The 65,287-nt window shown below is 35.8% G+C and overlaps 2 pseudogenes; one reads left to right on the top strand and one right to left on the bottom strand.

The window, feature by feature from the left end:
* Nucleotides 1–20,248: 20,248 nt before the first annotated feature.
* On the bottom strand, nt 20,249–38,166 carry LOC131825599 (arylacetamide deacetylase-like; annotated as a pseudogene).
* A 14,662-nt stretch (nt 38,167–52,828) lies between these two features.
* LOC131825600 (type II iodothyronine deiodinase-like) lies at nt 52,829–58,538 on the top strand (annotated as a pseudogene).
* The last annotated feature ends 6,749 nt before the right edge of the window (nt 58,539–65,287 follow it).

Raw genomic sequence — 65,287 nt, forward strand, 5'->3', positions numbered from 1 at the left:
GAGTGCAATTGCAGGGTCATAGGGTAGCTCTATTTTTAATTTCCTAAGGAATCTTCACACTGTTTTCCAAAGTGGTCACACCAACTTGCATTCCCACCAACAGGTATAAGAGGGTTCCCCTTTCTCCACATCCTCTCCAACATTTGAGTTTACTGTCTTGTTGGTTTTAGCCATTCTAACAGGTGTAAGGTGGTATGTCAATGTGGTTTTGATTAGAATGTCCCTGATGGCTAATGATGATGAACATTTTTTCATGTGTCTGTTAGCCATTGGTATGTCTTCTTTGGAGAAGTGTCTGTTCACGTCTTCTGCCCATTTTTTGATGTGATTATCTGTTTTGTGTGTGTTGAGTTTGAGGAGTTCTTTATAGATCTTGGATATCAGCCCTTTGTCTGTACTGTCATTTGTGAAGATCTTCTCCTATTCTGTGAGTTGCCTCCAGGGTGCACCTTGCCTGGATCACAGTTGATACATTCAGCTACCCATCCCTTCAGCATCTCTCACCAAAATGACTCGGAGGAAGAATTCCCAACAAAGGGAAAATTCAGAGATTGTGTCCTCTCCATCAGAGTTATTGGATATGGACATAAATGTATGTCAGAAAGGGAATTCAGGGGGCGCCTGGGTGGCTTAGTGGGTTAAGCCTCTGCCTTCAGTTCAGGTCATGATCCCAGCATCCTGGGATTGAGTCCCATATCAGGTTCTCTCCTCAGCAGGGAGCCTGCTTCCCCCTCCCCCACCACCTGCCTCTCTGCCTATTTGTGATCTTTGTCAAAGAAATAAATAAAATCTTAAAAAAAAGTGGGGGAGGGGAATTCAGAGTAACAATTATCCAGGCAATGGCTAGGTTGGAGAGCACCATTAATGACAATATGGAATCAGTTAGGGCAGAAGTGAAAGCCACCAGGGAAGAATTTAAAAATTCTATCAGTAAGTTCCAATCTAATCTAAATTTTCTAATAGCTAGAGTAACTGAGGCAGAAGAAAGAATTAGTGATCTAGAGAATAAAATGATAGAGAAAAAGGATCAGGAGGAGGCCTGGAAGAAACAGCTTAGAAACCATGAAAACAGAATTAGATAAATAAATGATGCTATGAAATGTTCCAATGTCAGAATTATTGGAATCCCTGAGGGGGAGGAGAAAGAAAGAAGACTAGAAGATATAGTTGAACAAATTCTCAATGGAAATTTTCCCAATCTGGGGAATGGAACCAGCATTCATGTCCTAAAGGCAGAAAGGTCCCCCCCTAAGATCACAGAATCTAGAAAGACCTTGAGGCACCTGATTGTGAAACTGATGAATCATAATTTTAGACAGGAGCTCTTGAGAGCAGCTAGGGAGAAGAGATTCTTTACATACAGAGGAAGGCCCATCAGAATAATGTCAGACCCATCCACAGAAACCTGGCAAGCCAGAAAGGGCTGGCAAGATGTATTCAGGGCACTAAATGAGAACATGCAGCCAAGAATACTTTATCCAGCAAGGCTGACATTTAAAATGGATGGAGAGATAAAGAGCTTCTGAGACCAGCAGGGTTTAAAGGAGTATGAGACCACCAAGCTGGCACTACAAGAAATATTGAGGGGGGGGGGTCCTATAAAAGAAGAAAGAACCCAAGAGTGTCATAGAACAGAAATTTATGGAGACAATCTACAGAAACAAGTACTTCACAGGCAACATGATGTCAATAAAAACGTATCTCTCGGTCAAGATGGTGGAGAAGTAGCAGGCTGAGACTGCTTCAGCTAGCCGGAGATCAGCTAGATAGCTTATCTAAAGATTGCAAACACCTGAAAATCCATCGGCAGATCGAAGACAAGAAGAACAGCAATTCTGGAAACAGAAAAACAACCACTTTCTGAAAGGTAGGACTGGCGGAGAAGTGAATCCAAAGCGACGGGAAGACAGACCCCGGGGGGAGGGGCCGGCTCCCGGCAAGCGGCGGAGCAACCGCGCACAAAATCAGGACTTTTAAAAGTCTGTTCCGCTGAGGGACATCGCTCAAGAGGCTAAACCGGAGCGAAGCCCACGCGGGGTCAGCGTGGCCTCAGGTCCCACAGGGTCACAGAAGGATTGGGGGTGTCTGAGTGATGCAGAGCTTGTGGGTATTGGAACGGGAAAGCCGGCTACAGAGACAGAGCCGACAGTAAGCTCGCAGCTCGGTGTTACCTTGAACCGGTCGCAGGCTCGGTGAGCTCGGAGCACGGCCGGAGGTCAGGCAGACAGGAGTAACTGGGCGCTGTTCTCTGAGGGCGCACTGAGGAGTGTGGCCCTGGGCTTAGGCTCCTCCGGGCCGGAGACCAGGAGGCCACCATTTGTATTCCCGTCCTCCGGAACTCTACGGAAAGCGCTCAGGGAACAAAAGCTCCTGAAAGCAAACCCGAGCGGATTACTCGCCCGGCCCCGGGTAAGGGCGGTGTAATTCCGCCTGGGGCAAAGACACTTGAGAATCACTACAACAGGCCCCTCCCCCAGAAGATCAACAAGAAATCCAGCCGAGACCAACTTCACCTACCAAGGAGTGCGATTTCAATACCAGGGAGAGCAGCAGAATTCCAGAGGAGGAGAAAGCAAAGCACGGAACTCATGGCTTTTTCCCTGTGATTTTTTTTTAGTCTTGCAGTTAATTTAATTTTTTTCTTTTTCATTTTTTGTGTTTTTTTTTCACCTTCGGGTAAAATTTTTCTTTTTTAACTGTTACCTTTTCCTTTTTTAACGATTTTTTATTAGTTTATCTAATATATATATTTTTTCTTTTTTACATTTTTCTTAGGTGTTTTCTTTTTTTAATTCTTTCCTTTTCTTTTTTTTTTCTTTTTTCTTTTTTTTTTCTTTCTTCCTTTTTGAACCTATTTTTATCCCTTTTCTCCCCCCTCACGATTTTGGATCTCTTCTAATTTGGTTAAAGCATATTTTCCTGGGGTTGTTGCCAACCTATTAGTATTTTACTTGCCCCTTCATATACCCTTATCTGGACAAAATGACAAGAGGGAAAAATTCAACACAAAAAAAAGAACAAGAGGCAGTACCGAAGGCTAGGGACCTAATCAATACAGACATTGGTAATATGTCAGATCTAGAGTTCAGAATGACAATTCTCAAGGTACTAGCCGGGCTCGAAAAAGGCATGGAAGATATTAGAGAAAACCTCTCGAGAGATATAAAAGCCCTTTCTGGAGAAATAAAAGAACTAAAATCTAACCAAGTTGAAATCAAAAAAGCTATTAATGAGGTGCAATCAAAAATGGAGGCTCTCACTGCTAGGATAAATGAGGCAGAAGAAAGAATTAGTGATATAGAAGACCAAATGACAGAGAATAAAGAAGCTGAGCAAAAGAGGGACAAACAGCTACTGGACCACGAGGGGAGAATTCGAGAGATAAGTGACACCATAAGACGAAACAACATTAGAATAATTGGGATTCCAGAAGAAGAAGAAAGAGAGAGGGGAGCAGAAGGTATACTGGAGAAAATTATTGGGGAGAATTTCCCCAATATGGCAAAGGGAACGAGCATCAAAATTCAGGAGGTTCAGAGAACGCCCCTCAAAATCAATAAGAATAGGCCCACACCCCGTCACCTAATAGTAAAATTTGCAAGGCTCAGTGACAAAGAGAAAATCCTGAAAGCAGCCCGGGAAAAGAAGTCTGTAACATACAATGGTAAAAATATTAGATTGGCAGCTGACTTATCCACAGAGACCTGACAGGCCAGAAAGAGCTGGCATGATATTTTCAGAGCACTAAACGAGAAAAACATGCAGCCAAGAATACTATATCCAGCTAGGCTATCATTGAAAATAGAAGGAGAGATTAAAAGCTTCCAGGACAAACAAAAACTGAAAGAATTTGCAAACACCAAACCAGCTCTACAGGAAATATTGAAAGGGGGCCTCTAAGCAAAGACAGAGCCTACAAGTGGTAGATCAGAAAGGAACAGAGACCATATACAGTAACAGTCACCTTACAGGCAATACAATGGCACTAAATTCATATCTCTCAATAGTTACCCTGAATGTTAATGGGCTAAATGCCCCTGTCAAAAGACACAGGGTATCAGAATGGATAAAAAAACAAAACCCATCTATATGTTGCCTCCAAGAAACTCATTTTAAGCCCGAAGACACCTCCAGATTTAAAGTGAGGGGGTGGAAAAGAATTTACCATGCTAATGGACATCAGAAGAAAGCTGGAGTGGCAATCCTTATATCAGATCAATTAGATTTTAAGCCAAAGACTATAATAAGAGATGAGGAAGGACACTATATCATACTCAAAGGGTCTGTCCAACAAGAAGATTTAACAATTTTAAATATCTATGCCCCAACGTGGGAGCAGCCAACTATATAAACCAATTAATAACAAAATCAAAGAAACACATCAACAATAATACAATAATAGTAGGGGACTTTAACACTCCCCTCACTGAAATGGACAGATCATCCAAGCAAAAGATCAGCAAGGAAATAAAGGCCTTAAACGACACACTGGACCAGATGGACATCACAGATATATTCAGAATATTTCATCCCCAAGCAACAGAATACACATTCTTCTCTAGTGCACATGGAACATTCTCCAGAATAGATCACATCCTCGGTCCTAAATCAGGACTCAACCGGTACCAAAAGATTGGGATCATTCCCTGCATATTTTCAGACCACAATGCTCTAAAGCTAGAACTCAACCACAAAAGGAAGTTTGGAAAGAACCCAAATACATGGAGACTAAATAGCATCCTTCTAAAGAATGAATGGGTCAACCGGGAAATTAAAGAAGAATTGAAAAAAATCATGGAAACAAATGATAATGAAAATACATCGGTTCAAAATCTCTGGGACACAACAAAGGCAGTCCTGAGAGGAAAATATATAGCGGTACAAGCCTTTCTCAAGAAACAAGAAAGGTCTCAGGTACACAACCTAACCCTACACCTAAAGGAGCTAGAGAAAGAACAAGAAAGAAAACCTAAGCCCAGCAGGAGAAGAGAAATCATAAAGATCAGGGCAGAAATCAATGAAATAGAAACCAAAAACACAATAGAACAAATCAACGAAAGTAGGAGCTGGTTCTTTGAAAGAATTAATAAAATTGATAAACCCCTGGCCCGACTTATCAAAAAGAAAAGAGAAAGGACCCAAATAAATAAAACCATGAATGAAAGAGGAGAGATCACAACTAACACCAAAGAAATACAAACTATTATAAGAACATACTGTGAGCAACTCTACGGCAATAAATTTGACAATCTGGAAGAAATGGATGCATTCCTAGAAACATATAAACTACCACAACTGAACCAGGAAGAAATAGAAAGCCTGAACAGACCCATAACCAGTAAGGAGATTGAAACAGTCATTAAAAATCTCCAAACAATCAAAAGCCCAGGGCCAGACGGCTTCCCGGGGGAATTCTACCAAACATTTAAAGAAGAACTAATTCCTATTCTCCTGAAACTGTTCCAAAAAATAGAAATGGAAGGAAAACTTCCAAACTCATTTTATGAGGCCAGCATCACCTTGATCCCAAAACCAGACAAGGATCCCACCAAAAAAGAGAGCTATAGACCAATATCCTTGATGAACACAGATGCGAAAATACTCAACAAAATACTAGCCAATAGGATTCAACAGTACATTAAAAGGATTATTCACCACGACCAAGTGGGATTTATTCCAGGGCTGCAAGGTTGGTTCAACACCCGCAATTCAATCAATGGGACACAACACATTAATAGAAGAAAGAACAAGAACCATATGATACTCTCAATAGATGCTGAAAAAGCATTTGACAAAATACAGCATCCTTTCCTGATCAAAACTCTTCAAAGTGTTGGGATAGAGGGCACATACCTCAATATCATCAAAGCCATCTATGAAAAACCCACCGCAAATATCATTCTCAATGGAGAAAAACTGAAAGCTTTTCCGCTAAGGTCAGGAACACGGCAGGGATGTCCATTATCACCACTGCTATTCAACATAGTACTAGAGGTCCTAGCCTCAGCAATCAGACAACAAGAGGAAATTAAAGGTATCCAAATCGGCAAAGAAGAAGTCAAATTATCACTCTTCGCAGATGATATGATACTATATGTGGAAAACCCCAAGGACTCCACTCCAAAACTGCTAGAATTTATACAGGAATTCAGTAAAGTGTCAGGATATAAAATCAATGCACAGAAATCAGTTGCATTTCTCTACACCAACAGCAAGACAGAAGAAAGAGAAATTAAGGAGTCAATCCCATTTACAATTGCACCCAAAACCATAAGATACCTAGGAATAAACCTAACCAAAGAGACACAGAATCTATACTCAGAAAACTATAAAGTACTCATGAAAGAAATTGAGGAAGACACAAAGAAATGGAAAAATGTTCCATGCTCCTGGATTGGAAGAATAAATATTGTGAAAATGTCTATGCTACCTAAAGCAATCTACACATTTAACGCAATTCCTATCAAAGTACCATCCATCTTTTTCAAAGAAATGGAACAAATAATGCTAAAATTTATATGGAACCAGAAAAGACCTCGAATAGCCAAAGGGATATTGAAAAAGAAAGCCAACGTTGGTGGCATCACAATTCCGGACTTCAAGCTCTATTACAAAGCTGTCATCATCAAGACAGCATGGTACTGGCACAAAAACAGACCCATAGATCAATGGAACAGAATAGAGAGCCCAGAAATAGACCCTCAACTCTACAGTCAACTAATCTTCGACAAAGCAGGAAAGAATGTCCAATGGAAAAAAGACAGCCTCTTCAATAAATGGTGCTGGGAAAATTGGACAGCCACATGCAGAAAAATGAAATTGGACCATTTCCTTACACCACGCACAAAAATAGACTCAAAATGGATGAAGGACCTCAATGTGCGAAAGGAATCCATCAAAATCCTTGAGGAGAACACAGGCAGCAACCTCTTTGACCTCTGCCGCAGCAACATCTTCCTTGGAACAACGCAAAAGGCAAGGGATCAAGGGAAAAAATGAACTATTGGGACTTCATCAAGATCAAAAGCTTTTGCACAGCAAAGGAAACAGTTAACAAAATCAAAAGACAACTGACAGAATGGGAGAAGATATTTGCAAACGACATATCAGTTAAAGGACTAGTGTCCAGAATGTATAAAGAACTTAGCAAACTCAACACCCAGAGAACAAATAATCCAATCAAGAAATGGGCTGAGGACGTGAACAGACATTTCTGCAAAGAAGACATCCAGATGGCCAACAGACACATGAAAAAGTGCTCCATATCACTCGGCATCAGGGAAATACAAATCAATACCACAATGAGATATCACCTCACACCAGTCAGAATGGCTAAAATCAACAAGTCAGGAAATGACAGATGCTGGCGAGGATGCGGAGAAAGGGGAACCCTCCTACACTGTTGGTGGGAATGCAAGCTAGTGCAGCCACTCTGGAAAACAGCATGGAGGTTCCTCAAAATGTTGAAAATAGAACTGCCCTATGACCCAGCAATTGCACTATTGGGTATTTACCCTAAAGATACAAATGTAGTGATCCAAAGGGGCACGTGCACCCGAATGTTTATAGCAGCAATGTCCGCAATAGCCAAACTATGGAAAGAACCTAGATGTCCATCAACAGATGAATGGATCAAGAAGATGTGGTATATATACACAATGGAATACTATGCAGCCATCAAAAGAAATGAAATCTTGCCATTTGCGACAACATGGATGGAACTAGAGCGTATCATGCTTAGCGAAATAAGTCAGGCGGAGAAAGACAACTATCATATGATCTCCCTGATATGAGGAAGTGGTGATGCAACATGGGGGCTTATGTGGGTAGGAGAAGAATAAATGAAAGAAGATGGGATTGGGAGGGAGACAAACCATAAGTGACTCTTAATCTCACAAAACAAACTGAGGGTTGCTGGGGGGAGGGGGTTTGGGAGAAAGGGGTGGGATTATGGACATTGGGGAGGGTATGTGCTTTGGTGAGTGCTGTGAAGTGTGTAAACCTGTTGATTCACAGACTTGTACTCCTGGGGATAAAAATATATGTTTATAAAAAATAAAAATTAATAATAAAAAAAAAGAATTAAAAAAAAACATATCTCTCAATAATCACTCTCAATGTGAATGGCCTAAACATTCCCATAAAATGGCACAGGGTTGCAGTTTGATAAAACAACAGGACCTGTCCATATGCTGTCTACAAGAGACCCATTTTGAACCTAAGGATACATCCAGTCTGAAAGTGAAATGATGGAGAAGCATCTTTTATGCCAATGGGCCTCAAAAGAAAGTTGGGGTAGCAATTCTCATATCAGATAAATTATATTTTAAACTAAAGACTATAGTCAGAGATAAAGGAGGACACTACATCATTCTTAAAGTGTCTATCCACAAAGAAGATCTAACAATTGTAAATATTTATGCCCCCAATATGGGAGCAACCAACTACATAAGACAATTGTTAATCAAGTACATAAGACAACTGTTAATCAAGTAGATAAAGAGTCATATTGACATGAATACATTAATAGTAGGGGATCTTAACTTGCCACTCTCAGAAATAGACAGATAATCCCAACAGAAAATCAATAAAGAAACAAGAACATTGAATGACACATTTGACCAAATAAACCTCATAGGTATATACAGAACATTCTACCCTAAAACGACAGAATATACATTCTTTTCAAGTGCACATGGAACTTTCTCCAGAATAGACCACATACTAGATCACAAATTAGGGATCGATATCAAAAGATTGAGATTATTCCTTGCATATACTCAGACCACAGTGCTTTGAAACTGGAACTCCATCATAAGAAAAAGTTTGGATGGGATTCAAACACTTGGAAGCTAAAGACCACCCTGCTTAAGAACTTCAGATTAACCAGGAAATGAAAGAAGAACTTAAACAATTCATAGAAACCAATGAGAATGAAGACATTTTGGTCCAAAACCTATAGGACAGCAAAGGTGGTTCCAAGGGGGAAATACATAGCCGTGCAAGCCTCCCTCAAAAAAATTGAAAAATCCAGAATACAGTGGTTATCTTTACACCTTAAAGAACTGGAGAATTAACAACAAATTAAGCCAACTCCACACACAAGAAGGGAAATAATTAAAATTAGAGCAGAGACCAATGAGATAGAAACTAGAGATTCAGTAGAACACATCAATGAAACTAGAAGCTGGTCTTTTGAAAGAATCAATAAGATCGATAAACCACTGGCCAAACTAATCCAAAAGAAAAGAGAGAGGAACTAAATGAATAAAATTATGAATGAAAAGGGAGAGATCATGACTAACATCAAGAAATAGAAACAATAATCAGTAATTATTATCAACAGCTATATGCCAAAAAGTTAAGCAATCTAGATGAAATGGATGCATTCCTGGAAATCTATAAACCTCCAAAACTGAATCAGGAAGAAATTGACAACCTGAATAGACCAATATCTAGTAACAAGATTGAAGCAGTGAGCAAAAACTTCCCAAAAAACAAGAGACCAGGACCTGACGGATTCCCTGGAGAATTCTATCAAACATTCAAAGAAGAAATAGTACCTATTCTCCTGAAGCTGTTTCAAAAAATAGAAACAGAAGGGAAACTTCCAGACTCTTTTTATGAAGCAGACATTACCTGATCCCTAAACCAGGCAAAGACCCCACCAAAGAGGAGAATTTAAGACCAATATCCCTCATGAATATGGATGCCAAGATTTTCAGTAAGATCCTAGCTATTAGAATCTAACAGTACATTAAAAAGTTTATCCACTATGACCAGGTGGGATTTATCCATGGGATGCAAGGATGGTTCAACATTTGCTAATCAATCAATGTCATAGAACAAATCAGTAAGAGAAGAGAGAAGAAATCAATTCTCTCAATTGATGCCAAAAAAACATTTGACAAGATTCAGCATCTGTTCCCAATTAAAACGCTTCAAAGTATAGGGGTAGAGGGAACATTCCTCAACTTCATAAAATCTATCTATGAAAGACCCACAGCGAATATCATCCTCAATGGGGAAAAGCTGACAGCCTTCTGTTTGAGATCAGGAACAAGACAAGGATGCCCACTCTCACCACTCTTGTTCAATGCAGTATAAGAAGTCCTAGCAACAGCAATCAGACAACAAAAAAGAAATAAAATGTATTCAAATTGGCAAAGAAAAAGTCAAACTCTCTCTCTTTGCCAATGACATGCTACTTTCTATGGAAAACCCAAAAGAGTCCACCCCCAAACTACTAGAACTCCTACAGCAATTCAGTAATGTGACAGGATACAAAATCAATGTACAGAAGTCAGTTGTTTTCTTATACACTAATAATGAAAAAATAGAAAGGGAAATTAGAGAATTGAGTCCATTTACTATAGCATCAAGAACCAAAAGATACCTGGGAACAAACCTAACCAAAGAGGTAAAAGATCTGTACTCAAAGAACTACAGAACACTCATGAAAGAAATTGAGAAGGCACAAAAAGATATAAGAGCATTCTATGCTCATGGATTGGAAGAATAAACATTGCTAAAATATCTATACTACCGAGAGTTATCTATACTTGTAATGCCATCCCAATCAAAATTTCACTGGCATTTTTCAAAGAGCTGGAACAAACAATCCTAAAAATATGGAACCAGAGGAGACCCGAATTGCTAAGGAAATGTTGAAAAAGAAAAACAAAACTGGAGGCATCATGTTTCCTGATTTCAAGATTTACCACAAAGCTGTGACCACCAACACAGCATGGTACTGGCATGAAAACAGATACATAGACAAGTGGAACAGAGCAGATAACCCAGATATGGCCCATCAACTCTATGGCCAAATAATCTTCAACAAATCAGGAAAAAATATCCAGTGGAAAAAAACACAATCTCTTCAAAAAATGGTGCTGGGAAAATAGGACAGCTATGTCCATGTCTATACATGGACAGCTATGTTTAGAAGAATGAAACTCTCTTACAACATACTCTTAAACCATTCTCTTACACCATACACAAAGATAAACTGAAAATGGATGAATGAACTCAACGTGAGGCAGGAAGCTATCAAAATCATAGAGGAGAACATGGGCAGTAACCTCTTTGACATCGGCCACAGCAACTTCTTTCAAGATATGTCTCCAAAGGCAAAGGAAACAAAAGCAAAAATGAACTTTGGGGACTTCATCAAGATCAAAAGCTTCTACACAGCAAAGGAAACACTCAACAAAACAAAAAGGCAACCCACAGAATGGGAGAAGATATGCACAAATGACAGTACAGACAAAGGGCTGATATCCAAGATCTATAAAGAACTCCTCAAACTCAACACACACAAAACAGATAATCACATCAAAAAATGGGCAAAAGGCATGAACAGACACTTCTCCAAAGAAGACATATGAATGGCTAACAGACACATGAAAAATCCATCATCATTAGCCATCAGGGACATTCTAATCAAAGCCATACTGCCATACCACCTTATACCAATTAGAATGGCTAAAATCAACAAGACAGTAAAAACAAGGGTTGGAGAGGATGTGGAGAAAGGAGAGCCCTCTTACACTGTTGGTGGGAATGCAAGTTGGCGTGGCCACTTTGGAAAACAGTGTGAAGATTCCCTAGGAAATTAAAAATAGAGCTACTCTATGACTCTGAAATTGCACTCTTAGGTATTTACCCCAAAGATACAAATGTAGTGAAAAGAAGAGCCACCTGTACCCCAATGTTCATAGCAACAATGGCCACAGTCACCAAACTGTGGAATGAACAAAGATGTCCTTTGACTGACAAATGAATAAAGAAGATGTCGTCCATATATGCAATAGAGTATTATGCCTCCACCAGAAAGGATGAATACCCAACTTTTGTATCAACATGGACGGGACTGGAAGAGATTTGCTGAATGAAATAAGTCAAGGAGAGAAAGTCAATTGTCATATAGTTTCACTTACCTATGGAGCATAAGGAATAACATGGAAGACATTGGGAGATGCAGAATAGAAGTGAGTTGGGGAAAATCGAAGGGGGAGATAAACAATGAAAGACTGTGTACTCTGAGAAACAAACTGAGGGATTTGGAGGGGAGGTGGATAGGGGGGTTGGGTGAGCCTGGTGGTGGGTATTATGGAGGGCACGTATTGCATGTAGCACTGGGTGTGGTGCATAAACAATGAATTTTGGAACACTGAAAAAAATTAAATTTTTAAAAAAGCTTTTAAGACAAACAAAAATTAATAGAGTTTGCAAACCAGCCCTACAGGAAATATAAAAAGGGTCCTCTAAGCAAAGAGAGAGCCTAAAAGTAACATAGACCAGAAATAAAGAGACAATAAGAGACAACGGTTACCTTACAGGCACTACAATGGCACTAAATTCATATCTTTCAATAGTTAGCCTGAATTTAAATGGGCCAAATGCCCCAATCAAAAGACACAGACTATCAGAATGGATTAAAAAAACAAGACCCATCAATATGCTGTCTGCAAGAAACTCATTTTAGACCCAAAGACACCCCCAGATTTTAAGTGAGGGTGTGGAAAAATTTTACCATGATAATGGACATCAAAAGAAAGCTGGGGTCATAATGCTGACATCAGATAAATTAGATTTTAAGCCAAAGACTATAATAAAAGATTAGGAAGGACACTATATCATAATTAAAGGGTCTGTCCAAGAAGAAGTTCTCACAATTTTAAATATTTATGGCCCTAACATAGGAGCAGTCAATTATATACACCAATTCATAACAAAATCAAAGAAACACATTGGCAACAATATAATAATAGTAGGAGACTTTAACAGTCCCCTCACTGAAATGGGCAGATCATTTAAGTAAAAGATCAACAAAGAAATAAGACCTTTAAAGGACACACTGGACCAGATGGACATCACAGATATATTTAGAACATTCCATCCCCAAGCAGCAAAACACACATTCTTCTCTAGTGTACATGGAACATTCTCCAGAATAAATAACATCCTGTGTCACAAACCAGGTCTCAACTGATACCAAAAGACTGGGATTATTCCCTGCATATTTTCAGACCATAGTGCTCTGAAACTACAACTCAATCACAAGAGGAAAGTTGGAAAGAACTCAAATACATGGAGGCTAAAGAGCATCCTACTAAAGAATGAATGGTTCAACCAGAAAATTAAAGAAGAATTTACAAAATTCATGGAAACAAATAAAAATGAAAACACAACTGTTCAAAATCTTTGGGATGCAGCAAAGGTGGTCCTGAGAGGAAAGTATATAGCAATACAAGCCTTTCTCAAGAAACAAGAAAGGTCTCAAATACACAACCTAACCCTACACCTAAAGGAGTTGGAGAAAGAACAACAAAGAAAACCTAAACCCATCAGGAGAAGAGAAATAAAGATCAGGGCAAAAATCAATGAAATAGAAACCAAAAGAACAGTAGAACAAATCAGTGAAACCAGGAGCTGGTTCTCTGAAAGACTTAGTAAGACTAATAAATCAGTGGCCAGACTTTGCAAAAGAAAAGAGAAAGGACACAAATAAATAAAATCATGAATGAAAGAGGAGGGATCACAACCAACACCAAAGAAACATAAACAATTATAAGAACATATTAAGAGCAACTATACTCCAGCAAATTTGACAATCTAGAAGAAATGGATGCATTTCTAGAGAAATATAAACTACCACAACTGAACCAGGAAGAAATAGAAAACCTGAATGGATCCATAACCAGTAAGGAGATTGAAACAGTCATCAAAAATCTCCCAACAAGCAATAGCCCAGGGGACATCTAATAAACATTTTAAAAATTACATATTCTCCTGAAATTATTCCAAAAAATAGAAATGTAAGGAAAACTTCCAAACTCATTTTATGAGGCCATTATTACCTTGATCCCAAAACCAGACAAAGACTCATTCAAAAAGGAGAATTACAGACCAATATCCTTGATGAACATGGATGCAAAAATTCTCACCAAAACACTAGCCAATAGGATCCAACAGTACATTAAAAGGATTATTCACGACCAAGTGGGATTTATTTCTGGGCTGCAAATCAATGTGATACAACACATTAAAAAAATAAAGAAAAAGGACTAAATGATACTCTCAATAGATGCTGGAAAAGCATTTGATAAAGTACAGCATCCTTTCTTAACCAAAACTCTTCACAGTGTAGGCATAGAGAGTACATACCTCAATATCATCAAAGCCATCTATGAAAAACCCACAGCGAATATCATTCTCAATGGGGAAAAACTGAGAGTTTTTGCCCTAAGGTCAGGAACATGGCAGGGCTGTCCACTATCACCACTGCTATTCAACATAGTACTAGAAGTCCTAGCCTCAGCATCAGACAACAAAAAATAATAAAAAGCATCTGAATCAGCAAAGAAGTCAAACCCTTACTCTTTGAAGATGATATAATACTTTATGTGGAAAACTCAAAAGACTTCACTCCAAAACTGCTAGAACTCATACAGGAATTCAGTAAAATGTCAGGATATAAAATCAATGCACAGAAATCAGTTGCATTTCTATACACCAACAGTAAGATAGAAGAAAGAGAAATTAAGGACTTGATACCATTTACAATTGCACCCCAAACCATAAGATACCTAGGAATAAACCTAACCAAAGAGGCAAAGAATCTACACTCAGAAAACTATAAAGTATTCATTAAAGAAATTGAGGAAGACACAAAGAAATGGAAAAATGTTTCATGCTCCTGGATTGGAAGAACAAATATTGTGAAAATGTCTATGCTACCTAAAGCAATCTACATCTTTAATGCAATTCCTATCAAAGTACCATCCATTTTTTTCAAAGAAATGGAACAAATAATCCTAAAATTTATATGGAACCAGAAAAGACACTGAATAGCCAGAGGAATGTTGAAAAAGAAAGCCAAAGTTGGTGGCATCAGATTTCCAGATTTCAAACTCTATTACAAAGCTGTACTCATCAAGACGGTATGGTACTGGCATACAAACAGACATATAGATCAATGGAACAGAACATAAAGTCCAGAAATGGACCTTCAACTATTGTCAACTACTCTTCAACAAAACAGGAAACATAGGGACACCTGGGTGGCTCAGTAGGTTAAACAAAACAGGAAACAATGTCCAATGGAAAAAAGACAGTCTCTTCAACAAATGGTGTTGCTGCATGGACAGCCCCATGCAGAAGAAAGAAGTTGGACCATTTCCTTACATTACACACAGAAATAGACTTGAAATGGATAAAAGACCCCAGTGTGAGACAGGAATCCATCAAAATCCTTGAGAAGATCAGGGGCACCTGGGAGGCTCAGTGGGTTAAGCCTCTGCCTTCGGCTCAGGTCATAATCTCAGGTTCCTGGGATCGAGCCCTGCATCAGGCTCTCTGCTCAGCGGGGAGCCTGCTTCCTCCTCTCTTTCTGCCTGCCTCTCTGCCTATTTGTGATCTGTCAAATTAAAAAAAAAAATCCTTGAGAAGACCAGAGGCAGCAAACTCTTCGACCTCAACCGCAGCAAAAGGAAGACGTTTCTTCCTGGAAACATCACGAAAGGCAAGGGAAGAAAGGCAAAAAAGGAATTATTGGGACTTCATCAAGATAAAAAGCTTTTGCACAACAAAGGAAACTGTCAACGAAACCAAAAGTCAACAGACAGAATGGGAAAAGATATTTGCAAACCACATATCAGATAAAGGGCTAGTATCCAAAATCTATAAAGAACTTAATAAACTCAACACCCAAAGAACAAATAATCCAATCAAGAAATGGCAGAAGACATGAAGAGACATTTCTGCAAAGAAGACATCCAAATGGACAACAGACACATGAAAAAGGGCTCAACATCACTTGGTATTAGGGAAATACAAATCAAAACCACAATGAGATACCACCTCACACCAGTCAGAATGGCTAAAATTAACAAGTCCGGAAAGGACAGATGTTGGCAAGGATGCCGAGAAAGGGAAATCCTCCTACATTGTTGGTGAGAATGCAAGCTGGTGTAGCCACTTTGAAAAACAGTATGGAGTTTCCTCACAAAGTTGAAAATAGAGCTACTCTATGACCTGGCAATGGCACTACTGGGAATTTATACTGAAGATACAAAAGTAGTGATTTGAAGGGACACATACACCCCAATGTTTATAACAGCAATGCCCACAATAACCAAGCTATGGAAATAACCTAGATGTCCATCAACAGATGAGTGGATAATGAAGTTATTGTGTGTGTGTGTGTGTGTGTGTGTGTGTGTGTAATAGAATACTATGCAGCCATCAAAAATACAAAATCTTGCCATTTGCAAGTATGTGGATGGAACTAGAGGGTATTATGCTGAGTAAAATAAGTCATTCAGAGAAAGGCAATTATCATATGATCTCTCTGATATGATGAATTTGAGAAGCAGGCATGGTGTTGTAGGGGGAAGGGAAGGAAAAAAATGAAACAAGGTGGGACCAGGGAGGGAGACAAACCATAAGAGATTCTTAATCTCAGGAAACAAACTAAGGGTTGCTGGTGGTGGGTAGAGGGGAGGATTAAGATGGTTGGTTATAGATATTGGGGAGGTTACATGCTATGGTGAGTGGTGAGTGCTGTGAGTTGTGTAAGACTGATGATTCACAGACCTGTACCTCTAAAGCAAATAACATATTATGTGTTATTTTAAAAAAAGAAGTAAATTTTTTTTAAAAAAGAAAGAGAGAAAATAAGAACAGAATGAGGAGTTTTAAATATTGGCATAATCCAAGTATTACAGAAATCATTAAGTGTTGGTGGGAGTGACCTAAAAAACAGCAGATTAGGCAGTATCCTATCTGATATTGAGATTATAGGGTGTAGTTTTTGAGAGTAAGGGAAGTCTAAGGCATGATAATAAGGGCAAATGGCTTACGCAGAATGGAGGACAAAATCATTAGGGGAAGCACAAGTCAAATAAGCCCATGTTGCTGGTTGTTTACCTGCATAGATTTTGAAATTCCCAACTATAATATTAAGTAGTCATCACTACAGTCTGCTATCAAGATACAAGAGGATAGAGGGAGACAGAATAGTCTGGCAGCAGCAATGATCAAGGAAGACATTTACCACACATTCAGCTATTATGGTATGATTAATGTGGGAAGAAGAATAGTGGAGCATGGTCCTCAACTAAGTACTGCATCTCTGATGAAAGTTAATGGGAGGCACAGATAAAGGATTTAGGATGTTGCTTGTGATGATCCATGAGTTCCAGAAAACACAGTGTAAAGATAGTAGAAATTGGGAAAACATTGGGAAAAGGACAGTATTCGGGACAGGGAATGACTAATAGAAATTAAGGTGAGGAATGAGGGTGATTGGAAATGACAACTGATGTAGGGAGGGGTAAAGAGCAATTAAAAGAGCCATCCTGGAAACTAGTTTCCAGCTGCTAGTTTCCAGGATCCAAGAAGCCATGTGGTAAAGTAGGGACACCTATAATTATTCACCCTATTTTATGGCATAAAAACCAAAGTAGGAATCTGGAAGGACTTTCATACCAGAAATTTAATTTGTAGGAAATAACAGAATTCATTGGTTGCTGTTCCTTTGTTAGGTTATTGCTCCCTACGATTACATCCTCAGGCAGGAATTCTGGGAAAACACAGTACAATTAATCCCAATTTGCTGATTATTATTTATGTAGTTTGAATAAGGTATATTGTGTCATAACTCATGTCCATGTCTAAATGCATCCTATAATTCCAAGTTGAAACTATGATCCCACCTAGTAATTAACATAGTTTATTTTTATTGATGGGAAAGTGGCTTAAATAAGATGAAAGAGTGAGACATGGGCACCTGGGTGGCACAGTGGGTTAAGCCTCTGCCATCAGCTCAGGTCATGATCTCAGGGTCCTGGAATAGAGTCTCATATCTCTGCTTGGCAGGGATCCTGCTTCCTCTTCTCTCTCTCTCTGCCTGCCTCTCTGCCTACTTGTGATCTTTCTGTCAAATAAATAAATAAAGTCTTTAAAAAATTTAAAAAAGAGTGAGACAATGAGACACAAGTAAAAAAGAAAAAAGAAAGCCCTCTCCAACTGAACATACAAATAACCCAGTGATGCTCCATTCAAAACTATGGGTATGACTCATTTGTACATCTATTTCCTGTATTAAATGACCCCAAACATTTCTATTTTTCACACATAATTTCAACCATTTACTCCAATATAATTTGTGGCTTGCCAGTTGCCTATCCGTTTCTCACTTACAGTTTTACTTGTAACAATACTTTGTTCAAGATCATGTGCACTGGTTAAAAAATATGACTCCTCAAACAACCATGACAGTGTCCACATGAAATATAGTTTTGTAAAATGAGACATAAAATGAGAAATATATTGGCAAGACTTCCAGGACTGCTATTGTTTTTCTTGAAAAAACAAAAACAAAAACAGAAATGAAAGTTTGTGGTTTTCCCATCCCACCACCAACACCTCTTTCTGCCTCATCATAGTTGAGCAGAAAGGTAAAGACTTGATTTCTGGTGGCTGTGAGAAGACACCATACTAGTCCCAGGCTGCATTCCTCAGTGCTTCCACAAAATTATCAAGGTTATATAACATATAGTCACTACAGTTTATCCCTCATGTTCTAGCTTATAGACTAAATGTTTGTGTCCTCCTAAATCTCATATGTTGAAGCCCTACCTTTCCATGTGGTGGCATTATGAGGTGGTACCTTTGGGAGATAATTAGGAATAGGTGAAGTTTATAAGGATAGAGTCTTCATGAATGAGATTAGTGCTCTGATAAGAGTCATGAGATGCTTGCCTCCCCTCCCTGCTTCCTGCCAAGTGAGGATACAATGAGAAGTTTGGGTCTGCAATCCAGAAGAGGACTCTCACCAGAACTTGATCATGCTGACAACAGGAGCCTCCAGAACATTAAGAAGTAAGTTTCTATTGTTTGTAAGTCACTCATTCTATGGTATTGTGTTATAGCAGCCCATGCTAAGACAGTTCAAGAACATAATTTAATTTCAGTTTTACTTTCACTATATATGACACAAGAACTTTTAGAGATTCAAATTTTCAAGTTGGTTTTAGTATTTCTTCCATATCATAAGCTTCATTCACCATTACTACATTATGGAGTTGTGGTCTCCTACCTCAGTCTTCCTAATTTGTTGCAAGAATGGAGCTGCTTTTTCCCAAAGTGCCTAAATGATCTTTGGCATTAAATTTAGTATCTAGCACAGGAAAGGCCTTGTATTAAGAGGTGAATTCTGTGATGATAGACAAATGGCTTTATATTGAGGCAAATACTTTGACACACCGTTGGCACATCATTCATATTAATGCCTACAAAACAGCATTTCCTAAAGCTCTAAATCCACGCCAATTGAAGCTCTGGCATTTCACAAGCTAGATGTGTTTAAAACTTTCTTCTTAATAATAATAGCGTAAGCAATTGAAAAACTAAGGCTGTGAATTCTAGCTATAAGAAATGAGTAACAGCAACAAGAAAAAGATATACGGAAAGTAGATATTTTTCTAACATACAGGAGTTAAGTAAACAACATTTAGGATAAGAAATAAATAATCCCAGGCACCTGGGTGGCTCAGTTGATTAAGCGACTACCTTTGGCTCAGGTCATGATCCTGGAGTCCCACATCAGGGTCCCTGCTTGGCATGGAGTCTGCTTCTTCCTCTGACCCTCCCCCTTCTCATGCTCTGTCTCTCTCTCACAATCTCTCACTCTCAAATAAATAAATAAAATCTTAAAAAAAAGAAAAAGAAAAAGAAAAAGAAATAACCCCATGATTTAGGTTTTCTTTCTTTCTTTCTTTCTCTCATCTTCTCCCTTTTTTTTAACATTCAAATGACACCATTTAATCTTTATTCCAATGACATAATCAGAAATCTTCTAGACCAGATAGAACAACAGTATATATTAGCTTTTACCCTCATACCTCCTATGAAAGCTATTGTACAAAGTTAGCAACTACTACAAGAAAGATGAAATATAAATTATTTTTAATTTAAATTCAATTAATTAACATATAATGTATTATTAGTTTAGAGATAAAGGTCTTATATGTTATATAATATCCAGTGCTCATTACATTACATGCCCTCCTTAATGTCCAGTTACCCCCTGCTTTAAAAAACAAACAACATTATGACTATGAAGATTTAGAAAGTCACAGGTGATAAACATCAACCTAAACATAACCGTTTGATTCTTACTAGTTTGTTTCCTATTCTGAGGCTTATATATTTTTATGGACAACTCCTTAGATTTTTACTATATATTTTCACTTAGCCAATTCATATACTGATTTTTCTATTCTATATGCAATTTTAAATCCATAATAGGAAAATGCTCCATGGAATCCATCTTCAATGTGGCGATGGGTCACTGGAACTCCAGCATTCTTAAGTCGGGCGACATACATAATTCCATCATCTCTTAAGATATCATATTGACAGGTGATGACATAGGTCAATGGTACATTTCATAATTTATTGTCATCAGCAACAAGGGGGCTCAGAACTACCATAAGTTGGACTGTTATAAACGTGTCCTTTCTAAAAATTCTCAGGGAGCAAAGAACTCCAATTAATAAGTTTGAACAGATGGCTTGATTCCACTGGTATATGTTGGTTGAAGAGCATAGCTTTTTCAAGTGATCTGACCATGGTAAAGTATTCACTCAACAACCTGACCGTCATTGATTTGGACAGAGTTGGAAAATGTGAACACTCCTGATATGATGGTAAATCCATATCAAGAGTCTGAAGGGCAGGATAAATTAAAGACTGGGTCTTGAGTTTGATCTTGACATCTGGATCATCTATGAGCTGAAAATAATTTAAATGAATTGCTCAAATAGTAATTTTCATTTAAAAGATATTTTTTATTGAAAAACAATAGATTGATATTAAATAAATCCAGAATCTCAAAAAGATTATTAGAAACAAAAAAAAATCTCAAAGAACTTTCTAATTTTGATATTATATTGAATTTTAGATATGTCTTTGCTTAAATTTTATGAATATAAACTGATCTGTGCTTCTTTCCTTGTGGATGGAGAAAGAGGTCATCTAATCCATGATTAAAAAGTAAAATATAAGGGCGCCTGGGTGGCTCAGTTGGTTGAGTGACAGCCTTCAGCTCAGGTCATGATCCCGGACTTCGAGGATCGAGTCCCGCATCAAGCTCCCAGCTCCTTGGGGAGTCTGCTTCTCCCTCCGACCTTCTCCTCTCTTATGCTCTTTCTCACTCATTCTCTCTCAAATAAATAAATAAAATCTTAAAAAAAAAAAGTAAGATATCTACCCTGACAACTAGGAATGACAATGAGAGGAAACATTTTTTTTGGAATAAAAAATTTAGGTATGTATATCATTATATCAATGGTCATTAACATTTAAAGAAAAGATCACATAACTAGGAATTCTAATTTGGCTCTGATACTAAACAGACAAATCCCAGGCAAAAGTCTAATTCATCTTAACATTCATGTTTTTTAAATATTCAAATTACATTAGTGCATTAACACAAATTTTTCTGTAAACTAATATGCATATATTTGGGGTATACTAGAAGTTTCTGGTTAATAGGATACACAACCGGAAATATTTGCAGACCAGGATTATTGAGCATTAGAGTTTAGCAGATGTTTTTATGTACATTTACTTGGTCTTGCAACATTGAAATGGCCTACTGTGTCTCATAGGTTAATTAACCTTTTTTTAAAACTTTTTTAAAATTTAAATTCAAATAATTAACATATAATGTATTATTTGTTTCAGGGATACAGGTCTGTGAGTCATCAGTCTTACAAAATACCCAGTGCTCAATAACAGTGCTAATTAACTTCTCAAAGTGTGCTCTCTGGACCCCTAATATCTGTATCACCTAAGGATTTATTAGAAATTCAAATTCTTGGGTCCTCACCCAGACTTACTAAGTCTGATGGGGAGGAATCAGCAATTTGTGTTTTAACAAGTTTCTCAGGTTATTCTGATGCATGCAAAAACTTGAGATCTGCTAGTATAGGTCACAAATAGTAATTATTATATACTATTAATATTAGCAATATAATAGTATTATATACTATTATATACTATTAATAATAGTAATTATTAAAGCCATATGAACTCTGATGGTTCTGAGTAAAGTATAATGTCTAAATTGAAGTCTATTTCTAAAAAACTTGTTTTTAAAAACTTAATAAACAGATCACTCTGGCATTTTTTTCCTTTGGTATACAGATGACATTTTACACACACACACACACACACACATACACTAGCAAAAGTCAATGGCAGCACTGTTTGCTTATTTCATTGTATTTAAAGCACAGTTAGTACTTAGATCTAGATAGTAAAATAAAATATTTATAATTCCATTACCATATTGTTTTATGTAAAAATAATTGTTTTATGTTGGAAAAATGTATTGAATTTAAATAATCATTTCAGTGTTTTGTCTCGTGTAAGATTACCACATTCCATTTAGGTCAATACCTAGTATGAAGAACACTGTTTTCATTAGTGGAAGTATGGTAATATTTAAATAAGTAGCCAACAGGTGGCCAATTTTAGATTGAGTTAAGAAGGAATACAAAAATATTTTACATTTCACCAGTAAATTGAACTTGATAGGTAGCTAAAATCTTTAAACATATAGATTTTTTAAAAACTGTCTTTGTAGGTAAATATAATACATATGAGATCAAATATAGAACTTCATAAAACAGAAATGTAAAACATAACTATGTTTAAGGGTTGGGAGTTTCCCATATACCCTGAATTGACCATACATCCTTCTTCCTCCCCAGTAGGACTGAATACCTCTCTTCCTCTTTATCCTTCATTCTATGGAATTCAATACCGTGTATTTCTTTAAAATTGTACCATTTCATCAATGTAGTTTATTTGGTTAAGGACATTCCATCTATTCCTAGGGAACCAATACTGTTACTGTGATTTTTACTAAGTGCTTTCTCTGCATCTAGTAAGATGATATATGATTCTGCTTCCTTTATCTATTAATGTAGTGAAATTCACTTATTTTTATAAAATATGCTTTTCCTTGCATTATTAGCAACTTTGTCATGCTATATGTATGTGTGTGTATGTATATATACACATACATACATACATGTATATATATGTGCATGTATATGTGTTATAGTATATATACATTTTTTTCTAATATTTTATTCATGACACTAATGCATTACTTTTCTGAGTATGATTGACCCATTTTTTTCCTTCCTGAGACTGTTCTTGTTAAATTAGTCATAAAGATCGTGCTTCTCTGAAAATAATTAAAGGGTGCACAATTTTTTTCCTATCCTCTGTAATATTTTGCATTTATTTCAAGTGATTTCTCTTTGATGTTTGATGTAAATTGCCGGCAAGATTTCTTACCAGGACTGTTCTTTGTTATTGATTTGATTCGTTTAATGGTTATAAAATTGCTCAGATTTTCATTTCCTCTGTGTCTGCTTTGCAAGTTACAAACTTTTGGGGCATTTTTCTATTCTATTTAAATATTATTAAATATTTTAACTTCAAAGTTTTTCAAGATATGTCCTTCAAAGACTACAATATTCATTCTTAACTTATCAAAGGCGAATTCTTTTTCATATCAAAGGGTCTACAGTATTGTCCCTTTTTCAGTCCTGTTATTAATTGTTTATGCCTGGTTTTGTTCTTTTTCATTTGTATTTCCAGAGATTTAAAATTTTTATTTAGAACTTTCAAAGAATTAACAAATTAACTTTTTGCTTTTTGTTCATATTTACTGTAAGCCTGGTTTTGAACATCATAATTTCTGTTCTTTCCATCACTATTATCTTCCTTCTATTTTTTTCTTGAGTTAGATGCTTATTTCAGCCTTTCTTACTTTCCAATCCATGCTTTTAAAGAAATAAAATAGCCTAAAAATATCATTTGAAATGTGAAGAACTTAATATTCTATTAATAATGGGTTATTATTAGGTGCCTAATGTATTTTTTATATTTCCATACAAAGAAGGCAATTTTCTTATTTGCCTTTTTCCTATTGATTTCCCAATCATTGAACTGTGGTTAAGAGTCCAACTGCATGATTTAAATTCTGTGATTTTTTTTGAGACTTGCTTTTTGGGACTAGTACTTTGTTGATTTTTAAAAATAATCATATGTATTTGCTTGTTTCCCTGTTTTTATACGTCCATTGAGTTAAATGTATTGATCATTATTTCTGTTCTCTATACCTTTATTATTATTCTTGCTTGCTTTCTTGATTACTGAAAGAAGTACTGTTAAATTCTCATTATGGTTTTGAACATGTGTATTTTCCCCTGGAGTTCTGTTAATATTTTCTTCATACATTTAAGGCCATGTTATTAAATCCACACAGATTTAGAGTTGTCATATTTTCCTGGTGGTTTAACCTTTTCTGTAATGATGTGATCTTCTTAACCTACCCACAATTCTTTTAGGTGTTATTTCAGGATATACATTTTCCATCCATTTATTTTCAAATTTTCTGCTTATCTGTGTTTCTAATCTGACAATCTTGATCCTACAACCAGATTATTTAGACCACTAGCATTTACTATAATTAATAAAATAGTTGATTTTGATCCAACTTATTTTGTGACTCCTCCTTTTTTTGTTTTCTCTATTTTTTACTTCTTTTAGATTTTTTTTTTAAGATTTTATTTATTTATTTGACAGACAGAGATCACAAGTAGGCAGAGAGGCAGGCAGAGAGAGAGGAGGAAGCAGGCTCCCTGCTGAGCAGAGAGCCCAATGTGGGACTCGATCCCAGGACCCTGAGATCATGACCTGAGCCGAAGGCAGCGGCTTAACCCACTGAGCCACCCAGGCGCCCATCTTTTAGATTGTTTAACTTTGTAATTATTCTATTTTTTTTCTTGTCACAGTTTATAAGTTATACCATTTTTTTATTCTTTGAATGATTACCCTAAGAATTATAATGTGTATTTCCAACATCCCCAAAACAAATGAAATTAATAAAGGCCAATTCTAAGCCTTTATTTCTTCTTAGATAATAAAAAGAGCTTATAAGACTTAAAATCTGCCCTCCTCTCCACTCTTGAATTTATGGTTTGTTTTTCTTATACTTTAATTCTATATATCTTATTATTTTAAAGTATCCAAGTTTAAGATTTACCCACATCTTACCATATTACTGTTCTTTGCTTCTTCCAGTATCATAAAATTTTATCTACATTTTCATTCTGTCTGAATGATTTATTTAAACCACCTGTTAGTGTGTTCCATTTACAGCAGTTTTCTGGGTTTTGGTTTATCTGAACATGCCTTCATTTCTCCTTTATTTATAAGTAAAATTTTGTGCATCATAGGATTGGGTTGACTGTAAAAATTGCTATACTTTGATAGTATTCCACTTAGAAATTGCATTCTTGTTATTAAGAAGCTATTATTGTGACTTGCACTTCTATGAAGGTATTTTTTCCCAAGATTTCCTCTATTTCATTTTTTTATATTTAAAAAAATGAGTAATCTCTACCCCAGTGTACTCACAACCCCAAGATTAAGAGTTGCATGCCTTACCAACTGAGACCATCAGGCACCCCTCTATTTCTTTTTGTGTCATTGGTTTTTTACACTTTCACCTTGCTGTGACTATATGTAGATTTCTCTCTAGCTATTTATTTTATTTTTAATCTTTTAAAAAAGTATGTTTAAGGTTCATGGAGCTTATTTTATCTGTATCTTGATATCTTTCATCAGTTCTGCAAAATTCCCTACTATTATATTTTTAAGTATTCCTTTGTCCCATTCTTTCCTCTTTGCTTCTGGCATAACATTTAAAAGTCTTTTGGATTTTCTTATATTCTCTTTTGTATTTTCTATCTTTTTTGAGTTTTCCATGCTTCATTTTGCATAGTCATCCATGGGTCAGATGATCCATCTTTCAGCTTATAAATGATCTCTTCAGCTATGTAAAATCACTTCAACAATTCCTAAAGTTTTTATTTTGATATTGATTTTTTAGTTTTAGAATTTTTGTTTGTTTTTCAAAACTATTTTTCTGCTGAAATTTGAAATCATGGTTGTGAATTAATTGAAGAAACTAGGATAATTATTTTATATTCTATGGTTAATAACTGCAGTATCTGAATCTTGTTAAGTGTCTTTCTATTGTCTGTTGATTTGCCTACTTTCCTTCATAGTTTCTTATTTACTTGTTTGTCTGGACATGTTTTATTCTGTGCTGGATACTGTTTTCAAAAATATTTTCAGGAAACATTTTAAGTCTATAAAGATACCATATTTTTCCAGGGAGGATTTTTATACATTTCTGTCAAGTATACTTGAATATCAACTGTTCACACCAACTCATTTAAGTTCAGGTATGGGAGATTTCCCCATACCATCCAGGTGATGTGAAGCAAGGCTCCAAATGCACTTGAGGTTTGTTTTTTTGTTTGTTTGGTATTTTTGCATCACGTTCACCCTGACAGTGAGATCATATCAATTCAGGACCTCACTTTAAAGGTCCCCATTTTTCATAGTTGTCCCCATTTTTGGAGGGTCCTGGAACTTGACTTCAACTGTCTAGTTCATCTTGCTGAACAGTTTTCTTTTGATTGGCATATACCATTAGAGCAGAGAGGACTTCAAGTACTAGGCTTATCTTTGTGTTTGTTTGTTATTTTGCATCCTTAAAAAATTTCTGGCTGAGAAACTTCATATTTTATTAGCATTTTAATGCTCTCCAGAATAGTGCAAGATATTTTAATAAGATTTTTTAATAATTATGGGTCAGAATTCATTATTTCACCACTATAGAATCTAAACTCCATAAGAGGAAGGGTTCTTTATGTTACACAGTAGAAAGAAATTGATGCTTGAAAAGATCAGGTGCCTTGCCCAAGGTCACAGATCTGGACATTTCTTTAGCTCCCAAAATCAGTGTCTGTTGATATGCCCTTTGTACTGCCTCAACATGCCTTTCAGAGTTACAATGAGTGGACAATACAGAAGTTAATTTCTGGGAAGTAGCAGATATCTCTTCTGCAGTGTATTTATAACAAATCATAAAATTTATATCTTTCCTTTGGCTACAAATCATGAGAAGGTTATTCTGAAGGTACCAATAGCCAAAATTGATATACGTTAAAATATACATAAAAATGAATAATAAAATCAACATCAAGTTTTGTTTGATTGCTTAATAAATTTGTTTGATTGCTTAATAAATAAAAAACAGTTTTACTCAATATTAGACTAAGTATGATTTTGTGTCATTTTAAAATGATAGCTAATAGATGCCCAGTTTTAGCTTAATGTCATAGAAATAGTGATGGCTGATTTCTGAAAACTATAATTCCTTCTACAAGTAAACCTGCTAACATTTTTTTTTATCTATAGGCAAATTAGGAATTCTGATAACCAGTTTTCATTCAAGTTTTAGTATGCTCCATGAAGGATACTGAATAATCTGATTCTGTAGCTATGGTGACTGGTATCATTGATTGATTTTTACAAATACCAGCCCTAATAAAATGAAAGAATGTGACACTTATATGACCATACTAATTATGTTTAAACCAATGATCTTTAGAGAGCATTTTATCATTTTATTAAAAAAAAATCTAGCAGAAGGTAGGGGAGCTGGGTGGCACAATCATTTAAGTGTGTGACTCTTGGTTGTGGCTCAGGTTGTGATCTCAGGGTTGTGAACTCAGGATGGTGAGATCAAGTCCCACATCAGGCTCTGCACTCAGGGGAGAGTCTGCTTAAGAGTCTCTCTCCTTCTCCCTCTGTCCCTACATCCCACATGCTCTCTCTCTCAAATAAATAAATAAATAAATAAACATATTAAAAAAATCTGGCAGAAGGTAGGAATAAAAGCACTCAGAATATAAATGTTCCCTAATATTTATCTCTATGTATCCCTAATTTCTAACATATTAACATAATTGCTTTGATATGTTAATGTTTGAAATCAAATGATAATGAAAACACAACGGTTCAAAATCTGTAGGACACAACAAAGGCAGTCCTAAGAGGAAAATATATAGCAGTACAAGCCTTTCTCATGAAACAAGAAAGGTCTCAAATACACAACCTAACCCTACACCTAAAGGAGCTGGAGAAAGAACAACAAAGAAAGCCCTAAACCCAGCAGGAGAAGAGAAATCATAAAGATCAGAGCAGAAATCAATGAAATAGAAACTAAAAAAACAATTATCATATGGTTTCACTTATTTGTGGAGCATAACAAATAGCATGGAGGACATGGGGAGTTAGAGAGGAGAAGGAAGTTGGGGGAAATTGGAAGGGGAGGTGAATCATGAGAGACTATGGACTCTGAAAAACAGTCTGAGGGGTTTGAAGTGGCAGGGAGGTGGGAGGTTGGGGTATCAGGTGGTGCGTAAAATAGAGGGCACGGATTGCATGGAGCACTGGGTGTGGTGAAAAAATAATGAATACTGTTATGCTGAAAATAAATTAATTTAATTAAAAAAAAACAATAGAACAAATCAATAAAACTAGGAGCTGGTTCTTTGAAAGAATTAATAAAATTAACAAACCCCTGGCCAGACTTATCAAAAAGAAAAGAGAAAGGACCAAAATAAATAAAATCATGAATAAAAGAGGAGAGATCACAACCAACACCAAAGAAATAAAAACAATTATAAGAACATACTATGAGCAACTCTACATCAACAAATACGACAATCTGGAAGAAATGGATACATTTCTAGAGACATATAAACTACCACAACTGAACCAGGAAGAAATAGAAAACCTGAACAGACCCATAACCAGTAAGGAGATTGAAAAAGTCATCAAAAATATCCAAACAAACAAAAGTCCAGGGCCAGAAAGCTTTCCAGGGGAATTCTACCAAACATTTAAAGAAGAATTAACTCCTATTCTTCTAGAAGTGTTCCAAAAAAAAGAAATGGAAGGAAAACTTCCAAACTCATTTTATGAGGCCAGCATCACCTTGATCCCAAAACCAGACAAAGATCCCATCAAAAAAGAGAATTACATATAAATTTTAGCATTATTTGTTCCATTTCTTTGAAAAAGATGGATGGTACTTTGATAGGAATTGCATTAAATGTGTAGATTGCTTTAGGTAGCATAGACATTTTCACAATATTTATTCTTCCAATCCAGGAGCATGGAACATTTTTCCATTTCTTTGTGTCTTCCTCAATTTCTTTCATGAGTACTTTATAGTTTTCTGAGTATAGATTCTGTGTCTCTTTGGTTAGGTTTATTCCTAGGTATCTTATGGTTTTGGATGCAATTGTAAATGGGATTGACTCCTTAATTTCTCTTTCTTCTGTCTTGCTGCTGGTGTAGAGAAATGCAACTGATTTCTGTGCATTGATTTTATATCCTGACACTTTACTGAATTCCTGTATAAGTTCTAGCAGTTTTGGAGTGGAGTCTTTGGGGTTTTCCACATACAGTATCATATCATCTGCGAAGAGTGATAATTTGACTTCTTCTTTGCCGATTTGGATGCCTTTAATTTCCTTTTGTTGTCTGATTGCTGAGGCTAGGACCTCTAGTACTATGTTGAATAGCAGTGGTGATAATGGACATCCCTGCCGTGTTCCTGACCTTAGCGGAAAAGCTTTCAGTTTTTCTCCATTGAGAATGATATTTGCAGTGGGTTTTTCATAGATGGCTTTGATGATATTGAGGTATGTGCCCTCTATCCCTACACTTTGAAGAGTTTTGATCAGGAAGAGATGCTAAGACCTCGAATAGCCAAAGGGATATTGAAAAAGAAAGCCAACGTTGGTGGCATCACAATTCCGGACTTCAAGCTCTATTACAAAGCTGTCATCATCAAGACAGCATGGTACTGGCACAAAAACAGACACATAGATCAATGAAACAGAATAGAGAGCCCAGAAATAGACCCTCAACTCTACAGTCAACTAATCTTCGATAAAGCAGGAAAGAATGTCCAATGGAAAAAAGACAGCCTCTTCAATAAATGGTGCTGGGAAAATTGGACAGCCACATGCAGAAAAATGAAATTGGACTATTTCCTTACACCACACACGAAAATAGACTCAAAATGGATGAAGGACCTCAATGTGCGAAAGGAATCCATCAAAATCCTTGAGGAGAACACAGGCAGCAACCTCTTCGACCTCTGCCGCAGCAATATCTTCCTAGGAACAACGCCAAAGGCAAGGGAAGCAAGGGCAAAAATGAACTATTGGGATTTCATCAAGATCAAAAGCTTTTGCACAGCAAAGGAAACAGTTAACAAAATCAAAAGACAACTGACAGAATGGGAGAAGATATTTGCAAACGACATATCAGATAAAGGACTAGTGTCCAGAATCTATAAAGAACCTAGCAAACTCAACACCCAGAGAACAAATAATCCAATCAAGAAATAGGCAGAGGACATGAGCAGACATTTCTGCAAAGAAGACATCCAGATGGCCAACAGACACATGAAAAAGTGCTCCATATCACTCGGCATCAGGGAAATACAAATCAAAACCACAATGCGATATCACCTCACACCAGTCAGAATGGCTAAAATCAACAAGTCAGGAAATGATAGATGCTGGCGAGGATGCGGAGAAAGGGGAACCCTCCTCCACTGTTGGTGTGAATGCAAGCTGGTGCAGCCACTCTGGAAAACAGCATGGAGGTTCCTCAAAATGTTGAAAATAGAACTGCCCTATGACCCAGCAATTGCAGTATTGGGTATTTACCCTAAAGATACAAACGTAGTGATCCAAAGGGGCACGTGCACCCGAATGTTTATAGCAGCAATGTCCACAATAGCCAAACTATGGAAAGAACCTAGATGTCCATCAACAGATGAATGGATCAAGAAGATGTGGTATATATACACAATGGAATACTATGCAGCCATCAAAAGAAATGAAATCTTGCCATTTGCGACAACATGGATGGAACTAGAGCGTATCATGCTTAGCGAAATAAGTCAAGCAGAGAAAGACAACTATCATATGATCTCCCTGATATGAGGAAGTGGTGATGCAACATGCGGGCTTAAGTGGGTATGAGAAGAATAAATGAAACAAGATGGGATTGGGAGGGAGACAAACCATAAGTGACTCTTAATCTCACAAAACAAACTGAGGGTTGCTGGGGGGAGGCGGTTTGGGAGAATGGGGTGGGATTATGGACATTGGGGAGAGTATGTGCTTTGGTGAGTGCTGTGAAGTGTGTAAACCTGGTGATTCACAGACCTGTACCCCTGGGGATAAAAATATATGTTTATAAAAAATAAAAAATTATATTAAAATTTCAAATATATATATATATATATATATATATATATATGTTTATAAAAAATAAATAAAAAAAATAAATAAAAAATTTAAAAAAAGAGAATTACAGACCAATATCCTTGATGAGCACAGATGCAAAAATTCTCACCAAAATACTGACCAATAGGATCCAACAGTACGTTAAAAGGATTATTCACCACGACCAAGTGGGATTTATTCCAGGGCTGCAAGGTTGGTTCAACATCCACAAATCAATCAATGTGATACAATACATTAATAAAAGAAAGAATAAGAACCATATGATACTCTCAATAGATGCTGAAAAAGCATTTGACAAAGTGCAGCATCCCTTCCTGATTAAAGCTTTTCAAAGTGTAGGGGTAGAGGATACATACCTCAATATTATCAAAGCCATCTATGAAAAACCCACTGCAAATATCATTCTCAATGGAGAAAAACTGAAAGCTTTTCCGCTAAATTCGGGAACATGGCAAGGATGTCCATTATCACCACTGCTGTTCAACATAGTACTAGAAGTCCTAGCCTCAGCAATCAGACAATAAAAAGAAATTAAAGGCATCCAAATCGGCAAAGAAGAAGTCAAACTATCACTCTTTGCAGATGATATGATACTATGTGTGGAAAACCCAAAAGGCTCCACTCCCAAACTGTTAGAATTTGTACAGGAATTCAGTAAAGTGTCAGATTATAAAGTCAATGCACAGAAATCAACAAGACAGAAGAAAGAGGAATTAAGGAGTCAGTCCCACTTACAATTGCACCCAAAATCATAAGATACCTAGGAATAAACTTAACTAAAGAGGCAAAGAATCTATATTCAGAAAACTATAAAGTACTCATGAAAGAAATTGAGGAAGACACAAAGAAATGGAAAAATGTTCCATGCTCCTGGATTGGAAGAACAAATATTGTGAAAATATCTAGGCTACCTAAAGCAATCTACACATTTAATGCAATCCCTATCAAAATCCCATCCATTTTATTCAAAGAAATAGAAGAAATAATCCTAAAATTTATATGGAACCAGAAAAGACCTCGAATAGCCAAAGGAATATTGAAAAAGAAAGCCAAAGTTGGTGGCATCACAATTCCGGACTTCAAGCTCTATTACAAAGCTGTCATCATCAAGACAGTATGGTACTGGCACAAAAACAGACACCTAGATCAATGGAACAGAATAGAGAGTCCAGAAATAAACCCTCAATTCTAAGGTCAACTAATCTTCGACAAAGCAGGAAGGAATGTCCAATGGAAGAAAGACAGCCTCTTCAACAAATGGTGTTAGGAAAATTGGACAGCCACATGTAGAAAAATGAAATTGGACTATTTCCTTACACCACACACAAAAAATAGACTCCAAATGGATGAAGGACCTCAATGTGAGAAAACAATCCATCAAAATCCTTGAGGAGAACACAGGCAGCAACCTCTTTGACCTCAACCGCAGCAACTTCTTCCTAGGAACATCGCCAAAGACAACAGAAGCAAGGGCAAAAATGAACTATTGGGATTTCATCAAGATCAAAAGCTTTTGCACAGCAAAGGAAACAGTGAACAAAACCAAAAGACAACTGACAGAATGGGAGAAGATATTTGCAAACGACATATCAGATAAAGGGCTAGTATCCAAAATCTATAAAGAGCTTAGCAATCTCAACACCCAAAGAACAAATAATCAAATCGAGAAATGGGCTGAGGACGTGAACAGACATTTCTGCAAAGAAGACATCCAGATGGACAACAGACACATGAAAAAATGCTCCACATCACTCGGTATCAGGGAAATACAAATCAAAACCACAATGAGATACCACCTCACACCAGTCAGAATGGCTAAAATTAACAAGTCAAGAAATGACAGATTCTGGTGAGGATGTGGAGACAGGGGAACCCTCCTGCACTCTTGGTGGGAATGCAAGCTGGTGCAATCACTCTGAAAAACAGTGTGGAGGTTCCTCAAAAAACTGAAAATAGAGCTACCCTATGACCCAGCGATTGCACTACTGGGTATATATCCTAAAGATACAAACATGGTGCTCCGAAGGGGCACGTGTACCCAAATGTTTATAGCAGCAATGTCCACCATAGCCAAACTATGGAAAGAATCTAGATGTCCATCAACAGATGAATGGATAAAGAAGAGGTGGTATATATACACAATGGAATAGTATGTAGCCATCAAAAGAAATGAAATCTTGTCATTTGCGACAACGTGGATGGAACTAGAGGGTATTATGCTAAGCGAAATAAGTCAATCGGAGAAAGACAACTATCATATGATCTGCCTGATATGAGGGAGTGGAGATGCAATGTGGGGGGTTTGGGGGGTAGGAAAAGAAAAAAATGAAAGAAGGTGGGATTGGGAGGGAGACAAACCATACAAGACTCAATCTCAAAAAACAGACTGAGGGTTGCTGGGGGGAGGGGGGATGGGAGAGGGTAGTGGGGATATGGACATTGGGGAGGGTATGTGCTATGATGAGTGCTGTGAAATGTGTAAACCTGGCGATTCACAGTCCTGTACCCCTGGGGATAAAAATAGGTTATATGTTTATTTTAAAAATAATTAATAATAATAATTAATTATTAATAATTAATAATTAATTTAAAAAACGTGCAATAATTGAGAATCTGTTGAAAAAAAAAAAGAGTAAACTGCAAATGCTTAGTCCCTGCCTGACAGGGTTTGGGAGATCAATTATTCTAACTATGAGTATGCTCCATGTCTTCTCCATATTCTGGGTATACTCCCCACACAGACAGCTCCACCTATGCTGACCATGCTCCCAACCCCTGGATGTCCCCTAACTGCTCCTCTCTGCAATTACCCAAAGGGTGGAGATTCCTATGTGCAGCAGACCGTCTTCTGTCCTCTTTATTTCTACATTATTTTTACAGAGTGTTAAATAATATCCTCCATGTTTCTGCTAGGTATGATTTTTGTACAAGCACTCCAACCAATTAACAAAAATGTTTAAAGAAACTGCATAAATATCAGGACTGCTAATTTTAAATGTTAACATAGAAATGTAATAGTCAGATCAGAAGCATTTATTTACTTCATTTGAACAAATTTAAAATTTAAAATTTCTACACCCTATGACATAAAGTAGGTGTCACAGGGGCACCTGTGTGGCTCAGGTCATGATCCCAGATTCCCAGGATCGAGTCCCTTATCGGGCTCCCAGCTCCACGGGGAGTTTGTTTCTCCCTCTGATCTTCTCCCCTCTCAAGCTCTCTCTAACTGTCTCTCTCTCAAATAAATAAATACAATCTTTAAACAAAAAGTAGGTATCATAGAAGTAATTGTATCTAAATATGCTAATTTAGTTTGCCCTCTAGTTTAAATCAAAGTTAAGTACAGAAAATATAAGGTCCTCTTTAAAAACATATATCACTGGACTCAAATAGTTTATCTTCAAAGAATGAGACTGGTTATTTCAAATAAATATTTTTTAAATGATAGAAAATGGTCTATGTCATATAAGTTAAAAATAAGAATTAAGTTACGAAAATAGTAATTGTAACATGTGTAAACAATACTAAGAATAAAATTTTGTAATATGATTTTATAATCTCACAAACTTTTGGATCCTACTAGGAAGTGTAATAAATACATAACAAAAGACCAAGAAGTTACCAGTGTGTTAAAAATAATGTCCAAAGTCCCTGGACTCTGAATTGAATTACAATGTTTTTACGGTTTCTTTAATTGTCTTTCCTTTAGTGAACTGTGATGAATTAGAGCAATAGCTTAGTGGATACAAACCCTATACCCAAAAGGGAATTTTTAATGTAATTTTGAAATATCAAATAATAAAGAGGGAAAATTCCAAGCAATTCTGGAGTTTATATCCCTAAATTTATAGACAAAATTATTTCTTGTATCTTAATCTGTCATACAAAGATCTATCCCCTAAAGGAAAAATCATAAAATTGAATTTCTGAGCATTACCTAGGCGATTGGCTGCACCCAAGTTAGGGTTTTGTATAGGAAACGTAGGTATTTGGCAATTTGGAAACTAAAATGATTATTGTTCCTCAATATGTTCACCCTTTACAGGCCAACCAGTGCATCTCTGAAGTCACAGTAGTGAAAAGAAGTAAGCTGGGCCAAGTGTAAGCAAAGAACAGAGATCATAAAATCAGTATTTTTAAAAATGACCTCAAACCTAGGAAGCTTCAGACTGTGATGAGCACTGAGTGTTATACACAACTAATGAATTGTTGAACACTACATCAAAAATTAGTGATGTACTATATGTTGGCTAATCGAACATAATGATTTTAAAAAAACAATTTTTACATATTCTAAAAAAAAAAATTATCTCAATGAAACTAAGGTAAACCTTACATTCTGCTATTGCGTTGGAAAACACAAAACAAACTGAGGGTTGCCGGGGGGAGGGGGTTGGGGAGAAGGGGGTGGGATTATGGACATTGGGGAGGGTATGTGATTTGGTGAGTGCTGTGAAGTGTGTAAACCTGGTGATTCACAGACCTGGGGATAAAAATATATGTATATAAAAAATATATGTTTATAAAAAATAAAAAAAAAAAAAAATGGTTATAATCCCAAACCCAGGATGGGTCTGACAGTGTTATGCTATTTGACTATAATGTTATTTCTTACCAAGACTAGATGCAACCCTCTAGTCCTTTCAAAGTAATGCTGAGCAATCTATTAGAGTTGGCATTTTGGTTAATTATATTTGATATTTTCTATTCTAGGAGATAATGCTCCTCTACAAATTGACAGGCTATTCCAAGACTTCTATTTATCTTCATCATTGAATTAACAAAAGTGTAAATTACTGTTCTTTCTCTTATGGTCAAATTGATCAACAAAGCACAAAATAGGACCCGATGGCATTAAATTCAAGCAGGAGGCTTTTGGGTTTTTTCATTTTGGGAGAGGGAAGGAAGACTGGCAAAAAACTGGCTTCTTCATAAATGTAGGATGGATTTTACAGAAGTTTGGAAAGATGACATATTATAAAGTAATCTGATGTATTTAGTAAATAAATTCTTTTTTTTTTTTTTTGGTGAGACTCATTCTTGAGAGTATAAATATATATGTATAAATTGTAGTAATTTTGTGACTTAGCACAAAAACTGAAAGAAAAAAAATATATTGACCCACCTCTATTCCTCAGGACATTCTCATAATAGTTTGTCCAGGAAAACCCATTCAGTCAAATAGAAATAATACAAAAGTTGATATATGATATTCATACAATGTTCTAGGAACTATAAGAAAAATAATAACAGTTTCCAACACAGGAAATAAATGAAGAAAACAGATTAGAAACAACTTACTGCAAAATGGGTGAAATATATTACACAATTATTACAGAATGGATTTCAAAAATAACACAACAAATATCTCAAAGGAGAAATACATATATTCATGGAAGATAAGACAGATATTTGGAGTTGATCACTACTCAAAAGGAAGGAGTGACCGAAAACTGGTACTGGTAGAAATTAGAAAAGGAATATTAAATAAAAGAGAAATAATTTCAAAAATAAACAGCAAATTCAAAGAAACCCAAGGTATTGTATATGATAGAAATGAGAAAAAACAAAAGGAATGAAAAATTCAGAAAAGATTAAAAGGTACTAGGAGAGAAGTGACATCATCTTAGAGATATACAAAGAGGACCATATGTGTATTTCAATATGTATATGTAAGTACATATACACGTATAATCAATCTAAATAATAAAAGAAAACAAAACTATGAATAAAAATATTTTATCTTCTAAATTTTTTCCAAAATAAATATTTTAAACATATTTCAAGAATTATTTACAAAAAATAAGACTTGAAGCTATATTCCAGTGAAACTGACCCAAATCCAACAACAACATATGTGCTAATAAAATTACTACAAATGATCAAATCACTAGTAAGAAATTGAAAATAAGACATACATTGAACTTATTCGGAGCTACATTCAAATCCAGAGGAGACCTAAAAAAAACACCTTAAAAATGCAAGGAAAGAGATAATGAGTTTAATACCCAGACTAACTGTCCTTGAATTACTGTTATTTTATTTTTTGTTTTATTTTATTCTGTTTTATGCCATAGAAGGCAACTTACTACAGAGATGTTTAAAGGAGATAAAAAAATGGTATTAATTTCACATAATGAACCTTGTTAGAAAAGAAGCACAGGTTTTTGAGAGACAATGGGGACACAGTGAGACAGCCAGACAACCAGCTGCCCCATCACCTGAGTAGTTTACCCTTTTACAACTGGAAATTGGGTGCATCCAGTTTCCCTTGGCTTTTTACCAGCTGACTTGTTTAAAAATATTTCAACATGAATGCATTTTCATGTCTGAATTCAAGATTATTGCAAAGAATTCTGTAATTCATCACTGTGTTGTTCAATCTCACAATCTCTGAAGTTCTTGCTTTAAAAAAGAAAAAAAAGTGCTTCATTGTGGCAACATTCATGCCATGAAACCCAGAAGAAGACTTTTTATTTGTCTTCCTGCCTTTTAATATTTAAAAGATTCTGTTTTATTTTGTAATATTTAAAATTAAAGCTACTTGACTACTTCCTCCATACTCAATCTGTTAGGGGTCTGCATTAAGGAATAGTTAAAATATTTTTTTTTAAAAAAAGGTTTTAACATCTGCAAGCAAGTTTTAAGAACAAAATTTCAAAGACAGTAGAAACTTTTAAAATAACAATAATACAAAAATTATATTCTCCTGATCAAAATATTAAATATTCAGAGTCAATACAACTCTACCAGTTTTCATACATGTGGTCACACACAGTAGTTTCCAAGGCTCTTCAATATTATCTGGGAGAGATATATAAATATAGTATGCGACAAAGACCCCCACCATCAGAAGAAAAAGAATCTTTCTTCCCATAATGCTTCCTTCTGCTCTTTTGACTGGGCAACACACTAAGTACAATTTCAGCTGCTGAAACCTATACCCAGGTTTTGGCACCATCACAGAGTATTATCTAACTTCCTGAACACAGATTTTACTCCTCAGTCTGTCATTTCATTGGCTGTCCAGAAACAATTAAACTCAGTAAAAGTACAGAGAGCTAGGGGCGCCTGGGTGGCTCAGTGGTTAAAGCCTCTGCCTTTGGCTCAGGTCATGATCCCAGGGTCCTGAGATAGAGCCTCACATCGGGCTCTCTGCTCAGCAGGGAGCCTGCCTCCTCCTCTCTCTCTCTGTCTGCCTCTCTGCCTACTTGTGATCTGTCAAATAAATAAATATCTTAAAAAAAAAAAAAAGTACCGAGAGCTTTATTGTCTCCAAATTTTGTCATAACCAACAGCCTTATTTTGTTGCCAGGCAGTCTGTGAACAAACATTTTTTGTGCATTTACTAGGTTAAGAATACTTTAACTGTTAAAGAAAAGGCCACAATAAAATACAGAAACTCAGTATATGCTTCAAATAAAATCTCAGTGCCACAGAACAAACAAATATTTTAAGAGTATTGAGAGCTTTTATAAAGTAAGATAGATATGGTCGTATATATTTTATATTACTTTTATTATCTTGTTACGATTGAACCTATCCATGATCAATTATTTTAAAATTATATAATAATCATGGAGAGAACAGTTTTTTTTTTTTTTTTTTTTTTTTTTTTTTTTTTTTTTTTTTTTTTTTTTTATTTTTTTTTTTTATTTTTTATTTTTTATTTTTTATAAACATATATTTTTTATATACATATATTTTTATCCCCAGGTCTGTGAATCACCAGGTTTACACACTTCACAGCACTCACCAAATCACATACCCTCCCCAATGTCCATAATCCCACCCCCTTCTCCCCAACCCCCTCCCCCCGGCAACCCTCAGTTTGTTTTGTGAGATTAAGAGTCATGAATGGATCAAGAAGAGAGAACAGTTTTTGCATGCTCATTCTGATCCAAGAAAGTGTACTAAAACAAGGAAATCTTATTTAATTCCAACGTATTATTGTCTCATGAGAGAGAGAGAATCTCAGGCAGAGGAAAGTTCAGAAGCTGTACAAGCTCCTTCAATAGTATGGAGTGAAGTCAAAACAATCCTCCTCCGTAAGTCTATGTGAAACCCTCACTTGTCGCAGTCTTCAAATAACAGATAAATAATTGAGATTGAAAAGATTAAGCAACTTACCAATGTCATACAAAATCAGGTAGCAGTGTCAGAGACAGTCACTGTTCACTAAATACCCATGTGAACTTGTAATATTTAGATCCCTTCTCTTGACGTTAAAAGAGGTTATGGAACTAGTGCTGGCAAAAGGTATCTGATCGAAAGTCACACATCGTTTCCAAACAGAAGATCCTTAAGACCTGGAAACTATCTTTTAAAATGGTAGTATTACAAAATATAAGTAGTTTGGATTGCTAAGGGGACTAAGGGTTTAAGTGCTCAAATCCCATGATTGTCTTCTCTTGGAGCAAGTAAATTTCATGGTGACTTAAAATGTGTGATGCAATCCTCATATCACTTTAAATATATTGCTTCACTTAGTTCTCATATTGACACTGGAATGTAAGAACTAACAGTATGAAAGATTTCTTTCTTTCCCAGAGTCACATCATTACATATTTCCAAAGTTATTATTTTAGCTTAGATTCTCTGGCTCCGAGGTCTTTACTCGTAACTCTGCAAATTGATGAGAAGTGGAAATCCATAGGAGCTGGTTAAGTCCATACAGTGTCACTACTAATTTTATTCAAAAAGTTTCTTGAACTTTCAGGACTTGCATCTCTTTTTACCTACCTGTCTGTCTTTTCTCACTAACTCCTCACTGGGAAGGTACTAACATCAACTTTTCTTTCAATACTTAGTTTCATCTGGAACACAGATTTATTTCAGGCATAATAAATCATTCAAGCATAAAAAATCACATAATAAATCATTTATTTGATTCAATAAATTAAATAATATATATAGGGAATCTGTATTAAAGTATAATTGATACTTCAATTACCTCATAACACATCAAGTCTGTCTACTGTCCATCTTGACAGAAAATCATATTTAAAGAGTTAAAAAAAAGACAAAGTCAAAATTTAATGAGAATTAATATATCATATGATTTCTTTTCTTCTTTATAGAAAGCCCCCCATGACAGTTTTATTTTTCTACAATTTACATGGAAATCCTAGGGAGAAAATCTAAGAGTCATCTCAAACATCAACTATTACTGCTCGGTGACTTGCTCCTAATTAGCTTTCCTTTCCATTTCCACACTGGTTATTCCAAACAAGTTCCATTCTCTCAAGACCCAACCAAATCCTCTACTAGCATCCAACATCAATTGAACTGCCTTCATTCTAGGTTACTGACAACATGTTAGGTGCTGGGAACGCAAAGATGAAAATATGTTTTCTGATTTCAAAGAGTTCATCTCTATGGGGGGACATATGTTCAAGTCAACATTACCCCTTGAGGAGGGGAGGAGGCTGAAGGAATTTTATAAATTTTGTAATTTTTTATGAAGGAAGATAAATATGAGTTATATAATATGCAAATTATAAAGGTTTATGGAACGATTATACTGAGCCACATGTTTGGGAAAGGGTGATGGGTTGGTGAGTTAGAGAAAGTAACACTTTTCAGCCAAAATTCTTTTCAAATAAGGAGCACTGAAGGAGATTCAGCAAATACAATTTTTTAGAGAAATTTCTGCTTAATATGTAACTATTCTTTCATATAGGTCTCATCTTAGTTAATATCCAACTGGGCTGACAGTGTTTTGTTCTATTAGTTGTTGATTAATTCCACTGACTCATAGCAGCTGGACTTGGGGTGCATGTGTTTCATTGTCTGGAAATTGGATGAGCACCTCCTGCATATTAAGGGGATTCCTGAATGGAAAGAGGGGGAGTGTAAAATGAAAACTTAGGATTTATAGTATTATTTGCTAAATGCAGAACTTCACATCAACTGTTCTAACACCAATACTCTGAAGGAACAATGGTCTTAGTAACCTTGCTAAGTCAGGTACTCACTGAATGTAAGTGAATTTTTTCTAGACCAAAGAACAATGAGACTTGTTTAACCAATCGTGTACAGACCTATAGATTCTTTTGTCCTACTCTTTGAGCTCATTTTCAGTCGTTGGTCAACCATTAGTTACCATTACCTCCATGAACAATTTTTCTCTTTCTAGCACTTAACAATTTTGACTTTGACTTTTTCCCCTCAGAAAACTATAGAGTGCGATTCTTTTCTATCATGTGTAGCATTGCCAGGCAATAAGGTTATCTTTCGAAAAATTTTCTATTTATGTGTGTTCACTTGTTAAGAGTACTAAACAGATTAAATGACTATTTTGAGACCCAGGTCAAAGGGAAGTCATGTTTTAAAAGTACCTATCCATGTTCCAGGTTCTGTGCTCTGAGTTTTAAAGAATTTCTTCATTCAATTTTTACAACTATTTTATGAATCGTCTATTATTTTACCAATTCTTACTAATAAGGAAACTGAGGATCAGGGAAAAATAAGGACTTTGTCCATTATCACTTAGTGAAAGGTTTGTTAAACACACTTGATGCTTCCTAGCTCTTGACTCTCCTGCCAAGAACCAGGGTCTAAAACTAGATATGTTTAACTATAAAACTGCTCTTTCTTTTATTTTGGTGGTTTCCTCCCCTCCTCCAGCCTCAACAGAATTAAGGAACATATTCCTTAACTAATCGCTTTGGTAATGATGATTTGTAGTGGGGGTTATATTCAAATGAGGCAGTCAAGTACCCCTTGAGCAAAGCATCAAACCTTAATGGTGCAGGCAATGTATGTGGGGGAAGACGGGGGACCATAAAGATTTAAAAAGAAAAACAAAAAACCTCTTAAATTGTTCTGACCTGGCCCTTCTCCCATAGTAGTAAGAATCACTATTATATTGTCCTGCCTCTATGAAAACATTTAAAGTAATGTTTATTTAATAGTTCTAACTTAGATTTAATAGGAGGAAGATGGTGAAGTATTCCAGTTGATAAAAGTGAAAATCTAGGTAAGTGATTGGGAAATATGAGGTTATATAAATATATCAGTCACACGTTTTTAACTGAGAATGTATTATTACAGGGGAAAAAAAAAAAAAAGCTATTCTTCTTCCTTAAACTTGCCAAAAGAGTTTGGACTCCAAGAAAATAGAAACTCTCAAGCTTAGATAACCACAGAGAAAACCTCTTTTTTCCTAATCACCTAAAGTGCCATGAATATATCTTATTTTGTTTCTAAGTGTTTCTCTAGAAGTCCCCTCGTGAAAAAGAAATGATATAGTTTTGGAAGAAACAAACAAAAAAATATTACTCAAATATAAAAGTCTATATACCATGCAAACCACCCTTTCCTCTCTATCCCCCTTTTTTACTTGTTTTAAGTATATTGTAAACAAAATTTAAAAGAAACCAACTCTTTTTCCTAAAACTGAAAGCTGCCAACCCATGAGGAGAATTCTTGCATGGTCACCCACCACACAGTGTTTGGGAAAAGAAAAACCTGTCTGGACTCCTGCCAGAGAGGAGCTGCTGGGAACCAGAGTGAGAGCAGAGTAAGAGCCCCTGGGTGTTGGTGGATTAGTTCCTGGGAACAATGCACTGCGAAGTATGGAGGTCAGGTCCTCTCCTGGAATGGATTTCCTACCCGCACCTCCACCCCGCCAAGCCGCCCCTGCCCGTGTACCCTGGAGCTTTGATTTTGCACTGAGCCAAAGGTCTGGCTAGCATAACCTTACTCCTGAAGGGTTCATTTGGCTCCTCCTCAAAGACAAACATCCCAAAGTAAAAGTGTCTGTTGGGAGCCTTGAGATGTTTTCTTTCACCTTAGTTTCCAGGCTGTGATTGTGTGTACTTCTGCTTCTTTGGATATGCTCTGCATATCCCACCCTCTCTTCCCCTTCACACCCGTCCTCAAAATTCTGTTACTTTACATTCAAACCACCTGGCCTTCCTTGGAGCTGGGGTTGTGACGTGGTCCATTTCTTGGTGGTCTGTAGCAGGTAGGCTGTGTCTAGGAGGTAAACTGTGAGGAATGAAGATTGTTTGGAGATGTAAAGCAATTTTATTGCGGAGGCCAAAGTTTCCATGTAAGCAAGATCAGTTTTTTTGGAATTTGGTTAAAATCACTTCAATTTTTTTTTTTCTTTTAACAACTTTATAACGAAATATGTTACAGCATCATGATCCATTGTGGCTGAAATCTGCATAAGGAAGTCCAATTTATCTAAATGATATCAGGCAGGATCCTTTGTGTCATAGGAGAAACAAACTAGCCAAACAAGGTGAAAACTGACTGTGTGTGTTGGGGGAGGGGAGGACTATAAACCAAGAGAAATTTCTTAATGAATCTGTCTAACAAATACATCTGTCCTCAGCACTTTTGTTGACATTTATTTTAGAGTATTGTGTGAATTAGTTCAACCAACAGCATAGTGGTATTTTGTTGTGTTAAAAGTCCTTTCTGTGAATTTTGAATGTATTTGTTTAGCATTTTATTGGGCTTTTCTAACCTGTGTTAACATAATTGAACATGTATGTCCTAAGAAAATACAACCTTCTTGTGCCATTAAAGCATTACTTTTACTGATGGGGAATACTGGAAGTTTCAACTCTTCATTAAGTAGTTAATTAAAGATGTGTATAAATGTTGCAAAAAAGTAAAAATAGATTGCTGTCTCTTTAATACAGTTTTCAGTGCAATTAAACCGAGACATGCCTTTAGAAAAAAAAAAGTAGTATTTAACAGGTTTCGGACTTTTGTGGATCATTTTGAACATAGCTTTATCAACTTTTAAACATTAATAAACTGTTTTTAAAAAATAGAAATAAAAGAAACCCAAATAAAATATTCACAATATACTACAATTTTAAAAATTTCTGGTTAGTCATGAGTTTAATTCTATCAAGAATACTTTGTTTAGTGAAAACAGATATATGAAAATTTAATTCTTCATCTTTAAGGTCTATTTTTTGGTTTGTGATTGCTACAACATTACTAACTTAGAAACATAAGGAGAAGAAGATTTTTAACCCAAATGGATGCAGATAAATTCAGAAGCAATACGAAGAAAGAAGGCTAAGATCAGCAGCCTCTTACAAAGCAGCTCCAGGAAAGCAAGCTGCTCAGAAACATCATGTCGTGGCCAGGCCAGTGCAAACTAGCAGTGGGAGAATGTTAGAAAGCAGGGAGCTCGAGGTTTAGCTAAGGAAAACCAAAGAACCAAATAAAACTTCCATTCTGTCCTATTCCCTGCAATAAATGTGCTTGGCATGCTAATACAAAACCCCACAACAAAACAGGGCATTGTGATATTACGTTGCACATTTTATGGATGAAGAAACTGTACCTTACATAATTGCTACCTATATGATATAATGAAGATGCCCGATGCAAGATTCTTTTCATGTTAGAATACAGGCATACAGATACTTAAACCTCACAGTTATTGTTTAGTTATAAATTAGGTAATGAAGTTAGGGAACTTAGCAAGGTTATGACACATAGTTATTAATAAGTGGTAACACCAGGGCCCCTGGGTGGCTCAGTCATTAAGCATCAGCCTTTGGCTCATGTCATGATCCCAGGGTCTTGGGATTGAGCTCCACATCAGGCTCCCTCCTCGGTGGTAGGCTTGCTTATCCCTCTCCCACTTCCCCTGAATGTGTTCCCTCTCTCTGTCTGTCTCTCTGTCAAATAAATGAAATCTTTTAAATAAATAAATAAATGGTAAAACCACAGTTAATGTTATTACTGTTGCTCATTTTATTATTATTATTATTATTTCAGTGAGAAAAGGACACAGTCAAGATTCAAGCCCAGATGCATCTGTACCCATACCATGTATTTCCTTTCTCCATGCTATGGCTCAGTCTTATGGACTGAGGTAAATGAAAATTCAGCATTTTCATATAAGTCATTTATGGATTTCACAGGGCTCAGCAGTCATTATAAGAATAGGGAAGACCATGTTTATACAGCACAGAAAGGGAGGAGGGATAAAAATGCACACTGACCAATGGGTGTCCAAGTCTTATTTTCTTTGTTTCTTAACTTTTTTTAAATAATTTTGTAGATGGATAAAAGAGATAATGCAAAAATTAGTTCTAAGCAGAATTTAAAGTTTGAAAGAAGTGCAGTTTGCATATAAACATGAACTATGTGGCTAAACTTTGCCCACTATCCAGCAAGGTCTTATTCTTCCTTCCTTTTTTTTTTTTTTTTTCATTTATTTATTTTCAGCATAACAGTATCATTGTTTTTTTCACCACACCCAGTGCTCCATGTAATCCGTGCCCTCTATAATACCCACCACCTGGTACCCGGACCTCCAACACCCCCGCCACTTCAAATCCCTCAGATTGTTTTTCAGAGTCCATAGTCTCTCATGATTCACCTCCCCTTCCAAATTCCCCCAACACCCTTCTCTCTAACTCCCCATGTCCTCCATGCTTTTTGTTATGCTCCACAAATAAGTGAAACCATATGATAACTGACTCTCTCTGCTTGACTTATTTCACTCAGCATAATCTCTTCCAGTCCCGTCCATGTTGCTACAAAAGTTGGGTATTTGTCCTTTCTGATGGAGGCATAATACTCCATAGTGTATATGGACTACATCTTCCTTATCCATTCGTCCATTGAAGGGCATCTTGGTTCTTTCCACAGTTTGGCGACCGTGGCCATTGCTGCTATAAACATTGGGGTACAGATGGCCCTTCTTTTCACTACAAAGATACTTTTCTGTATCTTTGGGGTAAATACCCAGGAGTGCAATGGCAGGGTCATAGGGAAGTTCTATTTTTAATTTCTTGAGGAATCTCCACACTGTTCTCCAAAGAGACTGCACCAACTTGCATTCCCACCAACAGTGTAAGAGGGTTCCCCTTTCTCCACATCCTCTCCAACACATGTTGTTTCCTGTCTTGATAATTTTGGCCATTCTAACTGGTGTAAGGTGATATTTCAATATAGTTTTAATTTGAATCTCCCTGAAGGCTAGTGATGATGAACATTTTTTCATGTGTCTGATAGCCATTTGTATGTCTTTATTGGAGAAGTGTCTGTCCATATCTTCTGCCCATTTTTTGATATGATTGTCTGTTTTGTAGATCCTGGGTATCAACCTTTTGTCTGTCCTGTCATTTGCAAATATCTTCTCCCATTCTGTGGGTTGCCTCTTTGTTTTCTTGACTGTTTCCTTTGCTGTGCAGAAGCTTTTGATTTTGATGAAGTCCCAAAAGTTCATCTTCGCTTTTGTTTCCTTTGCCTTTGGAAACATATCTTGAAAGAAGTTGCTGTGGCTGATATCGAAGAGATTACTGCCTATGTTCTCCTCTAGGATTCTGATGGATTCCTGTCTCACATTGAGGTCTTGTATCCATTTTGAGTTTATCTTTGTGTACGGTGTAAGAGAATGGTTGAGTTTCATTCTTCTACATATAGCTGTCCAGTTTTCCCAGCACCATTTATTGAAGAGACTGTCTTTTTTCCACTGTATATTTTTTCCTGTTTTGTCGAAGATTATTTGACCATAAAGTTGACAAAATCCAGCATCCGTTCCTGATTAAAATGCTTCAAAGTATAGGGATAGAGGGAACATTCCTGAACTTCATCAAATCTATCTATGAAAAACCCACAGCAAATATCATCCTCAATGGGAAAAAGCTTGCGTCCTTCCCGTTGAGATCAGGAACACGACAAGGATGCCCACTCTCACCACTTTTGTTCAACATAGTATTAGAAGTCCTAGCAAAAGCAATCAGACAACAAAGGGAAATAAAAGGTATCCAAATTGGTAATGAAGAAGTCAAACTCTCTCTCTTTTCAGATGACATGATTCTTTATATGGAAAACCCAAAAGACTCCACCCCCAAACTACTAGAACTCATACAGCAATTCAGCAACGTGACAGGATACAAAGTCAATGTACAGAAATCAGTGGCTTTCTTATACACTAACAATGAAAACACAGGAAGGGAAATTAGAGAATCAATTCCATTTACTATAGCACCAAGCACCATAAGATACCTGGGAATAAACCTAACCAAAGAGGTAAAGGATGTGTACTCAAGGAACTACAGAACACTCATGAAAGAAATTGAAGAAGACACAAAAAGATGGAAGACCATTCCATGTTCTTGGATTGAAAGAATAAACATTTTTAAAATGTCTATACTGCCTAGAGCAATCTATACTTTTAATGCTATTCCGATCAAAATTCCACTGGTATTCTTCAAAGAGCTGGAGCAAATAATCCTAAAATTTGTATGGAATCAGAAGAGATCCCAAATCGCTAAGGAAATGTTGAAAAACAAAAATAAAACTGGGGGCATCACGTTACCTGATTTCAAGCTTTACTACAAAGTTGTGATCACCAAGACAGCATGGTACTGGCATAAAAACAGACACATAGACCAGTGGAACAGAGTAGAGAGCCCAGATAGACCCTCAACTCTATGGTCAAATAATCTTCCTTCCATTTAGAAGGCAAGCCAGACCTTCAAAATGTGGCTGAAGGGAAATGCCTCCTTACTTGTCTACGGAAAATACTGAGAAGAGATTTCAAAGTGGGGAGTGCAAGTATCTGAGGGAAAGAACAGTGCATTCTATGGCAAAGTACCACATATTTTTTTTTTTTCCACAGCTTGGCTGAGGTATAATTGATATAGCAAAACTGATGAAAAAACCCTGCATATATTTACCCAATTTTATGAATTTGGACCTACTCATACAGCTATGAAATAGTCACACAATCAAGGTAATAAACATAATCATCACCTCCAAGTTTCCTTGTGTCCCTTTGGTTTTTGTGTGTTTGTTAGGAATACTTAACATGAGATGGACTCTCTTAACAATTTTTTTAAATGCACTACAGCATATTGTTAATTTCAGGCAGTATGTTACACAATGAGTCTCTAAGACTTAATCATCTCGTATAACCATAACTTTATAACCATTGGACAACTCCTTATTTCCCCTTCCCCATCCCCTAGCAACCACCATTCTATTTTCTGTTTCTATAAGTTTGACTATCTTATACTTATTCATGTAAGTGGAATCATGGAGTATATGTCCTTCTGTGACTGATTAATTTCACTTAGCATCATGTCTTCCAGGGTCATGATATTGTGGCAGATCATTGAATTTTCTTTTCTTTTAAGGCTGAATAATATTTCATTATATGTATAGACCACATTTTTAAAAAGATTTTATTTATTTATTTGAGAGAGAAAGAGAGTACAAACAGGGTGAAGCAGGCTCCCTGCTGAACAGAGAACTTAATGTGGGACTCCATCCCAGAACCCTGGGGTCATGACCTGAGCCCAAGGCAGACACTTAACTGACTGAGCCATCCAGGTGCCCTAGACCACATTGTTTTAATCTATTTGTCTGTACATGGACATTTAGATTGTTTCCATATCTTGGCTATTGTGAATAATGCTGTAATGAACATGGGAGTACACATATCTCTAAAAGATCCCAATTTCAATTCTTTTGACACATACATGGGAATGGGATGCTGGATCATATCATAGTCCTATTTTTAAGTTTTGTGTAGCTTCTAGGTTGTCTTCCACAATGACCATACCATTTTTGCATTCCCACAAATAGTGAACATGAGTTCAATTCCTCCACATCCTTATTTATTTATTTATTTATTTATTTATTTTATAATGACCATCCTAACAGGTGAGAGGTATTCTCATTGTGTCTTTTTAACTGAAGTGTAGTTGGCATAATATATTAGTTTCGGTTGTATGACATAGTGACTCGACATTTATGTACATTACAAAGTGATCACTATGACAAGTCAATCTACCATCCATCATCATCACACAAAGTTATTAAAATACTATTGCCTATATTCCCTATGGCATACATTATATCCCTATGATTTACTTATTTTATAACCGGGAGTTTGTATCTTTTAATCCCCTTTACCAATTTTGCCTGTCTTCTCCCCTCTGGTAACCACCAGATTGTTCTCTGTATCTATGAGCCTGTTTTATTTTTAGATTCCACATACAAATAAAATCATACAGTATTTGCCTTTTTCTGTTTAACTTATTTCACTCTTAATACCCTCTAGGTCCATCCATGTTGTTTCAAATGACAAGATTTCACTATTTTTTTATGAACGAGCGTATATATTGTATATATATGTATATTTATGAGTGTGTGTGTATTTCACATCTTCTTTACCCATTCACCTACTTATAGACACTGAGGTTGCTTCCATATGTAATAAACAAATTCAGTGAAGTTGCAGTAACAAAATCAACATAAACAATCAGTTGTGTTTCTGTATAGTAACAATGAATTAACTGGGAAAAAAATTAAGAAAGCAATCCCATTTACAATAACCTCAAAAAGAATAAAAACCTTAGCAGTAAACTTAGCCAAGGAGGTAAAAGACATGTGCACTGAAAACTCCAATACATTCATAAAAGAAATTTTAAAAGACAGAAATAAATGGAAAGATAGACCATGTCCATGGATTAAAAGATTTCGCATTGTTAAAATGTCCATACTACCCAAATTAATCTATAAATTCAATATTATTCCCATCGAAATCCCAACAGCATCTCTTACAAAAATAGGAAAAATAAGCTAAACATTCACATGGAACTATAAAATCTCCAGAATAACAAAAGTGGTCTTGAGAAAAAAGAACTAACTGAAGATATCACACTTCCTGATTTCAAAATACACTGCAAAGCTGTAGTAACTAAAATGGCATATAGACTAATGGAACAGAATGGGGAACACAGAAGTAAACACATGCATGTATGGCCATCTAATCTTTGACACGGGCACCAAGACTACACAATGAGAAAGTGTAGTCTGTCCAATATATGGTGTTAGGAAAACTAGATACCCATAAGCAAAATAATGAAACTGGACTCTTATCTTACAACGTACACAAAAATCAACTTAAAATGGATTATAAACTTAAACATAGGAACTAAAACTATAATGCTTCTAGAAGAAAACTTAAAAAAAAAAGCTTCATGACACTGGTCTTGGCAATGACTTTTGGAGGGGTGGGCGATATATGACACCAAAAGCACAGGAAACAAAAGAAAAAACAGACAAATGGTACCACATCAAACTAAAAGCTTCTGCACAGCAAAGGAAACAGTCTGATAAGGGATTAATATCTAAAATATATAAGGAATTCCTATAGCTCAATAACAACAAAACCCCCAAATAATCAGATTTAAAAAGTAGAACACACACTTTTTTAAAAAACTTTTTTAAATTTTTAAATAAACATATAATATATTAGTAGCCCCAGGGGTACAGGGCTGTGAATCGCCAGGTTTACACACTTCACAGCACTCACCATGCACATATCTTCCCCAATGTCCATAACTCCACCTCCCTCTCCTGACCCCCCCCTTTTACCAGCAACCCTCAGTTTGTTTTGTGATATTAAGAGTCTCCCTCCCGATCCCATCTTGTTTTATCTATTCTTTTCCTACCCCCTAAACCCTCCACATTGCATCTCCACTTCCTCATATCAGGGAGATCATATGATAGTTGTCTTTCTCCTATTGACTTATTTCACTAAGCATAATAACCTCTAGTTCCATCCATGTCATCGCAAATGGCAGGATTTCATTTCTTTTGATGGCTGCATAGTATTCCATTGTGTTTTTATACTACATCTTCTTTATCCATTCATCTGTTAATGGACATCTATGTTCTTAGTAGCACACACTTTTAATTGAATCTCCTAAACAGGATCTCAATAGCAAAAGGAAAAATATATCAGAACACCATAAATGAAGACCCTAGGAAAATACCAGCAAGCAAAACCAATTTGTGAACCTGGATATTTTTGTGATATTCAGCTCTCACCCAAGGAGAGTATTGTCAATGTCTAACTTGCCACTCTTCCAACTTTCAATAAAGTTTTAAAATTTTCATGAAGATGGTTTTGAACTTTAAATACTAGCTAAAATGGAGAAGTCTATTTTCTGTGACTCCATTAGTTGGTATCACTTAAATGTGATTCCAAGAGCATGTCAACCCTCTTCCCAAGGGTTTGGGGTTGGGAGGAATCTGGTTTAGTAGTGAATTATTTGGTTAATATCTATCTTGTTTTTTCTGATCCTCAACAGTTAAATTTATCAACTGGCTTTTATTGAATGTTGGGAACAAAAAAGCCAGCAACAAAATTCATAGAAAATGCTACAGAAAGACCTAAAACTAACCCTACTGTAAAACATGCAGCTCATCACTACAGACACTCCGGATTAAGATGATTAATAACATTTTATTCTTGAACTCCTCACCACAGAACCACAAATTGTGCAAGGGAAAGTTGCAGACTAGGAGGGAGACAATTTGCTTGTTGAATTCCTGGTCTGTTCAGGATGAGAGCACTAAGTAGACTAGACTCTGTCCTACATGTCCAACACTGACAGATACATTTCTATTAAAGCTATTAAAATATGTATCACATCTCATTGTAATTATCCCCCTGTCTCTCTGTCTATGCATGTCTAGTCTCTGTGTCTACATTTTCTCAGATTTAGCACTACAAGTCTTGCATCCTGAGGAACTCCTCAACCTCCAGAAAACAACAACGGTTGGCACCCTATCAATGACTTATTGTAAGAGCTGTTTTCATTATTTGCCTAATCTCTAACCTAGAATTTCAGCATTAATTTTATGAATAAATAAATTTTTTTAAGGGTGAGGACATTTTCATGCCCTTTTCACTGAGAAAGATTTTAATTCTCTTTGTCTGTGTTTATGGCCTGGTTACTTTCTAGCACCTCTTCAAAAAAGCGTTAACTGCGTAGAAGAGATTTCTAATCATGTAAGATAATATTTTAAGTATATCCTTCAAGGGCCTCTCCCTTGCCAGAGGTAAATAATTTGCCAGAAGTCCCCCCATGTACCAGCAAAATACACTATTTGTAACTAGTTGAATAATAAAAATGAAATATACTTAAAGAAACTTTCTAATGAATTACAATAAATAAAAGAGACAGATAGTTCATTTGTTAGGCCTTCTCTGTTAGTTAAAAGTTTAAATCTTAAATTTTGCTGCAGTGTTTGATAAAATGCTATTTTTAAAAACACTAAGTGAATGCAAGTATTTTGCCAAACAGGGCCTGAAAGATATTAATCACAAAATCTGGAAATTAAGTGGTCTAATGACATTATTTCCATATGATTTAGTTATTATCATAAAGGAGATTATTCCAGTTAAGAATAAATGCTTTGGCTCTTCAGTTAGATAAAGTCTGATTCAATGGTTAAAATAGTCTCTTCTTTTGATCATTTGGGTCTTCAGTTAGATAAAGTCTGATTCAATGGTTAAAATAGTCTCTTCTTTTGATCATTTGGGACCTGTGAACCTAAAGCATTACATGAGCATGGCACTTGGGATTTTTGCACCAGTCTAATACTCGGCTTCCCTTCTTTCTAACATCCTCCGAGGTGGTGGATCTTCACTCTTTTGTCCTTCCCAATTCTCTCTCTTGTAAATCAGTTTAACTGAGGTATATTTCTCATCAAATAAAATTCACATATTTTAAGGGTATAGTATGATGTGTTTGGCTAAACCAAACAGTCCTATGACCAACACCATAGTTGCTCTCATCCCCCTCTTTGCTGTAGGTGTTGGTAAGCACTGAACCCCTCTTTGTCACTACAGTGTTACCTTTCCAAGAATTTTACATAAGTTACAACCTACAACTGGTATGTGTTCTTTTGTGTCTGACTTCCTTCATTTAGTAAAATGCTCTTGAGGTTCATCCATGATCATCCATGCATCAGCATGTTTTTTTTTTTATTGCTGAATATTGTTCTTTTGTTAAACCTACACAATTTGCTTCTCCATCTGTCAGATGATGGGAATTTGGGTCTTTTTGTAACTCTTATGAATTTGTAACTCTTATGAATAAAACTTCTGTGAGCATCTGCTTACATACAAAGTTTTGTTTTGTTTTGTTTTGTTTTGAGAGAGAGAGAATGAGAATGGAGTTGGGGGTGGTGCAGAGGGAGAAAGAGAGAGAGAGAGAATCTTCAGCAGGCTCCACACCCAGTATGAGCCCAAAGGAGGGCTCAATCTCACAACTCTGAGGTCATGACCTGAGCCAAAATCAAGAGTCAGCAGATATTTAACTGATTGAGCCACCCAAGTGTCCTGGCCTACAAAGTATTTTTGAGGACATACTTTTTTTTTTTATTTTTTTTATCTCTCTTGAGTAATTTCTAGGGTGATATTCCTGGGTCATATGTTAAACTTTATAAGAAATCTCTAAACTGTTTCCCAGTGTTACTGTACAATTTGCATTCCCAGTAATAACATATGAAGAGTTTGAGTTACTTGCTCCATATCCTTGCTGACACTTGGTATTGTCAGTATTTTTAATTTTAGCCAATCTAGTGGGTATGCAGAATATCTCATTATGTTTTTAATGTACATTTCCTTAATAACAAATGACATTTTTCAGTACTTTTTTGTCATTCACATATCCATTTAATAAAAAGTCCCTTCAAATATTGTGCTCATTACCTTGTTATCATTTTATTGAGTTGAAGAGTTTTTTACATAGTCTGAATACAGTTCTTTCTTAGTAATGGGTTTATCAAGTATTTTTTCTCTGTAGTTTACCTTTATTTTTTTTAACACTGGCTCTTAAAGATAAAAATCTTAATGAAATCAATTTTTTTTTCATTCAGTTCATACTTTTGTGTCCTATTTAAGAAATTGTTCCTGTGGGAGGTGGGGAGGAGAGGTGAGTTGGGGGAAATCAGAGGGGGAGACAAACCCTGAGAGACTGTGGACTCTGAGAAACAAACTGAGGGTTTTGGAGGGGAGGCGGGTGGGGGGTTGGGTGAGCCTGGTGGTGGGTATTAAGGAGGGCATGTATTGCATGTATTGCATAAACAATGAATTTTGGAACACTGAAAAAAAAATTTTTAAAAATAAAAGAGAAAGAAAAAAAAATTTTAAAGAAAAAGAAAGAAAGAAATTGTTCCTGTTCCATGACCATGAAGATTTTCTCTTGTTTTCTTTTAGAAGTTTTAGTTCTTAAATTTAAGTCAATGACTCATTTCAACTTCATTTTTATATATGCTGTGAGGGTAGTTTAGAAAAAGAAATTTAAGCATATAGTTATCCAATAGCTCTAGCATCATTTATAAAAAGGCAATACATTTCCTCACTGAATCATCTTGGCAGTCTAGTTAAAAAAAAATCAGTTGATCTTATAAGTTTGGCACCGATTTCTGGATTCTCTTTTTAGTTCTATTAATCTTGTAAAACTAACATTTTGTCCTGAAACCTCTAGATGCTTTGTTCTCCTCATAGTTTCTCATATCAGGGAGATCACTAGCATCCACCTGGGTTTTCCTTCCTTATACCAAAGCCATATATCTCTCACAAGGGAATAAGATGAAGCACATATAGGGCTCACCTCTTCTGTATACACCTATTCAGAGATCACTGTCCTTCATTTCCTGACCTTTAGTTTCCTGAAAACTGTTGTTTCATATATTGGGTCAACTTGTCGTTATTTCAGGCACTGGTGTAAATCCAGTCTCTGTTCCTGCCATCTCAATAACCTAGGATATGGCATATAGTATATAGATAGATGGTGGATAGATAGATAGAAAGATAGATAGATAGATAGATAGATAGGTGTATATATATATATATATATATATATATATATATACATATAATTGAAAGGAATGTGTACTCTCATCTTACCGAGTGGAGTCTTTCCTGTATGAAAGTTCAGTCAAAATGTTTGAAAATGTTCAAGTCTCCTATATTATTACTTATTTTCTGCTTAATTTTTCAGTTATTTGCTTTGAAAAAGTGTTGAAATTTCCAACTATAATTATTTTATTGAGATATAACCGACAAACAGCATTTTAGCTTCAGGTATACAAAATAATGACTCCATTTTTATATATACTATGAGATAATCACCACAATAAGTCTTCTTACATCATCATCATATATAACCACATACTTTTTAAAGTAAGCTCTATGACCAGCGTGGAGCCCAGGGTGGGGTTCAAACCTATAACCCTGAGATTAAGTCCTGAGCTGAGATAAAAAGTCAGATGCTTAACCAACTGAGTCACTGAGGCACCCCACAAATTTTTTTGTCTTGTGATAAGAACTTTCATTCTCTTATCAACTTTCAAACACATGATACAGTATTGTTAACTATAATTCAACTATAATTTTGGATTTGTCTGTTTCAGTGTTTAGTTGTATTATTTTTCCTTTCCTCCACTTAGAATCTCTCAAGTGAAAAAATATTTATGATTGTCATGCCCTTTTAAAGAATTAATCCTTTTAGCATTACGCCTTTCTGCATTTCTGGTAATTTCTTATTTTAAAAATCTACATAGTCTGATACTAATAAAACCAATATAGTTTTTAAATTAGTTCCTTACTAGTGTCCCCACTAATTACTGATGTGACTGAGTTCAAATCCATCATCTTGTTAAATATTTCTATTTGTCATTTCAGATTACCTGAGCTTTTCTCAATGATCCCATTTTATCTCCATTTTTAGCTTAATAGCTATATATCTTTGTTTTATAATTTACTGTATACTGTAGGCTCTGCAATACATATTTTACCACTCACTTTCAAATAATATTACACCACTCCCCATACTGTATAAGAACAACATAATAACCTGCTTCTTTTATCCACCATCATACACTGTGCTAAACTTGCCATATGTCTTACTTCTGCATACACTATAAATTCCACTTCATTTCATACAATTATATTTTGATTAGATTATAAATAGGAAGAAATAATTTTTTTAAAATTTATCCACATATTTCCTATTTCTAGGAGTCTTCAGTGCTTCATGTACACCCAAATTTCCATCTGTTATCATATTTCTTTCATCTGAAGGACTCACTTTAACAATTTGTATAGTGCAGATTTGTTGGATATAAATTCTCTCTCCTTTTATTTGGAAAATATCTTTATTTTGCTATTTTGCCTTTATTTTAAAAATAATTGTTTTCGTCTGTGAAGAAGTCTACACTGACAGATTTTGGTTTGTTTCCATTCAGTCCTTTAGTAACATCACTACATCATCTTTTCCTTTCATATTTTCAGATAGATTAGTCTGTAGTCACTCTTACCTTTGTACCTCCATCATAAGCCTTTTTCTCTGTGTGTTTTTAAGCTTTACTTTTTATCACCAATTTTCTGGAATTGAATTTGATGTAGGTTTGTGTGATGTTCTTTATATCCAAATTTGGGTTCTGTGAGCTTTTTTGGATCTGTGGGGGTTTCGTTTTCACATTTGAGACGACTTTGAAAATTTTTTTCTTCTTACCCATCTTTCCACTTCTACTTTTGGGAATTTAGTTACACTTATGTAAACAGTTGATATTACTCCTGAAGTCACTAACACTTTCCTCATTTTTCCTATTATTTTTGTCTCTCTGCTTGATTTTGGATATTTATCACTTCCATATTTTCAAGGTTGTGGATCTTCTGTTAATCTGCTACTAAACCTACCCATTTATTTTTAATTACAGATACTATATATTTTCAATTTGAGACCTTCCATTTGGTTTTTAAATAAATGCTTTTTTATGCTTTTTCCACATCTTTTTTTCATTGTGCTCATATTTTTCTCTAACTTCTTGAACATATGAGGCATATTTATAATAGCTGTTTTAAAGTGTTTGTCTGCTAACTATATCATCTATCATGATAGCCAGTAGGTCAAAGATCTAATTTCTTTTTCTGATTTGAGTCTTATTTTTCTGCTTCTTTAGATGCCTCTTCATTTTTTTTAATAAATGACAGACATTGTAAATTGGATATTGTTAGCTGTAAAATACATAGTTTGTGCTATTTAATAGTGTTGGGATTTTTGGCATAGAATTAAATTAGATTGTCTTCTTATACTCAGCATAATCCCTTTGAGATTTTTCTAAGTGTTGCCTATATCTAGCAGGCTTTTTTAGATAAATTATAAACAAATGAAAAAAAAAGTTTTTATCATCAATTTGACATCTTCCTCAGAGTAGAATGAAAGCAGTTTTTACAAAAAATTCCATGTAAAAATATTTGAGCAATAAAGACGTAGGAGAATGTTTATTTCTTCAGCAAGTTCTAGCAAAGAAGTTATTTTTACTTTAAATAACAATTGTTTGCTAGTATGAACACAATATAATATTCCTATCTGCAAAATATAGTACCAAGAATTTCTTTTGTCAAATTTCCATTTAAGGTCTTGTTTCTGAGCATTGACCCCCTTGCCTTCTCCTCTCTTTCACAGCAGAGTTTGGAGTAATCTTTCATCCATCAGTATAGGGATTGCTGGCCATTCCAGGCAAGTGGTAACCCCAGGTGATCATCTTGCAACAGACACTGTAGGGACCTCCTGAAAATGAAAAGTTTGTGGCCAGAGTAAAGCGAGGTGGGAAGAACTGAATTAGGAATCCCAAGAGCCCCTGTTCCTTCCTTCATTCATTCTTTTCCCTGCCTTGGGATCTAGAAAGAATATACATTTTGGTGTTACAATAAACTGGTTTTGAACCACTGCTCCATGTGACTTGGGGTACGTAGTCCTGTTGCTGAGCCACTCCAAGTCTGCTGATGCGGAGTGGAGGCCCATGCTGACGCAGAGTGGAGGCCCATGCTGACCTGGGCCAGGGAATGTGCTGCATCTGGTAAAGCTTCTTCCCCAATCAATGCCTATAGGCAGGTAAAATTGGGTGAAGAATCCCCAGTTCCAGTGTGGTGTATGTTTCCAATTCTGAAGGAGGTGACAACATTAAAAATGGTGCCCATGTAAAGATGGTTGATATAGCTGAATGCCACCTTATTAACTGGCAGCCCTGAGCACCTACTGGTGGTTAACTTTGACTCAGCCACTTGACCTCCTTTTACTAGCTAGCTGCCAGCCTTCAGCAAACGAGTGGAAGAGTTCTCAGTGGCTGACTTTCTGTTGGTGTACATGGATGAGACTCATCTTTCAGAAGATTGGTCAGTGTCTGGTGATTCCTCTTTGTCTTTTGAAGTGAAGAAACACCAGAAGACCGATGTGCAGCAGACCACCAGCTTCTGGAGCATTTCTTCTTGCCACCCCAGTGCCAAGTTGTGGCTGAACACATGGACAGTAATCCCAATGCAGTTTATGACGTAGCCTTTGAATTGCTTATCTGGGAGGAAATGGCCCTTTCTACTACAACCTTCAAGAAATCCAGCATTGGCTGGAGAAGAATTTCAGCAAAAGATGGAATCTAGATTAGTGGGTTAAATGCATGATTGTAAAAGGATTTTTGTTTTTGTTTTTTAAATTATGTAAGGGAAAGGAAACTAAGAACTGAATCCACTATTTCAACTGGGTCCCATTGTCTTGCTGAAAGTCAGGAATTAACATGTCAGAAGAACATAAATTTCTAACATTTCCATGCTCCTTTTACCACTCAAATGGCATTTGGCTAAATAGTAGCCCCAGCACAGCTCTTCCTAGTGAGAAGCCCTGAGTGAAAAGGTCCCAAGATAGAGAGAGAGAAAGAAACCCTGTTTCAACATGTGTTCATTCTGCCTTGGGAAGGAAGTAATACAGCTAATGCATGCTTTGGGACTTGAAGAAAAGACTACCTGAATAACTACTATGTTGGGGAACTATTGTCCTTATTAGTATAAGGGGTATTGCCTATGGCTTATTCAGCATGGATGCAGCCCATCTGGAAAGTTCCCAAATATTTACTTATAACAAGTTTTTGAGCCCAGTCTTTGTGGTTAGGGATTTTGTGTTTAACAATGTTCAAGTAGGGGCACCTGGGTGGCTGAGTGGGTTAAAGCCTCTGCCTTCAGCTCAGGTCATGATCCCAGGGTCCTGGGATTTAGCCCCACATCCGGTTCTCTGCTCAGCGGGGAGCCTGCTTCCTCCTCTCTCTGCCTGCCTCTCTGTCTACTTGTGATCTCTGTCAAATAAAATCTTAAAAAAAAAAAAAGTAAAAACAAACAAACAAACAAAAAACAATGTTCAAGTAATTTCTGCTGTTCTAATTTCTAGCCACGTGGTGGTGGTGGTGCTCTATGCCAGTCTAAGTATCCCAGAACTGACAGGTGTATGTGCAGATAGCAAGAATAATCCCTACCTGGAGGATTAGGGTGATTATCTGAAACCTGAGGGTTCCTTTCTAGGTGGGGAGAGGGGAGATGCCCAAGAAGAAAATCCAATTGACAAGCTAGGGACAGGAGGCAGAAAGATGAGGAGGCTTCACAGAATTTCACCTTGAAGCAATAGAGAGCAGGACTAATCTGTAAGTCACAGAAACAGGGAAACAAAACATCCATGGGCCAGAAAAAGAAGCAGCTCAACCAAAATTAACATTGAGAATATACATATGAAATCAATGTATTTATCAATGTATGTATCTCCCTTCGACTGAGGGAGAAAGGGGGATGGAAAGGAAAAAAAAATCCCACACTTCATTATTTGTAATTATGAGGATACTTTGATAGAAATAATTACTTTTTGAAATAGGTTTGTGGTATGTATATTTTCAGTGGGTGAATTATACCCCATGATACTGATTAAATATAAAACCAGGAGGTCCAGCGGTGCTGGACAGTCCCTCTCCATTCCTACAATTATGATGTGGCCCCACTCATTCTTGGTCTCAGTCTCCATAATGGAGGCTGAGCTGGGAAGTACATGCCTCATAATATATTCTTTATAATATATATAAATATATTCTCCGCTGCTGTGGAAAGTAGGGACCATTCAGGTATATAGCACTGTTCTCCCAAAGTAGGTGACCTTTAATGACTAGTAGGTGCAAATAAACAAGATTTTTTCCAGTTACAACATACAGGAAGAGAAAGTTAGTTTGAAACAATTCTCATTAATAATTTGTGAGGTTTTGATACAAGGCAACCCTCGGTGCATGGAATTTGGTGAAATGGAATTCCCGTTTATATTTAAATTTGGACTTGGGTCTTCCTTTGTTCCAATTAGCTGAGATGTAACAATCTTCATCATTATAATGCTATATATATGTGTATGTACCATATTTCTCTTTAAAATAAAGATACTATAGTTCTACCTATAATATCTAAATATAACCCCAAAGAAGAGACTGATTAATTTTGAATAATAAATTTTTGTTGTAAATTTGAGGATGCTGTCTAATCACAGTATATGGCTGTATTGATATGTACAGTCAAAGGTTCTTATGACCCTTCCATTAATAATTCAATCATAAAATGAAAGTCATAGAAAAAAATTTCCATTTAATAAATACTTTCCAGTGCTTTGTTTCACTATAACCTTACACTATGCAACAATTATTTTTTGTACATTAAACTGAAAGATGTTGAGATTATATTCTTATAATTATTAAATCACTTTTTTTAGATTTTATTTATTTGACAGAGAGAGACAACAAGAGAGGAAACACAAGCCAAGCCGGGTGGAGGGGGCTGGTGGGAGAGAGAGAAGCAGGTATCCTGCTGAGCATGGAGCCCACTGTAGGGCTCCATCCCTGGACCCTGGGATCATGACCTGAGCCGAAGGCAGATGCTTAATGACTAAGCCACCCAGGTGCCCCAATTATTAAATCACTTCTATATTCATCATGATATTTAGAAATCACTTGAAAAAGAAACAAAATCTATTTATCATGAAAGAATTCCTCATTAATCCACATTGCCGTCAAACTTTAAAAAAGTTGAAAAGTTGTTCAGCTGATTCTGCATACCTGTATGTATGACATATGTTTAAAGTGTTCATTCCATAGTATCACTCAAAATGAAAATCAGTGATCCAATCACCCATTTCAAGAAATTACAATCAGCAAATAAAACCTTAAGTATGCAGAGAAAATCATTAATAAAGAATATTAATTAATGAATGAAAATAAATATAAAATAAAGAGGATCAACAAAAAGTCCTAACACCTTTTGGAAATGCTAATAAAGTGGTAAATCCTTGAATAGATCATCAAAAAAAAATTAACAGAAACAAGAAAGAGGGCATCACTAGAGATTCTACTGGCATTTGAAAAGATAAAATATTATAAACAACATTATGTTAATAAATTTAAAATCTTGGCATGAAATGGATAAATTCTTTGAAAAAACAACTGAATAAAGTCACCCAAGAATAAATCTAAATTTGGATGTCAGTGTAACTGTTTAAAAAATTAAATCTGCAATTAAAAAAAACTACCAATGTTGAAAAACACAGACAAGATAAGTTCACTGTTGAAATCTACAAAACTTTGAAAGAAGAAAGAATACCAATCTTACATAAACTTTCCTGAGAAGGTAAAAAATGAGTACATGACAAATCATTTTTTTTAAGATGTTATTTATTTGAGAGAGTATATGCATGAGTGGAGGCCAGAGGGAGAGGAAGCAGCAGGGAGACCCACCCAGGGCTCATCCCAAGACCTCAGGACCATGACCTGAGCTGAAGGCGGATGCTTAACCGACTGACTCACAAATCATTTTATGAGGCCAGCTAAACTGGTCTCAAGGTCAATTTTAAAAAAAGACAAAAAGAAATTAATAGATGAAAATTTCTCATGAGAGTGAACACTGCAATTCTAAACACAATGTTAGCAAATAGAACCAACTACTATATATATACTATATACTATATATATGTTATATATATATATATATATCACAAATGGGATTCATTTTATTTATACATGTTAGCTTAACATTTGAAAATCATACTAATGGAGAAAAATATGATGATCTCAATAGACTACAGTAAAAGCAGTTGAAATCATCTGACATGCATTAATAATGATAATAAAAACTGTAATAATAATAATAAATCTCTCACCATACAAGCACAACAAAAGAATTTCTCAAAGGGTATCTATGAAAAACCTTGGTCTAACATATTATCATATTTAATAGTGAAATATAAAATTCCTCATTCCTAAAATCAGGGGGAAAATAATTAAGACACTCACTCTCATTATCCCAACTCAGCATTAGAGGTCTTAGCCAAAGCAGTAAGGCAGAAGAAAACTCAAAGTCATCTATATTGAAAAGAAAGGAATAAACTGCCTTTCATGGAAGATGACATGATCATCTAAGAAGAAATTCCTAAGGAATTTACAAAGTCATAGTTAAAAAGTAAATTTAGCATCATCTTAATATACAGGTCAATATTAAAATATCAAACATGTTCCTATATACAATAACAAAAAAGTGAGAATAAAATTAAAACATCAAGACCATTCAAAATAGCAACATAAAACATCAAATTCCCATAATTAAATTTAATGAAAGATTTGTAAGACTATGACACTGAAAACGTTGTCAAGAGAAATTAGAAAAGACTTAAATCACTTAAGAAATACACCATGTGCATGCATTGGAAAACTAACTTTAATTTACCAGTTCTCCTAAAATTAATTCACAGATTCCACAAAACCTGACTTAATATCTCAAAAGTTTTTTGGGGGGAAACTGATAAGCAAATTGTAATTTTTTAATGCAAAGAACATAGAACAGTTGAGGCCACTTTTAAGCAGAACAAAGATTGAGTATTTACCAAACCAGTTTTCAAATTTCGTACAAAAATCAGTGAACTTGAATAACAACAGAAAGTATTCAAGATTAAGTACATGGGGGAGGAAAATGGAAAAATGGAGAGTTCCAGTGACCGCTGGGAAAATATCAAGCCACTGAATATGTGTAAGAGGCAGCAGATATATTGTTGGAGCAGGAGAAGAGACGATAAATTATTTGAAGGTCAAAAAGGTCAAAATTCTCCAAATCTAAAGAAAGTTATGAACTCAAAGATCCAAGAAACTCAGTAAGTCACAAGAGAATAGAAATATAAGTGATAGCAAGTCACATTTTAATCAAAATGCTAAAAAGTGATAAAAAGAGAGTCTTCAAACAAGCCAGAGATAAAAAGAAATATTAAATATAAAAGGATATGAATAAGAATAGTCACAGACTTCTCATTATAAAATTTGTAAGAACAGATCAACATCTTTAAAGTTCTGAAGAAAAATCCTGTGATAACCCTATTCAAAGTGAAATTGTTTTCTTAAATTCAAGCAAAATAAAATTGTATTCAAGAAATAAAAGCTGAGAGAAATCACTGCAAGCAGACATGCACTACAAAAAATGATAAAAAGCAGTGCTTCAGAAAGAAAAAAGAAGATAACTTTGATCTACATGAAGGAATGAAGATTTACAGAAAGATAATCATTTGGGTCAATACAGATTTTTTTTCTCATCTTAAAAATTCTTCAAAAGATAATCAACAATTTAAAAATTATTTCTATAATGTTGGGTTCATAACATTTAGCATTGAACTATATGGCAACAATAACCAAAAAGATGGAAAAGAGGAAATGGCAGTAAACTGTTGGAAAGTTCTGTATGAACTTTTGTATGAAATAACACATTATTGGAAGTTAGATTTGAAAACACAAAGATGAACATTGTAAATTCTAAAGCAAATACTAAAAAATAATAAAACCAAGAGGTATATCTCATAACCCAGTACTGGAGAAAACAATTATAAAAATCTGAAATAATTTTTAAAAGAAGGAAAATGGTGGGGGAAAAAAGCAAATGTAACAAATAGGAAGCAAATACTGAGAGGATTTAATCCCAACCTGATACATCTCGAGATATGTCCCATATATGTAATTTCCATGTTATCAAAAAAGATGTCTCTCTGACAGTACATATTACATAAAAGGTATCTCAGCTCTTAAGATTATCTACTGGACTTCTGTAATAGAAGATGTTTGCAGCAGGGCCCAATAATAGACTAGCAATTGTTCAACAATGTAGTATTTTGCTACTGCATTAAGTACATTTTGAATCCAGAATTCCAAAAGATACCACTGGGTGGCGGTGCTTGACTTTATCTGCAAGCGTCTATTGCCCACCTCCAAAATCCTGTGTGCAGGCCGATTTTGTTCCAGAGCCTGGCCAAATTCGTTATTTCAATGCAGGGTGCCTATGTTGGTACATACATCTAGCAATATCTAAATAGCCTGCAGGGACTGTTTATTTCTTAGTGTTCATCCAGCAAAGACTATCTTGTTCCATACATTCATGTAAGGTGTCTCAAGATCCTGAATCAAGTTATTTTTAGAAAATTTACTGATTGGGTTAGTTCCTATATTTTATCTATTTTGATTAACCATTGTCAGCTAATCAGGTGAGTCAATATAGTCTTTGGTTTTCTCCCCAGGGAGAAATTATCCTGATATGCTACTATAAAGAATTACCTTTCTCTTAATATTCACCAGGTCAAAATGGTCCCTAACATTGTAGTGACAGTATTTGAGAGGGGTCAGACATCCCTGAAGGAAGATAATAAACATATATTGGAGTTCCATCCAACTAAAGGCAAATTTTGTCTGAATTTCTTATGAAGTTAGGATAGAAAAGAAAATATTGGTTAAATCTAGAAGAGCCTACTAGTCACCTTCAGCTTATTGCTCCTCTCAAAGAGCTTACAGCAAAGTATTTCTCCTGATTTCCAGATGGGTATACAGAAGTGTTAGACCTTCCACGTGGATGAACCACAGCTACCCCAGACGCTACATGAGCAAACATTCTCTCTACTTCCTACCTCAACAACAACAACAACAACAAATCAGGATTCTATATATGTATATGCATCTGTATATAGAAAAATGTGCATTGCACTAATTAGAAAGAATAAGCAATGAAAAAAGAAGCAAAAAACTTGAATATGCATGGCATGAAACACTTAAGACCACTAAACATAGGTAGATAACCAAACTCATTAGTATTAGTTTTTTTTCTATCATATACTGACAAAAGATGGGCTCAAATCTTCCACTATGGGTCCTAATTTTTTTGAAAATCCCCAAATCTCCCCCATGAGAATCCATGCATAAATTTGGATAATAAAACCAAAAATCTGGGGTGCCTGGGTGGCTCAGTTCTTAAGTGTCTGCCTTCAGCTCAGGTCATGGTCCAGAGTCCTGGGATCAAGTCCCACATCAGGCTCCTTGCTCAGCAG

Source organism: Mustela lutreola, chromosome 2 (genome assembly GCF_030435805.1).
Source record: "Mustela lutreola isolate mMusLut2 chromosome 2, mMusLut2.pri, whole genome shotgun sequence".
Classification (NCBI taxonomy): domain Eukaryota; kingdom Metazoa; phylum Chordata; class Mammalia; order Carnivora; family Mustelidae; genus Mustela; species Mustela lutreola.